Consider the following 72,089-nt stretch of genomic DNA (forward strand, 5'->3'; position numbering starts at 1 on the left):
GCTTAAGTATAAGTAAGGTTCATTGCAAATACATGTATGATTCTATATCTTCCTGTCAACTTGCATCATTTTTCTGAAATCTCAACTCTACATCATTGCCTTAAGGTCTTGATAGGAGAATGGGAAGACTGGAAAGAGGAACATAGGAGGCAATTCTATGGAAGCATTATTTTTAAAAATGCATACGGTTTTTAACATTTTTTTTCTACAATGAAGGACAAATATAATTTACATTTCAAATCCCTCCTTGTTCTAGGCACAATATTCATTATTTTTTGGTTATAATTTATATTTATAAATCAAAAGAGCAGTGACACTGGTAGCAAAATATAATATGAAGGAGATGAAAAATGCCTTTATAATGCCAAAGGAACCTTGACACTGAATTTAGGGCGTCAACAGAGAGGTTTGACTGGGGACCCAGAAAACCTGACTTACAGAATGTAAGTCAATTAGTGCTTATTTCTCAACATAGTAGGTGCATTGCAAGTGTTCTTTGAAGAAATGGTGGAGGGACTTCATATAGTTGGAGCAGCGGTGTCAAACTCGATTTCATTGAGGGCTGCATTAGGATTGTGTTTGACTTTGGAGGGGGTGGCTGTGGCCAGGGTGAACGTGGCTAGCTTGATGTCACTCGTGTTGGGGCACCTGTGGTGGCATGAGCGCTCTACCTGCAAAAATGGGCTCCCGAATTCCATTTTCGGCTGCAACAGCCTCCTGCAACCCTCTGCCAGAGAAAACGGAGCTTGGGAGGGCTACATGCTGCCCTCCCAAACTCTATTTTCACTGGCAGAGGCACTGTGGGCCAGTTCTTCACTTTTCCTGGGCACCCCCATGGCCAGATCTAAGCATCCTGTGGGCCCGATCCAGCCCACGGGCCTTGAGTTTGACACCCAAGTTAGAGGAAGTAAAATATGGCACTGAGGTATAGCAAATGAGCAGCCTTAGTTGAATGAGGTTGGGAATATCTAAGTTTTATGTTCCTGAGAGCAATAATAACGAGGAAGCGACTGGTTCAATAACTGCTATTTATTAACAACTCAGCAAGTAGGCAACAGAACAGAACAACAGCTAGCCCACCTGACAGCTATTTATACTTGGAGCTGTCAGGCAGGGAACCAATGAAAGGGATGTAATTTTCCCGCCTGCCGGCAGGCGCACCCCATCCAATCACAGCTTCTCCTGTGTCCTTTGGCAGCCACCGGTCGTATCTTCGAGGACATAACACTCCTTCCCCCTGAATTGCGCACGTGTAGTCTCACAGGTACTCTGGTCGTCTGTGCATGGGCAGAGATCGCCTTTCAATGGGCGTACCCACGGACAGAGGAGGAGTGTCTGTCTTGTTGGGCAGTCGAATTGGAACAGGAGGCCCTTCCCTGAGCATGATGCCAGCTGAGGGAAGCATAAGGCAGCCATCGAGATCGCAATGGGCGTTGCTCGGTCAGCTTTGGTAGCTTGTGGAATCTTTGGCCGGCAGGCGGTGTTAGGCGGGCCAGCAGGAGTTGGAGCAGCCAGCAGGTTAGGGGCCCTCTCTGTCTCACAGAGGCAGAGCTGATTTATATAGCGGCGCCATTGTCTCCCGTCAGCGAGTTGGACCCTGTAAGGACAGGGGCCTGTTATCTCTGTAATGTGTCCTGGCAGCCATTTGGGATCGCGGGCAAAATTCTGGGTGAACACCCCCTCCCCAACTAGAAAAGACCTAAGATCAGTCATAAAATGGGACTTGGCAGGGAAGTAGGAGGGGTGGAGGCGATCTAAGGTCGTGCAGAGCCTGCGACCCATCAATATCTCAGCTGGGCTTTTGCCAGACGTTGGGCATGGTGTGGAATGCTGAGCCCATAAATATGTTAATATTTTGGTGGACCAAGGAAGGAAACCCATGTGGCTTAGAGCTTCCTTGGCGGAACGCACAGCGCATTCAGCCAAGCCATTCCCTGCAGGGTGGTAGGGAGTGACAGGAGCATGGCGACTACCTAGGCCAGCTAAATATGTTTGAAAAGTCTCAGAAGTAAACTGCAGGTGATTATCCGAGACGAGAATGTCAGGAAGGCCGTGCGTGGTGAATAGTTGGTCCAAAATTTGAATGGTGGCTGCAGAGGTGGTGCTGCACATTGGGAAAAGCTCGACCCATTTAGACAAAGTGTCAGCGGCGATGAAGAATGTTTGACCCACGATGGGACCCATAAAATCGCCGTGGAGATGACTCCACGGTGCCATGGGGGATTCCCAATCCCGGTGTGGAATGGCGGGAGGCACCAGATTCTCATTTTGTCATTGGGAGCATTGCTGCACCCAGCTGGTGATGTCATTGTCCAGGGAGGGCCACCAGACATAGCTGCAGCTGAGGCCCTTCATACGCACTATGCCTGGGTGGCCCTCGTGGAGGCAGGCCAGGATAGGGTGATGGAGGGCAGATGGGACAACAACACAGGAGCCCCAAAGAAGGCACTCCATTAAACCCTGGAAAATGCCTAGGGCAACGCTAATGCCGAATTGCAGACACCAGCATTTAAAAGTGCCGCAGTGCGTGACGATAGTCTGCGCAGCTGCGGTTTTGTCGTCAATGGGAAGTTGTTGATAGGCCTGGGCTAGATCTAACTTGGTGAATATTTTGCCATAGCCCAAGGAATGCAAGACGTGTTGCACGACGGGCACAGGGTAGGGATGTGCCTGCAAGACTTTGTTCATTGTTGATTTATAGTCCGCACAGATCCTGATGGATCCATCAGACCCACAATAGGGGTCTCCCAGCAGGAATGGTCTACCAGTTCCAACACACCTAGGGCCACCAGTTTGTCTAATTCTGTGTCAACCTTTCCCTTCAATGCGAGCGGAACCCGGCGGGCCTTAGGGGGAATGGGCGCCACCTGAGGGTCGAGATTTAGGGAGAGGGGGGTGCCCTTGTAGGACCCTAAGGCTGGGTTAAACACATCAGCGAATTCCTTTAACAGGGATTCGAATTCATTTTCAAGGGAAATAGAATTAATGCCTGAGATAGAGAGTCCCAAAGCCTGGAACCAATCAAGTCCTAGTAAGGAGATGAGAGGGTTCTAGACAATTATGAGGGGCAGGAGCCCCGTGAAACGGCCGTAATGAAGGAGGAAACGGCCGCAGCCAACAATAGGGATAGGGTTTCCCTGATAGTCCCGCAGACGACAGGTGGAGTGCTGCAGCTAGTGGCGCTGGATATTAGGCAGAAGGGTGTGCAAAGTGTTCCAGGACATTATGGACCTTGCAGAGCCCGTATCAAGTTCTATGGAACAGGGGTGGCCGTCAATGGATTTGTGAAGGTGAAGCTTACCACAGCCCCCCATGGTAGTTGAGGCAGAGTCAATGACCCACTCCAGAATGGCGTCTTCCGAGTCCCCAATTGTGAAGCAATTTTGACGGCGGGCAGCTGGTGGGGCAGTGGATCATCGGGAAGGAGCAGCGAAATCAGTGGGGCGGTGGTGTGCGGCCCTGGAATGGAAAACTGCAGTGAGGTGGCTCTTCTTGCCACATTTACGGCAAATAGCAGAACGAAATCTGCAGGAAGAGTGCGAATGCCGACCCCCGCAGCTGAGGCAACTTTTGCCGTCTTTATGGGTGAGCAGCTTGAGGTGGTTTATTGCACGGTCCGCTTCAGATTTGAAATCATCAGGGTCTTGTTGGTAGTGGACCAAGGATGCAGGGGAAGGAATGGTAGTCGCTTGTGGGAACCTACGGAGGTCCGGTGTCGGCCATCTCGGAGGCGTGAGCCTCATCCACAGAGATTTTTAAGGTGAGCTCTGAGTGGGCTAGAATTCGCCAGTGGAGGTGCAGGTCTTTGAGGCCTTAGATAAATTGTTCAAGGAGTGCTTCATCCAAATCAGCGAACTCACAGTGGATGGCAGCAGCTCTGAGGGAAGCGATGTAGTGGCTGATCGACTCCCCCTCAGCCTGAACACATTTGTGGAAAAATTGATGCCGAGCGAAACTAGAAGGTGCAGGGGCGTAATGCGTTTTGAGCTTCGTGAGAAGCAAGTCCCATTGCATTGTGTGGACAGGGGTGGGCGAGGACAGTGCCCTAGCCGTGGCGAACATTTTGGGGCCACAGTAGTTCAGGAAAACGCCACGTTTCCGATCAAGGAAGAGACCGGTGAGGTCGTGCACTTGAAGAAAACATTCAAAATGCTCAAGAAAGGCGTCCCAGGATTCTACCTCAGGGTGAAAAGTGGCAAATACCGTCGCGGCAGCCATAGCCAGCACTTGAGTTGGGTCCGATTCAAACACCTTCATCGCTAGTTTTATGTTCCTGAGAGCGATAATAACGAGGAAGTGACTGGTTCAATAACTGCTATTTATTAACAACTCGGCAAATAGGCAACAGAACAGAACAACAACTAGCCCGCCTGACAGCTATTTATACTTAGAGCTGTCAGGCGGGGAACCAATGAAAGGGACATAATTGTCCCGCCTGCCACCAGGCGCGCCTCAACCAATCAGGGCTTCTCCTGTATCCTTTGGCAGTCACCGGTCGTATCCTCGAGGACATAACACTAAGACCTGCCACTTTGTTAATCTTGCTGGAATCTCAATGAAAATATTGGTTTCTTCTCTATTTCAATATTCTGTAACATGAAGGACCTACCTTCTCCTGGATCATTATCCTGAATGAAAAGGGCATGTTAAAATAATGAAGAGCAAAGTCCAGAATGGAGAACAAGGGAAATGGCTCTCTTCAAAGAGAACTGGGGGAAAGAGGGGTAGGATTGTCATGGAAAGTGGAAAAATAAAGTCTATATTGGTGGTCTTTCTTTTCTTTTAGAAGGTAATGGAGACCCAGTAATGAAGATTTTGGAAAATGAAACTGGTAGATGAACGTGAGAGAGATTTAGAATGGTGATGATGAACCCATGATACATGTGACACATCATGTTTTTTTTATGATCATTCCAGATGTCCAGACCCTCTGGAAGTTGTGCAAGAACATGGTGTGCTTTCCCACTCTTTTTATCAGGTGCAAGGCCATGCAGGAGCATTCTCCGAAGTTTACTCATCTTGTGTGAAAAATATTTACAATTATGCAAGAAAGGGGCATTCTTGTCTCTGTACCCTCCCAGTGGTGGGTTCCAATGGTTATGGTACAGCCATACCGGTAGTAGCTGAGAGCAGCTGACAGCGTACTGGTACGGTGGCTCATTTGGCCAACCCACACCTGCCCGCGTTCTATACCTATTTTTAAAGCAACCAGCCAATTGCACATGCATGCACAGCGTGCGTCGCCTGCGCGAGCCCCAACAAGCAGCTGTGTGTTGCAGGGGTGGTGGATTGCACATGCGTGCGCAGCGCACGTACACGAACAGGATGTGTGGCCTTGTAAGCAGCGTACTGGTAGCAACAGTAAGAGCAACCCACCACTATTGCTCACTCCAAATATCGAATAAGAGTAGGGCATGCTTTAGCACCGTTTTCAGAAGCTACAGAAAAGCATTTTCCATAGCTGCTTCAAGAAGGAAGGCCTTGTTTGACGCAGAGCAACCTCAGCTGGGCCTCAGGGGCCTGTCAGTAGAACGAGAAGGCCACCTGAAGATAAGCATTTCACAGCAGACCCTGAGGAGTGCTGGGCCACAGGGACAATTTCACCTTTCTGTAGGCTAGTATGCCTTCCCTAATGGTACAAGGCAGCCCTTTTTGAGTGGCAGCGCTAGCTCTAGGGGTGAAAGTCAAGGCCTGGGCCTCTATTTCAGGCCCAGTTTTGGCACTGCTGCTGAGTGCCATGCTTCAAGGTGGCCTAGATGGAGGGGGGGGGGAAGAGATAAACAATTGTCTTTTGTTTGGAGGAAGTGATATGCCAGCAGTTACATTAGGCATTTTCTGAATTTTTGACATGCCATGCCCAAGAGTTCCCCATCACTGATTTAGAGTAAAGAAAGAAGAAGTTATCCAGAGACTAAGGATTACTCATTCAAAAACCTAATTCTGAAGAGTGATAATTCAGAAATCGTAGTAGTAGTTTAAACTGCTCACTCGTGTCCAATTCATGGCGACTTTATAGGCAAGTGATCTCCATGCTACAACATGTCAAGCACAGCACTTTTCAGTTGTTGGGTGTTCATGCTTGTAATAATTAATGAATTACTGATAATTCAGAAGACTAATTGTTAACTTTCTGCCAGGTCAAGGAAATGGGAATATGCAGCGGCCATTTCACAAAGGCCCAGTGGATTTTGCAGCCGACTCCAATAGTATTTTTGCTCTTAAATATAAATTTCAGTTTTATTTTTCTTACACTTTAATTGCAAGAAATAGTTATTCAAATTAAGGGATATCTATATTGGAATCTTGACTAGCTTAGGTTCGCTAAATTTCACTATGCTGCAATTTCATAGAGATACAGAAATTACTGATAGACTAGAGACATTGTATATTAGGCTTGATTCCATTAGCATCAAACATCTTTTAACGTTTTGTGTATTCTGATTGACACATCAGACACAACATAACGTACCTAAATTCCCCTGGGAAAGCAGCCTAAAACAACATTTTAGAACCTTTTTCTCAGTAAATAATCCTCTCAGTGAACTATCTTTTGCCAGCCATAATTCTTTTTCTAAACCTTTCTTGGAGAACATCCCATTCTCCTTATTTCAGATGACATCAAACCAGTAAAATTCCATAGATTGAACCAGTAAGAAGCAGAAGCTGAACCATTGTTCCTGCACCAGGGAGCAGTTATCCTTGGTGTAACCAGTTGAAGGTGTCATTATGAGACCAGAGTTCTGACCAGAATAGTATAGTGGCTTTGATCTTTACAGGTCTCTCTGCAATGCTTCATGATGACAAGCCACAGAACAGCAAATTTGAGCTTAGGTCTAACCATGACTGGTGTACAAAAGTCGAACTTAATCCACATCTTCATATCAATTATTATTTATTAATTATAATCAGATCAGCTTTGGGCCATGCATTTTTTAAGAGAGAGGTAATCCTTTCCCTGATTTGGCACGTTCAGACTGGTAAGAGAGAAAATATGATCAACATTTTGTTTTGACTGAGTAGAAAAACAAGGAGTGTGAAGAACTTGCTAATTTTGATGAAGTTGAATTGCCAAGATCACTGTAGAGCCTCAGGTATCTGGTAAGGACAGGAAGCATTTAGGAAAGCTTGAAGTGAAGCCTACAATATCCCATTGCTTAGTTTTGGGTGGGAGGTACAGATCGCCTTTCCAGAAATAAAAAGAATATAAATAAATATCCGATTAAGATTCCAGCAGAAGTTCTTCTTCCCATGTCAGTTAATACAGAATAACAGTCCATAATTACAGTACTTCCCAAACCTAGGTAAATTACCCAAATTTGAGTAAAAGCAGGGGTGGGCTGCTGGGGATTCACAGGGGTTCAGGAGAACCTCTAGCTAAGCTTCTGTGCAGTTCAGAGAACCCCCAAATCTCATTCCTGGCTGGCCCCGCCCACCCCTCCCCTCCTAGAAGTCCCCACACAGCCTGTTTTTGAGGCAGGTAAGTGTAGGATGCGCACAGAGGCCTGGGAAGGGTGAAAAACAGGCCTACTGGAAATTCAGGAAGGCCAGAAATGGGGCCTGTTTCCAGCCTCCAGAGGGCTTCTGGAGCCTGGGCAGGTTGTTTTCGTCCTCAAGGAGCCTCCGGGAGGACAAAAATGCCACATCCCACTATGGTGCAAGATGCTGACTAGGCCACTCCCACCATGGCCACACCCACCCAGCAACTGGGCAGAGAACCCCTTGCTAAAATTTTTGAAGCCCACCCATGGGTAAAAGTGTTTGGGGTGGTGGGTAGCAATCAGTGGTAGGTTGCAGGCAGTACACCCCGGTATGGGCGTACCACAGCCTGCCCGGAGCACTGGGTACCGTTCCGGTACTGTGCTCGGGAGGGGCCACCCGCCCGCCTGCGCTCCTTCCCGTGTTTTAAAGCTTCGGTGTTTCCGCACACACGCATGGCACATACAGCGCCTGCACAATGCTCCGCTGAGCAGCTGGAGCGTCGCGGAGGCTTGCGGAAACGTTATTTGATGCTACAATGCATGCGTGAACCATGCACATGTGCACACCATGTGCGTGCATGTGGGTGACGTTGGGGGCCGTTCCAACCGTACCGGTTGGAATGGAATCCGGAACCCACCACTGGTACCAATACTTGAAACCACAGCAGAAACATTTAAATTGACTTACAAGTTTTACCTACATTGGGTAAAAATGACTTTCTGTTAAACAATTGTAAGTAATGAAGTAGAAAGTTTGAGAAGCACTGCCATAACATATAGATTTCAGAAATTGTGAAATATAGCTGGCAAAAGAATTCATAGAAGGTATGAAGCCTTTCTTACCAATATAAGACACCAGGTTTCAAATGTGTATTACTATTCCTATCTAGAGCACCATGTATTTATTATAACAGCAGCTGGGGACCAATTATTTTTTTTCAAAAACTCACTAATGTCATCCTGTGTGGATTTTAAACCAGTCTTTTTAATGTCTACTAATTCAAAGAAAGAGGTTTCATTTCACTACCCTCAACAAAGAATGTAATAGTTGTTTTCCCCTTAAATTCTTTTAGCCACTTCATAAGGGTTGGCAGATATTCTACCTTATATATCATAGTAATTAAGTAAAGTTAAATAGAGAGTTACATATTATGTCAATGCAAAGGACTAGATAGAAATCAGGTTAACTTCTCACATAAACTATAACTAACTGTCCATATAATCAACTACCCCCTTCAAGAATCTTCAAAAAAATTTCATTTTATGGAGGCCATTGTTTAATGTTTCTTCTCCATTTTGGATGGAGAATAAATAGTTTGAGGTACAAGTCTCTGGAGATTCTCATTCACCCAGAACTGAAGAAGCTTCTTAGATGAGAAGCAAAATATTTTTCAAGGGGAAAAAAACCAAGTCAGTTGCCTTTTGGAAAGGCACCTTTGAGACTTTGAACTACAGATGATCTTAGATTTTTAGAAGATAATGAAATCTCAACTACAGAAAATACCCAAAGGAATGGCAGAAACCGGCTAGATTACATTCAAGATTCCAGAAACAGTCATATCAGTCCAGAATAGATTAGCTCAGAAATTGGTCTAAATTTACTCCCATTAAGTACAATAAAGAGACAATTTAAATGAAAAACATAGGAAGAGCACCCTTACATTAATTCTTCCTGCTCTTCTGAGCCACTTCTAGTCAGGCTTTAGGGTTTATTGGCATGATGACTTTGGAACACCTTAATTTGAATTTAAGACTGATCACTTTAGGTGCTTCCAGATAAACATTTTTATATAATACCAATCCTATGATGGTAGGGGAAAAAAAGATGGAATAATGGCAGAGAACTGTATGCTGATTACAAATGTAAGGCAATGTACTATGTACAATGTAGAAAGCGGAGACTTTGTATATTAAAAGTTTAATCTTTAAATAGGGTCAAAATTCAGTTAAATTAAAACATTTAAATCAGATTACTTTCAGTGGGTTGTTTTGCATGCATCAGGTTCATATTTGGATTTAAACATATTTCTAGGAAACATGGATGCTCTATGCGGCACAATGATGTCATTGGCCACACAAGCACAAGATGGAAATGATTTCATTTTCCCTTTGAAAAAGTTGTATAGCATTGTGTAGCCCCTAATATTCTTTTGAGGTACCACTTTTTTGAGCAGCTGAGGCCAAGTCTAAAATAAAAGACTAAAAAATACATTTGGGGAGTATATTACAATACTTGCACTTCATCTGAAATGTCTGTAGTTTATTTAACTAGCAATATGCAACACCCAACGAGTACAAATACCATTGTCTAAGAGTGACACAAAACTGTTCTTTGCATGACAAATTTGGGAATGAATTCTATTTTTGATCTATGTTTTCTTAATAACATGCTTACTTGTTCTATCATGCTTCCTCTTTTGTTTACTTTTTAAGCCTTCTCCACCCACAAATATGTAATCTTTCTAATGAAGTCAGACTGCCTTAAAAAATATACTCCACTTGTAAATCTGAGGGATAGCTCAAGGTGAACAACTCTCTGGCAAATATGAATGTTTTCAGTTCTTATTAGGAATTGTGAACACTGAAATTATTCAAGCGTCTTTCCACTGCAGCCTAGTTTAATCCATGTGATTAAATACATTAGCATCCCCACATTTCCTATAAGCATAGATAGAAATAATTTTATATATTTTGGAGCTTAATCAAGAGGTTTTGATTAGACAAGTCAGACAGAAAAGTGCCCGGAATCTGTCTCAGTATTCAAACCGCCTGGAAACTGAACCACCTGAGCATGCAAAATATTTAATTAGCATTTTACAATAGAAACGAGCAGTACAGTCATTGGAGAAGAAGCAGGGCCTGAATGTTTTGACATGTTCAACTCTCTAAGGCTTCCTTCTTTTGACTGATCTTGAAGTTCAGCCAAGATAGTGTCTCTGTTCAAGTCTCTTGCTTGCCATTAAAAGCTGAGGAAACCTCTTAACTTCCTCTCCTCGGGAAGCAAGTCGAGGGAAGCTAGGGGGTAATTTTGATTCGGGATTGTTGTTGTTTTCCTCCCTCTTTTCCTACAAATGCCTGGGCATATGTGCTCGCCTCACAAACAAAACTACAAAAGGCGGGAGGGAAAGGCGGAAGAGAAAGAGGGAGAGACAAAGCCAACAGGTTGATCTGGATTACATCAACAGTCACACCCTCCTGACTTTATGAACATTAGGAGAACAGGTGTTTGTAATTCATTAGCTAAACTGAGCTCAGCAGAGACAGGAATTAATCTACGCTGCTGTTCCCCAACCTTCTACTTCTCTCTCTCTCGGTAGCTGACCTAGTGCTTCTTTGCTTTCCCTCATCATAAGGATGACAAGTCATTCTGGGAACTTCAGTACCGGCTCCCTTACTTCTCCCAAAGCCTCTTATAGCTGGGAAAGTGAGTGCTCTCCTTCGCATTCTCCTCATTCTTTAAGGGATGGGGCCTGCAGCAGTCCTACCATGGGAGAAGCCAGCAAGAAAAGCTTCAGTTCCTCCAGCCTCACAGGACATGGCTACTATTATGCATATCCAAGAGTGTCTTTCAACCAACATCTCTTGGAGCCACTCCACCTGGATGTTGACCCAGCTCTCCAGGAGATAAGGACCAAGGAGAAAGAAGATATCAAGATGCTCAATAACCAATTTGCTGCCTTAATTGGGAAGGTAAGACGAAGTTGCTCCTTATCTTGAGCAGAGGGTAGCCTTGAAATGATGCGCCATGAAGAAATGGGAGGCTAACTCAACTGACATCTAGAGCATCATAAGAGGACGATGGGAGGGATGATGCTGAGAATGATGGTGATGATATTCAGAATTGTATTTCTATAAATATGTCGCTGTTTAATTTCCTACTTGAGGAGCTAAATTGTCAGTGGCCAGATTTAATTAAGCCCAAAAAGTACCAACGTTGTTTTCTATATAATAGAAGAACACGGGCTGCTTCTTAGCAACAGAGTCATATTTCTTCTGATATACCATCCTTAGGTAATTGTCTGGGTTTTGATGGGAAACCTCCTGTAGGCATGTGAATGAAGGGAAGAAGAGATTAGCCTTTCATTCATTGAAATTAAAAAAAAAAGTGGTTGACAGCTCAAAGAACTGAAAGCATTCACAGTACTCTGAAAATATTAACCAAGGTTTGTGAAAATAAACATAATCTTGCAGGTGTCTATAATTGTTAACGATCGTACATATGTTCCTCTACCTGAACTGTATAGAAGTGAGGTATAATGAAATATCATGCTTACAATCCAATTTGAACTGATATATTCAAAATGGAGACAAGAAGAAACATTGTTTTCATTGGTTTTGATTTTCACTACTGACACTGAGGCTATCCATTCATTGACTAGCTATTGTCTGAGCACAATATCAATTTAAGATGTTTTATTTTACCAGCTAAGCTGTCATAACTTTTCCTGAGAAAAGTAGCTTGTCGGAAATGCTAACACAGTACTACAGCATCACAGTTCTGATACTATCCCATAAGGATGCAACTTTTATGCACTTAACTAAATCCTAATTTGAGAGGGTTAAGGCAGATAACTTACTGGGAATGAGCTGGTTTTCTTTCATATTTTTAATTATTTGCACCACAGCTGGCCTTGTTTTGGCCTAGGTCTTATGAAAAAAATTGCTGGATCTAACTTTATACTATTTGAAAATAGCAGGTGTGCAACTTATATTTAAATCTTGGTGTAGCATCATTCCATTGAACAACGCTGTATGAAAGTTAAATGGCTTTCCTTATTATAAACTGCTGATGAGGAAGATGTAGGACATGCAGAATAACATAACACTTGATTGTGGAACGACTCCAAATAAATAAGGTGATTTACAATAATAATAGCATTCTAGAACATGCCGTACCAGACTGGGGAGAGCTGGCCTGTTCCTAAACCCATCTTTAATTCAAAAGTTCTCATACCTAATACATCACATCATTTTAGGAAAGTTCATTCCTAGATGCTCTAGTTTTCTACAAGAAGGGAATTATTTTTGAGGTAGAAGCAGGGCAGACCATTCAAAAAAAAGCCTACCTGCCCACTGATGCCTACAGTCCAAAATTCTCTATTGTTATTTTTCTGAAGTGTACATTCTGCAATTTTGCAAAATCAAACGAAAATGAAAAATGCAATCGTAAAAACAAATAATGGATTGCAGATTAAATAAAGGCAATAAGTAAAATAATCCTGTTCAAAAGAGAATTCCTACTCATAAAAGCAAACTGATGGTGTTTAAGGCAAGGAGAACCAAATGCTTTAATGTGGTGACAACAGGAAGTAGCGGAAGCCCCTACAAACAGTTCTATAATGTAAAAGTCACCTCAAGTAAAGCCCTATTGTCCATGTCAAAAGGTGGCAAGAAGTGGAGAAATCCCTCTTAATCATTCTTAATGGGCAAGTTTAGGTAGGAGAAACAGGCCTTTCAAATGTTAAAAGTGTGGGCTGAGTAAGGCTTTAGAGGCCTTTAAGCAAAAAGACTCATTGGAGAAGAGCCTAATGCTGGGAACGATTGAGGGCAGAAGAAGAAGGGGACGACAGAGAATGAGTTGACTAGATGGAGTCACTGAAGCAGTAGGCGTGAGCTTAAATGGACTCCAGAGGATGGTAGAGGGTAGGAAGGCCTGGAGGAATGTTGTCCATGTGGTCACAATGGGTCGGACATGACTTTGCAACTAACAATATCAAACAAAATTAGCAGGAGTTGAGCTTTTCATATCATTTCCTACAGTACTGGCATACAAAATGTAGTTTGCCAACAACTTTTCCAAGACCCTCTAAAGTAGGCAAGGCTAAGATTTCAACTTTTTGAATGGTCATATGTGCATGTTTTTATTTTTGGATATTGGGATGTTAAGGGTCAAAATATTTGCCTTCTGTCTTGCGCAAGATTAAGGACCTATTTTAAAATCTCCCAAACTGTCTAGCTTGTCCCAGGTCTTGTCCCCGCCCACTGTAGGGTACCTCTTGGGATGTAATAAGTGCAATGGCTATAAAGCTTGGTCATTGGTGGGAGTGATGCTACTTCTCGGGAAGCAACCATGTCTTCGCAAAGCAGCAAGGTTATATCTCTGCCACATTTAAAAAGAAAAACAATAATGATTTATTGGTAACTTATGAGGGCAGAGATGTAATGTTATGAGCTCAGAGGATTCATGCCAGGTTTTATCTTGTTCCTTACCGATTCCAGTGTCTAAAATAAAACTGATGAAACAGAAGTATATCAGTAAGATTGTAACAGGGCCTCATCTGGCTTGGAAAGACATAATTGAAGAACACCTATTTTGTTCATCAGTTTAAGTGAGCCTATCATCCAAAACGCCATTAAAGTTTTACAAAATTATGAGCCTTTAGAAATTGAAAAAAAAAATGAAGCTGCAATGAGCTAAGGATTTTTCTTTATTTCTTTCGCTCTCTTCTCTCTCTCTTACCAGAAGGTTGTTTATGTACTGAATAATGAACATAGAAGATTGTTTTCAAAGAAAAATAGTTTTGGCTCTTCAAGGCAGGTTACTGCAAAGCCCTCATGCTCTACAAACAGATGTTAATCTAAAGTATTGCTTCACTAACATAGGCTGGGAATGCCAGTCTTCAAAACTCATACATATAATATGTACATTCACACACAGCTCAGAACGATATCTCTGTAGTTTAATGCTAAGAAGCTCCATTTATTTCTCAGGTACATGAACACTATTCTTGTGTTTAGAGCATAGATAAATAAGCAGGCATGATTTCCAGTGCTTTGGAATGAGGCCTGATGTTGAGCTTTGGAAATGCTAAGAAGCATTTAAGAAACCTACCTGTACATATTGTAAGTACGGTGCATTCTCTGCCTGAATGAAAAACACATTAGCAGCCAATTTGTTGTGGCAGCACAATGTGGAATTCTTTTAATAGTTTCTATGGAAAATTAATGTTTTCTCAATGGTGACACATAATAATGAATTATTTCCTTTAAAAGAACCATTTAACAACTACTACAAATATTGCCTTGGATTTAAAGTCACAAGGGAATATAGGGTGTAGATTATTTCCCCCATTTATGAAGGACAGAAGGGACAGCAGGCTTGGCCATCAATCTCTACAACTTTCCCCCAAATCCTCTGAAACATATGTGTTTGTTTAACAGATATACCAGTATTCCTCAACAGAAATGTCTGCATGGAAAGTAGTTACTATGAGTAGCAAAAAAGTTCTTTTAAAAAATTGATCTAATAGGAAATAGAAAATTGGGCTTGAACCTAGAACCAAGATAACAGTTAATTATTTAAATCCTGTATCTTTCCAGAAGCCATAGGATTAGGTGATATGATGTAATTGTGCTTATCATTTTTCTAATCATTCTATCTTTCTAGAAGTCAATTCATATAATTTCTTGTGCAATAAGTATTTAATGGAAGCAGTGGTGGGATCCTGCTAGTTTAACAACCAGTTCGGTGAGCTCGTGTTTCTGATAATTCAATTCAGTTGGAGCTATAAACTTTTAAGATGTCTGCTTCTCTTTTTCTTCACCCATATACCTGTAGCTCTTGGAGGTATCTCAAATTCTTCCAAATTATTATCTTTCAAGTGCATGGCTTCTGGCATTGCCAATCAAAATCAAAAGTATGCATAAGCGTACTTCTTCTTCTTCTTTTCTTTTTTCTTTTGGCCTTTGCAGTTTTTATTCCAAAGAGAAAATGATGGCCTTTTAAGCATCTATAAATTTTGTCAGTGAGCCAGTGGAGTTTTACAATAGATGCCTCACCTGGAAGCCTCTTGTTTGGGAAAAGATATTGAGCTGTGGTTTTTCCTATGGTTCTACAAAGGTAATTACCCAGCAGGGTAATTATTCTTATTCAAAGTCTCCAGATTGTATATAATAAAGGATACAGGAAGGAATATCTCAAAAATATCCCCATAGGTTCCAACAAACATAAAGTGTGAACTAATAGTGATAATTATGCTTAGGAAGAGGAGACCAAAGGAGGGGGCTGACTTAGATAAAGGGAAACAGATGCTCTTTAAAGAGATAATACTCTAAACATGGGTTAGCAAGCACATTATCATGGCACTTTGAACTAAAGCCATTAATCTAAGTGGATAAGCTATATTTGAGGAATATGAAGGGGTTTGCACTAAAATTTACACAAGACACCATACAACATTATTTCCAGATCTTTCACAATGTTCAACTAAATCAAAAATTTCCACTGGAAAAATATAAACTCTTTCTGGGTTTTTTTTTTTTGCCACCATAGAGATATGGATATCCTGCTACAAACACCAGTGTAAGAGATGCTTAGGAAGGGAATAAAATAAAGATGGGAATAAATGTGTTTAGAAGAACAGAGTGATAGTGGGAGACTTCAATGACCCAAATATCTGCTGGGAAACTAACAAAGAATGGGATCCCTCAGACTTCTAATTTCTATCTGACAACTGTAATTTTCAGATGATAAAACAAAGAGATCAGTTATCTTGGATCTAATCTTAATCCACAGACAGGAACTGGCTAATGAAAGAAAATGTCAGGCACCTTCAGGAAAAGTGACCACGCCACATTGAAGATAACTAGACAAGGGAAAGTTGAAAGATGTCTTGCTTGAACTACAAATTATGAGGATTATTTATACCACAATTTGAAATCCTAAATAATAGAGAAGATGGAAGACTTGAAAAAATAAAATAGTGACTGTATTGTCACAAATCATCTCTGTGAGAGAGAGAAATGGGGGGGGGGGGGTACTTTAACAAGATTATAGAGATGAATACCAATAATGGTGACAAACTGGGAAGAGAAAAGAAGATCATTAAGAAATGGAAACACATTGAAAATTAATTAAAGAGGAATGAATACAAACCGATAGCTCAACCCTGTAAAAATGGAGTCGTAATATTTCCATTGTATTCGGCTTTGGCTGAACTGCATCTGGAATATCTGGTCCAGCCAAAGGCATCACTTTTATAAAGGGACAAAACCAACAGAATTTAGAACAGGTTCAGAGAAAAGTTACATAGATGATAATAGGTCTGGAAATGAAGCCCTACGAAGTATAGTTAAAAGAGTTGGCTGTGTTTGGTGTGCAAAGGAGAAAGAGCAGACACTATAAGCATCTACCAATAACAGCTGTTAAAGGGACAGACCAGTTTTCTGTTGAAAGAGTAGGAAAATGACCAATGAGCTGAAATTAAAAGAAAGGAGGTTTATGCTAGAGATTAAGAGGCATTTCTTATGAGTAGGTGCAGTTAACAGAGGAACAGTCTGCTTGGAAGTATTCTCTCCTTTCTGGAGGGTATGAGACAAGTGCTTGATGGCCATCAATCAGGGATCAGCTGGCTCAGTGGCTAAGACACTGAGCTTGTCAATCAGAAAGGTTGGCAGTTTGGCGGTTCAAATCCCTAGTATAGGTCTCCTGCGTGAGCAGGGGGTTGGACTAGATGACCTCCAAGGTCCCTTCCAACTCTGTTACTGTTATTAATAGATTTCTGCACTGTACAGGGAAGTGGAGTAGAGAGTTATAAACCCTTCCAACTCATACATTCCCTAGTTCCATGATCTTTACTCAAAGATTCTACTTAATCTGAATCTACAGTAATGAAAGTTTATGAAGTTTTAACAAAAATAGTCTATAGTGTGATAGTGGCAGAAGATCTCTTCAAAAGAGGTCTACAAATATAACACTGGCTTTCTATATTTCTGTTTGCTCTGGCTATCAATTCCTCTGCACTATCACCTCATGGTCACATACGTGTAAGTGACTTCTTTGAGAGGTTGGAAATCACACCAAAAAAACCACCAACTGGTCTCTCTAGATGTTTCTTCATTTTATCAAACAAGTGTGAGTCAGAGAAAATTCTACCTCTCCCAAACCCTCCAGCAGTTGTGAAAAGCTTGGAAGGAGACAAGTCTTTCTGCCTTTTCATGAAATCTTTGACAACATAATCGACTGTGAGAGTAATTCTTGTTATTTATTTTTATTTGGGGCATGTGACTACAATCTTCATATCTGTATTGTGACATTTGTAGAAGAGACTCTTTTTTTAAAAAAAAGCAAACACAAAAACCTAATCCAAACTTTGGCACAAAACCCAAGTAAGTAAGGTGTAGGATGATTTAAATGGAAAACTCAAAAGACACTGAGCAGCTATTTTAGTTTTTCTTCCTTAGAGATTATCTGTGATAAGATGAAAGAATTAACAGCAGGAATCCATGGGTAACGAAATATAATGTCCATCTGTGAGCAAAGAATATCTGTGAGAATCAGTTGGTGTGTGCCATTATACAAAGTTCATTGTAGATGATTGTCCTCTAATCATGTGAAGAAATGTATATTGAATTATATCTTTTTCCTTTGTTCAATAATTATACAGTTTATGTTTTGGAGTCTGTTAGCTATGATCCTGTAGCTCATTAGTAAGAAATATTTATTTACAATCCATTCTCTTCTCTAAAAAGTTGAGATTCATGGAATGAAAGTTTTTTTCCCTTCCTTTTACCTTTCACTCTGGACTGAAAAGCAGTTTGCTTCTTGACATCATGTGGATCAAGGCAGCCGATTGTGGTGTATTAGCTACTTATAAACTCAGTAAGATAGTCCTCATTTAGCAACTTTTCTCAAGTATGATTATCAAATACTAACTTTGTGATCAAATACCATATTTCTTCACAAACCTGTAAAACAAAGGAAACAAAGTAAAATCATAAGTACAGTTGCGGTTTAACCTAGTGATCACTTCACTTAATGACTGAGTTGCCAGTCCCAATTGTGGTAGCTAAACAAAGATTACCTTTTACCCTTATTCAGCTATAACATCCAGCTGCATTGGAATGTGAGGTATAGTTTACTTATGATCACAATTATCAGGTATTTCTGATAAAAGGATGCAACAATGCTCATATCAATGTATGGCTTGTTGCCACAAATGACTGGCTTTTACTAGTAAATATGTTTAGCTTTAGTATCTATTTTTGGTTTTCTGAATTTTTTCTAGTCTATAATTTTCTAAGTAGGAATAGTTAAGAAAAACAAAGAAAAACATTTAAAGTGATAAGAGATTGATTCTTTATCATATTTCTGATATCTCCCACTTCCCTACTGCATGATATTTCCACATGTATATTTCAAGTCTGAAAGCTGTCAAAAACATCTGACAAATATTTCTGTGAAGATTCTCAGTCATTCAGGTCAAGGTTGTCCCAAAGGTGCTTTTTCAAGAGGCGACTGGACTTTCTGATTTTTCTTTGAAGATGTTTCTGATGGCCTTAATCACTCACTAAAAGAATGCAAATGTCCAGCTGTCTACAAGGAGTATAAATCCTTCCATTCCCCACCATCCAGTCAGAGCTGAAGAAGAAGCTTCTTGGATGAGAAGTGAAACGTCTTTGAAGAAAAAACAAAGCCTTTGGGATTTTGGCAAAGATGTTTCAAGGGCTATGGTGAAGCTCCTTACCAAGAGAATGATATTTGAGGCTTCTATATAGGCTTTTGAGATAATGTCTCCCACAAGGATGGAAATCATTTTGTCAGCTATGCCAAAGAATCAAAATATCCCCATTCACTGAGGTCATTAGCGCAAAAATCAACTTTCAGTATTACTCTCTTTACTAAGATGCTACTCACATCTATTGAAACCATTGCATTTGGAGAGTTGGCACAGCTCCCATCATGGGATTTACATCTGCAGTTATTGAGAAAGATGCTCAAATCAATCATTAATAGACAAATGGAAGAATATGTTAATAAATGAATATTACCCCAACTTAGTGCCCTCCAGATAGTTCATCTCCTGTAACCCTCAAATTCAACAATTGTGAATGACATTTGGGTTAGGGAAAGCTTTGTGAAAGGATCTGTCCTTCACTTTTAGAATTGACAGTTTGAGTCCAGCTTCATGAAAATCAGGAAGAAAAGAGATGGATCAGATCTTTATGATCCTGAGACTGAAAATGATGGAGAACATAAGGGTCATAGTTATCCCAGAGTTGATTTTTTTTCAAGAGGCAATGGGACTTTTTGGTTTTTCTTTGAAGACGTTTTGCTTCTCATCCAGAAGCTTCTTCAGCCCATGTCTGTTAATCCCATTTTGACTCTCTTCATCCCCCAAAAGACCATAATGGTAAACCAGAAAGCTACTTATTTATTGAGTTTATATATTTGAGGCAGGGGATGTAGGTATAAAGACACCATTTTCTACAAGTAAGGGGTGTTTTAGCATAGCTTTTTCAAGAGTTGTGTGAAATTTCCATTTACCAGTATATTTATCTTAAAGGAATTATTCTGGCAATACCTGTCTATTTGGATGCCTCCTCAGTTATCACTGTTTTAAAAGTTTGGTGCTGTTGCTTTTTTAATTTAAATCTTTAATGAAATTACAAAACACCTAATTAGAATCAGAAAGTTATCATCTCTGTTTCGCCTCTCCCATTGTTATCTCTCTTAATTTCAACAATGAATCCTTCTTGAGGAACAGGGATGATAACATATGATTTGTTTTCTTAGCACAGCTGGAGTTGATTTGCTTCAGTTTATTTATCTACTTTCTCTCTTAGCTCCTTTTCAAGTATATCAAATCTGTCATCTGATCTCTAGATTATTACAATGATCATTAGTTGTTGAGGAATGCGTTATCTCTGGGGGACTTCGGTGAAAATAAGCATCATAGCTTTCTGGTTTTTTAAGCCGTTTTTTACCCTGCTGCAGATAATAATTTATAATAGCAGATACTATAATATGACATATATTCATGTATTTAAATGGCAGTATCAGAACAAGAGGCATAATCCTAGAATATCACTGCCAAGATACATTTCTGCCGTAACATACCATTGACCAGAAGAGATGTGAGTGCAGAGCGATAAAACAATATAGACAGGGAGGGGAACAAAGGCATTCTGAACAACTGATAGATATTAATCATTTTGTTAAAAAAGCAGTGAAAGAGCAAACTTAAGTATGAACTAATTTTGTCCACATACTAATTATTGAATCAACATCTTCATAATGATCACCTCATTTTTGCACTTTCTGTAGTTCTGCCATCAGGTTTCCGATTTCCAAGCTTCAATTTCTTAAGTTTCTACAGTGTGTTTCCATATGAAGCAGGACATTTTCAAGCTGTATTTCAGGTTTTCTGAACTATGCTGTTAATCAGAGCGCCATACTTCAGAGTGAGTATGATGCTAGCATTTGCAGAGAGTGGGGATGCATCAAGAGTTGTTCATGCTAGCCAGTAGGATTTAACAAATATAATGTCGCCTTCCTCCACAAAAGTAGAATGTAATAATGTGCTACCCAACTTTTCAACTGTATCATTTGTCTGATGCTCTGTTAAAAGAGAGAGAGAGGTAGGTAAGACCAATGGAGGGATTCAAATAATTTAACAACTGGTTCTCTTCCTTAATAACCAGCTGGGTAGGCAGGGCTCGGTGGTCATGTGACTAGGTGGGTGTGGCCAACTCAGTGTCACTCACGTCGATGGGCGCTTCGCCTTAGCTGTTACAATGTAATAAGGGTTAACCGGAGAGGCAGTTTCTGTAAGCAGGGCAAGAAAGATTAGGCTAGAAACAACACCAGAATGTTTCCTTCCTGCCTTCCTTACAGGATTAGCCCTGTAAAGTGCAAAAAAAAAAGAAAATGAGATTTCTTCCAACAACCGGTTCTCCGAACTGCTTAGAAAGTTAACAACCGGTTCTCCCAAATAGGTGCAAACTGGCTGAATCCCACCCCTGGGTAAGACGATGTGTTGAGAGGCAGCTATATGGAGGGGGTAGGGTTAAGTTGGAGAAATCATTGGAGTACTGTAGATATAAATAAATGCTCTTGAGATGTGACAGCAGCTGCGTAATTGTGATATAGCAGTAGCCTACAAGCAGGAACTCTTCAAGGGAATGTAATCAGTGTTATAATAAATCAACATTCAGGGCTCCCTCATAAAGTCTTTATGTGGTGACATAGTATTTACTCTCCAAACAAGTCAGAAGGCTAAAAAAAATTATCTCTATACATATGCGTGCGCGCGCACAAAAACAACCAAAACAAAAACAGATGACGGCTGTTTCATGAAGAATAGATTAAACCTCTGGGGAAGGGTGGAGAGAGAAAGATGATTGATTACACCAGTTGTATCAGTTCTGATCTACAAGTAAGCGTGGATTGGTTTGCCCTGTAAACCTGCAACCTAGATAGATTTTTTTTTTTATGTGTGCATATGTTTTCTCTTTCCCTGTTTTTTTCCGATTCCCTTCTTAAAAGTATGCTAAGCAAGTAGGACGTATTAAGGAAATGTGCCATATTGATGCTGCTCCTGCCCTTATAAGGAGACAATTCAGTGGACTCCTTAAGTGACAGATGTTGTTCTGCGGTTTCACAATTTCTGGCAAGTGTAAAGGGAAAGATGGTCAGGAATCAAGCTTACTGTCTAGAGATCACATGGAAACAAGTGTGCAGTTTTCTTAGCCACGGTAGATAAATGATGTGCCCTGGCCTTCTTTTCAGATACTTCTAAAATTTCCCCACTCTTGTCTACGGCCCTGTTATTTCTTTGTCCATACAGGTAGTCCTCAACTTATGACCACAATGGAGCCCAAAATTTATGTTGTTAAGCAAGACATTTGTTAAGTGAGTTGTGCCCCCCATTTTATGATGTTTCTTGCCACAGTTGTTAAGTGAATCACTGCAGTTGTTAAGTTAGTAACACGGTTGTTAAGTGAATTTGGTTTCCCCATTTATTTTGTTTGCCAGAAGGCCGCAAAAGGTGATCACATGATCCCGGGACACCGCAATCCTCATAAATATGAGTCAGTTGCCAAGCTGAATTTTGATCACTTGGCCACTGGATGATTCAATGATCATGTGAAAAGCAGTAATAAGTAGTCACTTTTTTTCAGTGTCATTGTAACTTTGAATGTTCACTAAATGAACTACCATAAATCGAGGACTACCTGTTCTAATTAAAATCTGAAGTTGCTTGGCCTCCCAAGCCAAATAAAATTAGCCAGGTGCTGCACTTTGTTGAGATTGTCGCATAAAGTAGCCTAAAAATGATCCACCAGACAACCGAGGTGTAAAATCTTAGATTCATACTATCCACCTTATGTTGTTATTAGTTGCAAAATCGTGTCCAACCCATCGCGTTCCCATGGACAACATTCGTCCAGGCCTTCCTGCCCTCTACCATCCTCTGGAGTCCATTTTGGCTCACGCCTACTGCTTCCATGACTCCATCCAGCCACCTCATTCTCTGTTGTCTCCTTCTTCTTTTGCCTTCAGTCTTTCCCAGCCTTAAGCTCTTCTCCATCTTATGAGATTCAGGCTAAGGATGCTTCTTGAAGTCAATCAGAATCACATTATCTTCTCTATCAAACTGCTTTTTAAAGACCCACATTGTAATAGCCATTGGCCTTTTAAAGTTTGGGATTTTTTAAAAAATGGTTGTTAGCACATTGTTATGTGAACAGAAGCAATAATTATGTAACAAAAAGGAACTGTTTAGTTTATAGAGAAACCCATCTATCAAAGAACATTGCTTTTAGAAGGTTGATACTAAAATAAATTGTGGGAATTGATTTATGTTGTCATAATAATTAGGTTTCATTGGAAGCAGCCCAGAGTTGTCTGGAAGATTAGCAGTTATATAAATGTTTTAAATTAATTAATTTAAATAAATAAATAATAATTAGTTGCAATGCTATGGGGAAGGGAAAATTTAACATGCATATTTGAGATGCTACTCTACTTACCCAAAAGGAAGATAATCTTGAATATAAGATGGTCCCAAAAGGAAGAATAAACAGAAAATAGTTATTATCACAGCCAAAAAAAAATCCTGTATAATGCCCAACTTTTTCACATCCAGAATGGTTGCCAAAAGCTGAAACTAGAAGAATCTGCAAGGGGATTGGTAGTGGGAAGATGATGAAATTAATGTCTTGTTGTGGTGCACACCTATGAAAGGAGCAGAACTTTTATCACCTAATGCTGCTGCTTTTCATTTTGATTAATGTATCTGATACTGCAGATGCCTCTGGCCGAAACTAATCCTGAAGATTCCAACCCCCCCCCCCCCATCCCACATCTTGTCTAATATATGTGTACATGTGACTCAGGATTGTGTGGGTGTGCGAATAAATGGATATATAGACCCAGCAGAAGCCACGCTCACTAGAAAGGGCTGGGCCAGGCCAGAAATATAAATGCATATTAATTTAATTAATAACTGTCAATTAAAAATATTTGCTTATAAAATGAAGAATGCTATTTCCCAAATTAACTGATCCTCATCTGCACATACCAACCACTCTCTTTCACAAACTAAAAAAAAAAATCCTTCCTTCTAACAGGAATAACAAAAAAGAAGGGAAAGAATTGTCTAGACATTGTGCAAAGGGTTACATTCTAGACAAACAACCCCTCCCAAGCAGTAGCCACATTCAAAAGCATGTGGGCTTTTTAGCTGATTGCAATCAGGTTGCTTCTCCCCCCGCCCCCCCCCCCTGATTTATTTCTCTGAAAATAAAAGAGTCTTATTTTCTTTTGACCCCCAAAATAAGCACTTGGCCTTATTTTTAGGGAGGTCTTATTATTTTTGAGGTGCAGGAGGCCGCTTAACCTCAGCCCGCAGCCCGCAGATCAGCTGATCCAGAGAGCACCGGAAGTTCTGTCTTTGTTTCTGGCACCACTCTTGCCAGCCCTAGCATCGTTGGGCCTGCGGCTCTTTTTGCGGCCGCCACTAAGAGAAGGGACACAATAGCTAGGGTTTGAGGAAGCAGCCTCTGCGAGGCCATTCCATGTGGATAGCAAGTACATGCGGGGCGTGTGGGGCATGTTTCCCCCTCCCCCCAGGAAATGGCAGGGAATAGCTGTGCATGCATTTAAATATTTTAGGGGAGGGCTTATTTTCGGGGGAGGGCTTATTTTAGCGCATGCACTCAAAAGCCCAATTGGGTTTATTATCTGGGGAGGTGTTATTTTCAGGGAAACAGGGTACTTATTCACAGATCGCATTCTGCCCCATACATCCCTGCGACCAATTCGCTCTCACAGAGAGGGACTTCTCCAGGTGCCGTCCACCAGGCAGTGTCAGAGGGCGGCGCCCAGGAATAGGGCCTTCTCTGTGATGGGCCCAGCCCTCTGGAATGACCTCCCCCCAGATATCAGGACAACAACCGATCTCCACTCCTTCCGCACGAAACTCAAGACCCACCTGTTCCAACTAGCCGGCCTGGCTTAACTAGAACTTTCTAACCTCCCTGGCAATTTTAATATTTTAATATTTTATACGTAAATTTTGGGTTTTTTAACTGTTTTAATTGTTTTAATTGATTGTTATTTATTTGAACCTAGTGGCTTCCATTTGTATTTGACTGTTAAATATTGATGTCACCTGCTCCATGCCACACTTGTATTTTGATTTAATTGTACGTCGCCCCGACTCCCTTTGCGGAGAGGGGGCGACTGATAAATCGAAATAAATTATAATAATAATAATAAAATAATAATAATTTTGGAGAGAGGGCAAAATATTCTCTTATCCTTTCAATATGGCAATGTTTATGTTGTGGCAGCAGCTGTATGAAGAAGATCCTTATAGTCTTCTCCACCTGTTCATAATCCACAGGTGCAATGTCTGGAGCAGCACAACCAAGTTCTGGTCACAAGATGGAACTTTTTGAAAGAACAAGACAATTCCCTTTCTGATTTTGACATCAAACTTCTCTATGACCGGTACATGAATAAACTGAATCTCGAAATGCGATCTATAGATGCGGAAAAAGAACAGCTGGACTCAGAAATTGATGAAGTGCTAGTTTCTATGGATTCCTTCCGAAACAAGTGAGTCTCTTCTCTCTCTTTTTCTTTTTCCCCTTCACGGGTTTGTTGAACATGCCTATAAAACTTTTCTATTTTTCTAAGCATTTTAATAATTGCATTCCTACATACTTCATAAACGAAATTATGCCAAAAGGCCTCTGTGGTGAAGCTTTTCTTACCATGTAATGCAAAGTTCCTAGTGATCTTGAAATAGGAAAGGCAATCACTAACTTCTGTGGCAGTGGTGGGATTCAAACTTTTTAAACTACCGGTTCTGTGGGCGTGGCTTGGTGGGTGTCAGAGACGTGCGGTCAGGAGAGGCAGGGGAGGCAGAGCCTCTCCGCTCTCATCATGAAAAGAAAAAAAAAGGGAAAAGGCACATGTGGTTCAATTCCCTGCCTTCCTGAGTCAACATGAAGGGGACCACGGAGAGCGCTCCGCCGGCTCGCTCTCCGCAGTCCCCTTCATTTTGACTCAGGAAGGCGGGGAATGGGACCACGTGTGCAGGAGGCTGAGGCAGCCTCAGCCTCCTGCACACGTGGTCCCATTCCCCGCCTTCCTGATGATGTCACCAGCCTCACCAGCCATAAACCTCACCGCACGTCACTGGTGGGTGTGGCATGGTTTGGTGGGCGTGGCAGGAGGAGGATACTGTAAAATCTCCACTCCCTCCCCACTCCAGGGGAAGGTTACTGCAAAATCTCCATTTCCTCCCGATCAGCTGGGACTGGGGGGACAGAGAATAGATGGGGGCAGGGCCAGTCAGAGGTGGTATTTACCGGTTCTCTGAACTACTCAAAATATCCACTACCTGTTCTCCAGAACTGGTCAGAATCTGCTGAATACCACCTCTGTTCTGTGGTGCAGAATCTTCTTTTTTTCCTGATGGATTTTTGTGGCCATACTCACCATATAACCCTCTCCAATTCTGTCTTATTCGTCGCTCCTGAAAACATTGAAGTTGGTTGCTCAGCCAAAGGGGTTAGAAGAAGCCCTGCTTCTAATTCAGCATTGTGTGTGCTATGAGTATCAGAATGAGCTTTCCCCTAATGCCAAAATGGACTTCCTTGATTCCTCATTCATTAGGCATGTGAATAGATTCTAAGGAAAGATTAAGTTACACATAGCCACATTCTTGACATTATGGGGCCTGTATGAACGGTTATTCCTTTTTCAGACAAAGACCAACCCCATAATTGTAGAGTTTAGTTGATGAATAATGTTTTTAACCTCAACGTGGTTTGATGGATATTGTACACTGGTTGAAAAGCCGGTGCATGAAATCCAATCAAAAAGAAAAGAAATGAGAGACGCAAGGAGATAAATGTGTAATTATGTATAAATATAATATGCCCTTCTCCAGTGTCTCAATTCTCAACCTTTCTTTTCTTTCTGTGTCCTACTTTCTTCTAATGACAACCTCTTCCTTGAGTTCAGGATCAAAACATGATTATCCCCCCTCCCCCATCCTTCTTTTCTTCCTCTCTATCTGCGAGCATGTTTTACTTTTTCTATTACCAAATCCACATCTAAAAATGTTTTAAGAAGTATTACTTTACTTAATTATCTCCCTTATTTTTTTCTTTTGTATTCCTATACATGCAAGCAATGCTTCTCTTCAATTTTCTATGTTTAATATTTTTATTACACGTAGCATAATTATGCCTGTTTTTATAAATAATAATGTAACGGTAAAGAGGTAAAGGTTCCCCTAGTCATTCCCGACTCTAGGGGGCAGTGCTCATCTCCGTTTCAAAGCCAAACAGTCAGCGTTGTCCAACAACGTCTCCATGGTCATGTGGCTGGCATGACTAAATGCCAAAGGCGCACAGAACACTGTTACTTTCCCACCAAAGGTGGTTCCTATTTTTCTACTTCCATTTTTACATACTTTCAAACTGCTAGGTTGGCAGAAGCTGGGACAAGTAATGGGAGCTCACGCCATTACGCGGCGCTAGGGATTCAAACTGCCAAACTGCCGACCTTTCTGATCGACAAGCTCAGCATCTTAGCCACTGAGCCACCGCATGAATATCCATAAATAGACTCTTTAAAAAGATACATGAATGCAGTTTGCAGCCATCTGAATTATAAGCCTAATTCTACAATGAAGTGTTCTCAAGGTGAACTTAAATGAGTGGATTGCCTGAAAGATTAGTGGATAAAATTGATGATAGAAAGCAAAAGGGTATGTTTGTCTTAAAAAAAACCACCAAAATAAATTAATTTGATGATCAAGTTCATTTATTCGTTTCTAATTTAACAAATGCTTCATGCAATTTAAAGATGAAATAAAGAATACAGAAATAAAGCTGAAACTAGAATAGGTTAATTCTTATCACATTTAATGTTCAGATTTAATTTTTTTAGCAGTAGAAATATATCCAATTTACCATCAACCATATTCTTCACATATGCTCTTTCCCTGGATTAGATAAAAATTAAAATAGGTACCTTGTACAGACACAACCATGATGTCTAGATTGATATCTAGGGGTTTTAGGGGAGGATTAACATCCATCCACATTCCAGAATGTACATTCCTTTGTTTTGGTTTGGCTAGATTTGACTTGAGTTACATGAAGCTGCTTATGAATAGTGTCTTTTCTCTAGCATTTATTTAGACCTGATTCTCATCATATTTTATTTGATAAAATAAGTATGCCTAAAAATTAGCCTTTAAGCAGTTTTTCAGATGGGTTTCTAGCTATTCTACCCTTCACGCTATCATTTTTATCAAAAGAAACTGTGTGGGAAAAATATGGGAAGGTTACCAGTGGAAGCATCGGAGAATTAAGCAAGAAGCTGCACAATGAAAACCTTGAAAAGGGACATGCAATTGTCCAGCAATATGACAGCTCACCCCCCACCTTTTTCCGAAGTAGTTTTTGTGGCTGATCCTTGGCCAAGGAATGAATGATGCCACTGTTTTTCTTGCCCCAAGTCTCAGAATCACCTTGAAAGCAGTCTGACACTGGAGATGTCAAAAGGTTCATTGTCCAGTGACTCCTCTTCTTCCTTTTATGTTTCTTCGCGTTTAAACCCATGGTCTCTTAAAATGGCATTGCATGCTTCAGTATTGGATGCAACTAGTTGGCCGTATTAAAGGGCTGCTCTCCAATGTGTCAACCAGTGGAAAAATATGATGGTATAAATTGCATTGCCTTTTCTATGCAACCTCCATCACAAGGCTGGGGAGTGGAGCTGTCCTTCCTGCTTAATGTGGGAGAAGTAAAGGAAAGTGATAGCTACCCACCAACATTTCCCCCTCCCATAAAGTGTCACCTACTAGTGGGGCAAACAAGCAACAACTCTTCTTTATGTGGGATGAGATGGGGATGAGCAAGAGTAGGTAGATATTTGTAGTGGTTGGTTTAGCAATCTGTCAAGTTGGCCATCAAACAAGTCGCAGGCATGAAAATGCTCATAATATGGACTAGCGCTTTTCCATGTCCAAAAGTAGTCATGGTTGGGGTGGAGGGGGGGGGAAACAGGAGACCGCCCCTGCAAGGGAGGAAGCAAACTCTGTGAGGGAAAGGGAATTGGGCAGGGAATGGCCCTGGTCTGGAGGGCAACATTGGAAAGGAGCCCAGGGGATAGGCAAGATGACAGAGCAAGCCAAATTGCTTCCTTCCAAATTATAAAAATTGGTAAAATATAGGCCATGCACAATCCTTTGTCAGCAAAAGCCATGGAAAAGCTGTAATGTGCTCACTACTGCCAGAGCTGGCAGAATCCTTCCCTCTTCTTTCCCCATTTAAATCAGCCATCTGGGCAGAAAAGTGCTAAAGCTACACATGTAAAAAGCCTGTGCAAAACCTGACAAGGGCATCGTAAAGCATCTCCTTGATGTAATTGTATATGTTTCTGCTTGTAAACCTTTTGTTTTCCAGTTCCGATTTTTAAGGTAAAGGAAAGGAGGGGGGGGGCAAGGCAGAGGAGAAGAGATTTTGTGCAAATCATTTCTCTAAAAAGAAAAATACTTAAAATCTACATGTATCTTTATTTTCTAACACAAAAGTGTCATCTGGAAAATTCCCATAATTTTGACACAGTGTTCCTTTATTAAGAGGGACCTGCCTAAGATCAATGTGCCAAGTTACAATTTGAGATCTCTGGAAAGATATGTATCTTCTAATGTTTTTAGCCACCAGACAAGTAACAGGCTTTCATATTACACTCTGTTGACTTTTCCAAAGGAGGTGGGGACCAACTGCAGGCAAAAGGCAAGCAGGGACAACACATTTCTTTGTGAACCCTCTTTGTTTCATTATGTCACTCTTGTTGTTTCTTTAAAAATGTTAATAAGATAGTTAATTGTTTCCTTGCTAATGCTAGACAATTTGCAGCTGGTTCTTGGGCTTGCTTTGATTTGATTTGAATAACAGAATTTTCCAACAGGATAAGAAGTACCAAGTTAGGACTAACCATTCTTCTATAGCTAAGGACTTTTTAAATCTTTTCTTTCTTCACTCCCTGTGTTAGGGTTACCTATTAATGATCACAGTTCAATTATCCTGAATAATTTTGCTTTTGCATTTATCGTATTCACTAGATTTGTTTATTTTGAAGCACATTAAAGGATGTTCTTTCTTTTTAAAAAAGAGACAGAGCTAGCCTTGAAGAAAAATCAGCGTACATGAGATGCAAGTCTATGCATCTCATATTGTCACCTAGCAGGGTGCCATATTCCCCTCTCCAATTGCCTATCCTTCTGCTACAGACATTGGGAGTTGGGAAGGAACCTCTATTTCCATTGAATCTTTGATACCAGACTCCTCTGCAACCAGTTCTGGTCAGAAACCTGTGGCAGCTTGGCAGTGGTGGGATTCAGACAGTTTGCACATATTCGGGAGAACTGCTTCAGTAGTGGGTTTATAATTTTTTTACTACCGGTTCTCTCATGTGCACACATCATGGGTGGGTGGGTGGAGCCTCCCACCACCGCTACTACCGTTCGCCCAATCCAGGCTGAACTGGGAGCAACCCACCTCTGAACCAGTTGTTAACTTTCTAAGCAGTTCGGAGAACCGGTTGTTGGAAGAAATCTCATTTTGTTTTTTCCCCACTTTACAGGGCTAATCCTATAAGGAAGGCAGGAAATGCCTGGTGTTGTTTCTAGCCTAATCTTTATTGCCCTGCTTACAGAAACTGCCTCTCCGGTTAACCCTTATTACATTGTAACAGCTAAGGCAAAGCGCCCATCGACGTGAGTGATATTGAGTTGGCCACACCCACCCAGTCACATGACCACCGAACCACACCTACACAGCTGGTCATTCGGCCAGAGAACCCGTTGTTAAATTATTTGAATCCCACCACTCTTTGGCATGCTTTGTTTGGAGAGCTCAGGTATCTTGAAAGCCCTCTCTCTGGGTGGGCTGGGGCAGTAGGCAGTACTGGTATCAGTTCATTTGCAAAGAAGAGGGAAAGAGGAATCTGGCCGGCTATATTGATGAGGCAGGCTGTAATTAAGCCTAACAGCCTGGCTACAAATCAAACATTCCAGCCAAAGGGCAGAAAAACCAGAAGAACCAACCTTTCTGCCATTATACTTCTAATGGGCCTTATGAAATAGGTAGCTCCCAGGGTGGGGAGAAGGTTCTGTCACCACCTGTTTTGTCTTTGGAAGAGCGGCCTGTTCCTGAAGCCTCCAGGCGTTTCTGTTGCTGATTCCTTTTCATTTATAGCTCCTGCAAACATGTCATCTTTGCTGCTGGCTCAGGGTCTTCAAGGTTTGGCTTGGGAATCCAACTTCTGAGGCTGGGACTTGGCACACACTGTGTACCTGCCTTTCTGCACATTCAGGCCTCAAGAGTCCTTCCCCAGCTTAGAAGGACAATGTAGTTTGCAATCATTGGGAGCATGAAGTTTCTGAATGGGTTACACCTGGTACAAATAATGGGAGGGGACACTCATTTTGACTAAACAACTAGCTAGTGTTTTGTGGTGTTTATGCACATACCTAGGAATCCTGGTAGCAAAGTGGTTAGAATGCAATATTGCAGGTTAACACTGCTCACAGCCTGGAGTTCAATCCTGATGGGGCTTGAGGTTGACTCAGCCTTCTATCCTTCCGAGGTTAGTAAAATGAGGAGCCAGATTGTTGGGGGCAACAGGCTGATTCTGTAAACTGCTTGGAGAGGGCTGTAAAAGCACTGTGAAGCGGTATATAAGTCTAAGTGCTATTGCTAGTATTTTACACTCATTGCATTTCTAGATCTGTCCATCCCTAGTTCAATTTCTTATTTCAGATCTGAAACCTGGTAAGGCTGTTTGTGGCACCAGTCTTATTTAGACGTTACCCTTCTTTGTGAATAAGTAATAGTGCAGAGATGTGTAGATGTAGATCAGGGCTGGGAAACTCATGGCCCACGGGCTGGATGCATCACGTGCTGGCCACGCCCACACCAGTTTAGTGAAGGGGGGAAGTCCCGATACGTCATGTGACTCCGCTATGATGATGCGACTTTGACAGCCCTGATGTAGATGCTTGGCAGCACAGCTGTCCACTCTATAAATCAATGCACACATATAAATCAATGCACACAGTCCCTTCGGGGAGAGGGGGCGGTCTATAAATTTAATAAAATAAAATAATAAATAAAATAATAAAAATGCCACTTTTTGAAAGATCATGATGTTAGAAAAATAATCTATCTCACATAGTAAAGCTGGGTTTTCCAGCTAATAGGGAAGAAAAATGTTCTTAAGTATCCATAAAAAGTGAGTATAGAGTAGAGTAAGACAACAACTATACATTAAACGTATATTCTGCCCAATTCCAAGTAACTCTAGGTGGTTGTGGACTATAACCAATGTGTAAGCATTAGAAGAAGGCTCACTATAGATAAACTTATGTTTTGAAAGTAGATCTTCCAGATTCCATCCTAGGCAACTCCAAGTAGAACTGGAAGATATATTTAACTGAAAGAATAGACATGGAAGATGAGACTATCATAGGCAACTAATACAGAATAACAGAGTTAGAAGGGAGATCTTCTTGTCCAACTCTCTGCTCAAGCAAGAAACCCTATAATGATACAGTTGGTTGTCCAATCTCTTCTTAAAAGCCCCCAGTGATGGAGCTAAGTCATTCCACTGATTATTATCACTGTCAGGATATTTCTCCTTAGTTCTAGGTTTTCTTGTCCTGCCTTCAGGTGCTTTGGAGAATAGGTTGACTTCCTCTTCTATGTGGCAGCCCCTCAGATTTTGGAACACTGCTATCATGTTATTCCTAGTTCTTTTCATTAAGCTAGACATACTCAGTTCCTGCAACTCTTCATATGTTTTAGCCTCCAGTCCCCTAATCATCTTTGTTGCTCTTCTCTGCACTTTTTCCAGAGTCTCAACATCTTTTTTATATTGTAGTGATCAAAACTGGATGTAATATTCCAAGTGTGGTCTTACCCAGGCATTATAAAGTGGTATTAACACTTCACATGAAAGTAGGGATGATTATAGGTAACGGCCTGTTTGCCAGGAAAATGCCTCTCTTGTGTCATTAATAGATTCTAGAATGGATTTCCTTCAGAATTATAACCCACCAGTATTTCTCTGACATCTAATTATCTTGAGTTCTATGTGATAAAACACCTTCCCTTTGAAACAGCATTCCCCAAAAGATAAGAGTGGCCCCCACCTTGTTCCTTTTCAGCAAAACCTTGTCGGCGAGCTTGGGGCCTCATTCAAAGCAAATCAAATGACTCGATTGATTCTGTTATTGTCATGGGATGGAGGGTGTGGGGTGGATTTTTCAAAAAATTGTGGATTTTTAATTGTGAATTTTTAATGCTGTCACTGCCCGGATTTGCTCCACATGAGTTGGGCAGCTATATACCGTATTTATTTGAGTATAACGCGCACACGTGTATAACGCGCACCCCTAATTTTCGATTAAAAATCGGTATAAAATTTTGTTTCACACCAAGCATTGTAATTGACAAAAAAACGTTGTTGAACATGTGCGGCCATGATAAAAATCATTTATTGACAACGTAAACTGGTATAAACACAATACCGAAATAAAATTACCGGTAACAATATTTATTTAAAATGCTTCAAAGTCAGATTCAAAAGCAATGCTTACTGTAACGTGTGAGCGAGGCGAGGAAATGAAGCGGCAACCATACAGCGGATAATAAGAATTCTCACCCCCAGTTCGGGCCGCCCACTGTACGCGACGAGGGGAGTTTTTTTTTCTTCGCCCTCGCGTACAGTGAGCGGCTGCAGCCCGTAAAAGGCGCAGTGCGAATTTACAATTCGCCTGCGCCCTCAATGGACCGGCCGCCACTGCCACCCCACCCCAGCCCTCGTTTATAACGCGCACCCAAACTTTGATTTCTTTTTTTGGTAGAAAATTTTGCACGTTATACTCGAATAAATACGGGTAGTTTCATTTAATTAATAGAAAAATTAATCACAAGTGAGGATGTCATACTCTCACCCTATCTTAAGCACCGAAGCAACAGCCCCTCTCCTTTAAACATGTATTGACAATCCCTCTTTGGGGAATAAGAGGATATCACCTTGTATACATTTCCATCACCCCTGGAACTGCTCACATTGTTTGCTAGACATTTTGGGAATGTTTACAGATTGACTTAATAGGGACGTGGTGGCTCAGTGGCTAAGATGCTGAGCTTGTCGATCAGAAAGGTCAACACTTCGGCGGTTTGAATCCCTAGCGCTGCGTAACAGAGTGAGTTCCCGTTAGTTGTCCCAGCTTCTGCCAACCTAGCAGTTCGAAAGCATGTAAAAATACAAGTAGAAAAATAGGAACCACCTTTGGTGGGAAGGTAACAGCGTTCCGTGCGCCTTTGGTGTTTAGTCATGCCAGCCACGTGACCTTTGGACAGCACTAGGCTCTTCAGCTTTGAAATGGAGATGAGCTCCCTAGAGTCGGGAACGACTAGCACATAAGTGCGAGGGGAACCTTTACCTTTACCTTACAGGTTGAATTAGATGGAATAGGAAATAAAGAAATGGAATAGGAAATAAAGGTCAGCTCTCTTTATTTGCTGTAAAATGCTCTGCTATGCCTCTTATGAAGAATGTAAAACAAAATGAAGTACAGCTGATTACTGTTTTCATCTACATGAGCAATTAATATATATGTGGCATATGGGATACAGCTGGAACAACCGGAACAACCAAAGAATGTAATTTCAGAAAACTGCCCACTCTTGTTAGGGAGGAGTGAACTTAAATAGCAGAAAATCAAATCAAGTTAGTTTACAACCATTTGAAGAACTAGCCGCCTTCTCCCTGAAGAATTACTACAATGTGAAGAATCTTATTGGAGGAACATTTGAGAGAATACCTGTGGGCTGGTACTATATCTGATTTAAGAGGCACTTGCTTTGCACTGATAAATTCTTCATCCACATTCTCATGTTTGGTTGGGTGTTTCAGAAACTAAACAGGCCAGCATCCTCCAGGAATCCAACAGTCATCAGCCTTTCCCTTACCACATTGAACATATCACTCCACAAGGAAGTAGTAGTCTGTCTACATGTGGCAAATTCAAACTGAAATCAGACTCAGGGAAAATGAGTCAGTCAGGAGAAGACAAATTCGTGTCACAGGATGTATGGTTCAGAGGTATTTTGGCACCCATCAGTCTCTCCATGGACATGTAGTCATCTATTAAGTCACTGAATGTGTCATCTCAATGATCTTTAAAGCTCCTGTTAGAAAAGAAAGCAGGACTTGGAGAAATTTGCCAGATAGTGTAATCCTAAGACTGGGGCAACATTGATTCTATAATGCTATAAATGGGGGCTATATTAGGGTTTTTCCAGTATTAGGACTTTGAGAAGCAAGTGATCAAATTGCTGCTGTGACAAATGAGAACAGTTGGGGGGATTTTCAGGCATTTATTTTTATATAAATCATGGGAGGGGGTAAATGTTAGCCTTCTATTTGGTTTAGTGTTGGTAGGAAGAAAGATGTGGGGTTTTTTTATGCACAGACTCAAGGAAACCCCAGAGAGTAGAACAAGGCCCTCCACTATTAGCTACATTTGAAGCCTCAGTAAGCCTAGAACTTCAGCATATTTAGTTAGACTATCGCAGGAGATCACTAAGGAGAAAATCAATTTAGAGCTCCTCCTTCCATATTACCCTGGGGGGCTGCTGGGGGTTCGCAGGGGTTCAGGAGAATCTCTAGCTAAGATTCTGTGCAGTTCAGAGAACCCCCCAAATCCCACTCCTGGCTGGCCCCACCAACCTCACCCGCCCCTCCTCGCCCCTCCCAGGAGTCCCCACACAGGGGGGGATATGGGTAAGTGCACGTGAAGGCTCAGGGAGGATGAAAAACAGGCCTACTGGAAGTTCGAGAATGCCGGAAACGGGGCCTGTTTCCAGCCTCCAGAGGGCCTGGGGAGGGCGTTTTCATCCTCCCAGAGGCTTGAGGAAAGCCTCCAGAGCATGGGGAGGACAAAACCACCACCCCCACCCAGCCGTGATGCAGGAGGCTGACTACGCCACACCCACCATGGCCAACATTTTTGAAGCCCACCCCTGGGTAAAAGTGGTTTTTTTTGGGGAGGGGGGAGGTCGCAATACATGAAACCACAGCAGCTCCTCCAAAGATTGTTTTCAAGTAGGTTTTTTTTTTTATGTGATAGAAACGGGAAATTACTGACTACACAGGGAGCAATATCTCAATTGTACTTAATTCAATTGGGATTTAATGAGGCTTTAATTAGATGAAAGTTGTCCCATCCTCTGCAGAATTTTCAGCATGTCATTCAAAGAGCAAGTGTGATCTTCATCCTGCACAAGGCCATAGACCACATTTAAAATCAGGGTCCTGCTTCGCTTCATAGGATCTTAATTGATGACTGTGTTTTTATTCTTCTGAAGTTGTGCAATTTGCTGTAATTTATCCAGGGTTGATATAGTGACACAAATATGTCAAAACCCATTAAAATATTGTTTGAAACACTATTTTCCAAATACATTTTTATAGTAAATATTGTTTAAATTAGTGGTCCTTAAATTGAGGGTAACTTGGGTATAAGGGGGGCGGGGGTAATAAAACCATTTATATTTGAGTTGAGGGTCCAGTTTGGGACTGCTGTCGCTAAGACACTTGTATAAAACACCACCATCAGTGGTAAGAATAGAATAGAATAGAATAGAATAGAATAGAATAGAATAGAATAGAATAGAATAGAATAGAATTGGAAGGGACCTTGGAGGTCTTCTAGTCCAGCCCCCTGCTTAGGCAGGAAACTCTACCATTTCAGACAAATGGTTATCCAATCACTTCTTTAAAACTTCCAGTGTTGAAGCATTTACAACTTCTGGAGGCAAGTTGTGATAATGGCAATGACATTATGTGAGATCAGGAAAAGCAGCAATTTGTTCTGGACGGAAATGATCAAATGTAGAGCAATTCATCTATTCTGCCCTACAGATATTTGGATGTCCATAACAGTTGTGCCCACAGTTGTTTCGCTGCCCTGCTTGAATTATTGCTAATTATTGTTATTATTTCCAAGCCTTTGGGCAGGGATTGACTCATAAGAACAAAGCTGGCCAACATGAGTTATGACAAATAGCATCCCTTAATGTTTAAAAATGAAAAGACCTCATAAGCATTTTAGAAAAAGTGCTGAGTGAGCTTTACTTCCCAAAGCTTTACTTGAAGTGTATCTCCCCCTAGGGTGTAAAGGCATTTTAGGGGATTAGTAGAACAGGGAGCAAATTGATGAATGATATTTGTGACTGGCTACCTAATATGACAGCCATTTTGTGAGAGTGCCCATGACATGATTTCAAAAGCCATATGTATGCTTCGTTATTTGTTCAAATCCAATAAAAAATCCTTTGTGATTTCCTCAGATGTAATTTGTGTATTCCATGATAACATTAGTGGCATCTTGTAAAGGCAAACATTGGCATAAGAGCCAGCAATATATCCTGGCTAAGCATGCTTCAATTCCCCCATCACTCTGATAGCAATGCCAAGAATGTTAATATTTTATGAAGCTTATTTAGATTGTATGAGCAATCCCTGTGTCCCTTCTGCTAGCAATCTCTACAGGTGGGTATGTAAAACCTGAGCAACTGATATTAATTGATTTAAGGGACTGTGTCACACGGAATTATGATACAAGCAGTCCTCGAGTTACGACCACAATTGAGCCCAAATGTTATGTTGCTATGTGAAACATTTGTTGAGTTTGCCCCATTTTACAGCTTTTCTAGCCACAGTTGTTATGTGAATCATTGCATTTGTTAAGTTAGTAACACAGTTGTTAAGTGAATCTGACTTCCCCATTGACTTTGCTTGTCAGAATGTCGCAAAAGCGGATCACCTGACCCCAGGACACACCAACTGGCATAAATATGAACCAGTTGCCAACCATCTGAATTTTGATCACGTGACCATACAGATGCTTCAACGGTCACAAGTGTGAAAAACGGTCGTAAGGCACTTTTTTTTCAGAGCCGTTGTAACTTTGAATGGTCACTAAATGAACAGTTGTAAGTTGAGGACTACCTCTATTGAGATGGCCAGTCTGTGGCTTTCAAACCACAAATGTTTTATACCAGGGAAGGAAATGGGACAAATTATCGGAAAGAAATGTCTTTTGTTCCTTGAGGCAGTCAAGTATGAAGTCCCACTAATTGTCGTTTGTTCTAAACTTAGTTATATGGTCATTACTTTTTTCTGCTATTATTTCCAAAATTATTATTTTGTATATTATTTCCCCAGACATTGTATAGCTGCTTTGGTAACTCTTCAGCATAGAGCTAGTCTCTCTTGAGTGTGCACCTACACAGCAACTAGTATAATAGAACCATACGTTGGTGTTTCTAAGCGTTATAATAATTCACAATTACATGAACAGATGGCCAGGTGCATGGTTTTTGTGGGATGTTTGTGTGTCTGCATTGGGATCACTGGTTTTATTTCCTAAGCATAAAGGGAGCTAATGTAGAAAACAAATTATACAGTCTCTTTTAATGATATCTTTTGGGCATTTCATTCATACCAACCAACCCTCTTTCATTTAGATACGAAGAAGAAATAAACAAACGCACGGGGATGGAATTCACCTTCACAACACTCAAAAAGGTAGGCAGAGAAGCATTCTTCGGATCCAAGCAGAGAACAGCAGTTCAAGGCTCTGGGTAGATAAATCATCTGTAGGTTTGATGATTGGGATTTTATACAGAATTGAGCATTTTTTTAAAAAAAATTACATTATCACAACTTTTTCACTGCCACTTAGAAAGCAAGTATAATCCAGAATGCAATAATACTAGATGTTTTTTATAGTGTTCCTTACAGGTAATAATCATAGATGTGCTGGTTTGGGACCTTAGTCATGAATTCTTAAAAAGTTTTGCTTGATTATAACTTTTCCTCCGAAAAACAATTTAAAAGAAAGGAATTCAGGCGCTGTTTGGAATCATCAAGCATTCACTTATGCTTTTTTAAATTAAGCATGTAATTATATTGAATCTATTTAATATATAATGGAGAATTTTCCAGCATTACCAATTCTAAACTTTCTAAAGATCCATGTCCCAGTACAAAATTCACTTAGGCTGGCTCTAAAGGAATGATTTTTCAATGTTAGTTGGGGTGATTTATGTGGTGCTTAGGCATCAAAAATTCTTATTAGGGCAGGCTGCTATTATTAACTGTAGATTTCTTTTAATTGTGTTCATCCTGTATTAAACATAGTTGCCTTGTTTATTCCTCTGATGTCTTTTACTTATGATTAAGGGATGACTAGTGAGCCAAGCCAGATTCCTTTTTTTTAATTTCCAGTGTTATTAAAATATTGTGGAAATCATACATATGGTAGAAAATGAGATCTGTAGAGGGATGTGCATAACTTGAATTCCCTAAATCTAGAATCCAAAATTTGAAACTTAGAAAGGCAAGGCAGACAAATCGTACCCTCCACCCTAACTGTATTAGTGGTTAACAATCTGGGTCGGATCATGCGCCTCTTTGAACAAGGCACCCCCTGAATGATACACTAGGAACAAGATTGTGCTGAACAATATCTGTGCCACTTCTTTATTACAACATCAGCAAGTGCTGTTTATTCCTTGTTAATGTTATTGTGTTTGTCAATTACTATTTATTTTTACAGATTAAAGTACTGTATTTATAAATTGCTGTATGAATGCCTTAGAATCTCTCTAGCAAATATGCCCCAAGAAACTATTCAGATGTTGTGGCCCACCAGCAGCCAGCAGAGCTATCAGCAGTGGGACAGTGAGGAGGTTGGGGAGGAGCATGGGCAGTGGTGGGTTCCTGCCGGATCGCACCGGATCGCGCGCGCTCCCTTTCAGCGCTCCACCTGGCTCGCGCGCTCCCTTTCAGCGCTCCACCTGGCTCGTGCGCTCCCTTTCAGCGCTCCACCTGGCTCGCACGCTCCCTTTCAGCGCTACACCTGGCTCGCGCGCTCCCTTCCGGCGCTAAAACCGGAAGTACAGTCTTGCCCCGCCCCTGGCGAAGCGACGACGCCTGCCTGCGCTCCACCAGCTCGGCTGGGAACGGAGACGACGCCTGAAAGCGCTCCGCTCCGCTGAGGAAACATCTCCGTTCCCAGCCGAGCTGGTGGAGCGCAGGCAGGCGTCGTCGCTTCGCCAGGGGCGGGGCAAGACTGTACTTCCGGTTTTAGCGCCGGAAGGGAGCGCGCGAGCCAGGTGTAGCGCTGAAAGGGAGCGCGCGAGCCAGGTGTAGCGCTGAAAGGGAGCGCGCGAGCCAGGTGGAGCGCTGAAAGGGAGCGTGCGAGCCAGGTGGAGCGCTGAAAGGGAGCGCGCGCGATCCGGTGCGATCCAGCAGGAACCCACCACTGAGCATGGGCCAGTCCTGGAGCTGGGGAAGGCTTGGACAAGGGCTCTGTGTTGGAGGCAAAGACGGAGCCAAGGCCATCTGGCAGTGATCAGGTGCCTATGGAGCTAGACAGCAGTGAGGCAGAGGAACAGCTAGAGCAGTGGTGGATTCCGGGCAGTACGGCCCGGTATGGGCATACCAGTGGCTGCTGAGATCACCGTACCGGAACAGTGTTTTTGTGGGCCCATCAACCTGCCCGTGTTCCTTACCTCTATTTGAGGGAAACGGGCTACTTGCGTACGCGCGCACAGTGTATGGCGCCTGCGCGACCTTGCCGAGCAGCTGGGGCGTCGCAAGGCAGTGGCGTGCCCGAGGTGGACATCCAGTCCCGTCGCACCATACCGGTTGCGACGGGATTCTGAACCCATCACTGAGCTAGAGCCTGTTCCCAGTGCGTGCATGTGCAGAGCTGCCAGAAGAAAAGAACAACTCAGAAATCAAGATCGACTTGAGAGTAAAGTCACAGGTGGAAGATGATTGGCTCTTCCCATAGGAAATAAAGGAGGAGTGAAAGGGGAGTGGGCTTTTGCAGGAAACCTTCGTTTGCTCGTTAGATTCACTTAAGGATTTTGAAGATCTGTCCGTGAATCTGAGAGACTCTGCGCCCAGTCTTTCCTTGCACAGCACCTAATTTGGAAAATGTTTACATGGCAGCTTTCCAAGATAGATAAGATCTGTAGTCATAAATATCCCTTTGAAAGACTGTTTGCCAGGCCTTGCTGAATGTGAATGAGAGGAATTCACATTCGTTTAATAAAAGGGGTTTTGTCAGGATCAGGACTCTGCCATGCTTTTTGGAGAAGCCTAGCTCAGAACATCAGAATAATAATAATAAAAAATCCAGTCCATAACCTCTAACCTCTCAGACATCGGTATAAGTGATGACGTATGACAGTTGTTTAATGATGGTTTGAAGTTCCAACAGCCCGCCCCCCCCAGTCATGTGATTGCATTTTGGCCAATCAGCAAATGGCCCGCATATATGACTGATTGCAGTGTCCCATGGTCACATGACTGCAATTTATGGTATTTAACTTCAAATTTCTAGCAAAAAATGCTGGGTTTGTTTAACAACTGCAGATTTGTTTATCAACTGCAGCAAAAATTTGTAAAATTGGGTTGGTCGTGTGATGACCTCTCTTACGACCTACGACCAGAATTCCATGCTCAGTTATGTTTAAGTCACCTGAATATCAAAATGGCAATTATAGAAAAAGAAGACTTGGATCATTTATATTATTATTTTTTTGTTTCTAAATTGTATAATTGCTGGATTCCTGTCACCAACGGGGAAAATTTTGGGAAGATATTTCAGAGAAATTGGCAGAGATTTTTCCGAATTAAAATCAAAAGTTCTCACCAAATGCTATTTTCAAAGGGCATGGCAGAATGCTAATCCTGAAAAGAACAGTCTCTCCTTCCTTTGCTTGAGACTGAAATTTGTGTCAAAAGTTCCAATTAAAGTGAAAAGTCTCACACTCTTTTTCTCTGTTAATCCACAGGACCTGGACAATGGCTTTCTCCACAAAACAGAATTGGAAACAAAACTGAGTGGACTTCATGCTTGGGTGGAGTTAATGAATACCATCCATGAGCAGGTAAGAAAGAGGGGGAGAGGGAGGAGAAAAGAGAGAGGGAGGGGGAGAGGGAGAAGGAGGGGAAAGAGGGAGGGGGAGAGGGAGAAGACAGAGAGAGGGGGGAGAGGGAGGGAGAAGGAGGGAGAGGGAGAAGGAGGGAGAGAGAGGGAGGGAGAGGAAGAAGGCAGAAGAGGGAGAAGGAGGGTGAGGGAGGGAGGGAGAGGGGAGAGAGAGGGGAGACCAAGAGAGAGAGGGAGGGACAGACAGAGAGAGGGCGGGAGAAGAAGGAGGAGGAAGGGGGAGAAGGAGGGAGAGAGAGGGAAGGAGGGAGAGAGGGAGACAGACAGACACACAGAGAGAGAGAGAGAGAGAGAGAGAGAGAGAGAGAGAGAGAGAGAGAGAGAGAGAGAGAGAGAGAGAGAGAGAGAGAGAGAAGGAATGTCTTGCAGCGGTGTTAGTTTGTAATAAATATCCAACATCTACTTTTATTAACAGCTAGTATGATCATCATTTAAAGACTACTACTACTTATTTGAATTTTGGAAGTGCCTCAAAGAAAAGGACATTTACTTCATGAAGGCCAAATATATGTTTGCACACTGATGCTGCTTAAATTACTAGATGCAAGGAACATCAGGCTAACAAATAGGTGGAACTGACCTATCTTGGGAAATTAAACAGCAGATATACTCCCCCCCCACCCCCGATTTTATCCCCCTCCCTCCTTTTTTGTACTGTCACAAGCAGCTTACCATAAATATTTGAACCAAATTTGAATCTTGGAAAGATGGCTGAAATAATAAGGAGGCAAAGTATAAAGTGACAATTATATAGATTTTCAGAGATGGACTTGAAAACTTTCATATCTGCATAATGCTCCTCAGGCTTTGTGCCTTGGAGCATGTGCAAAGTGAATCAACTCCCACTCTTTTATTATTTTTACATTGGGTTGCTGCCCTCCTTTCTGCTAATCATTAGCTTCGTCACATGCCAGATCAATCTTAACCTGCAATATCTTGTACACATATTTTAACTTAATTCTAAGTTACACGAAGCAGTTATGGTGGCACCTAAGAAGCAGAAGCAGTAATCTGTGTCAATCACGGGTATTCCTGAGTGCACCTAGTGTGCAATTACATCTGTTACACATCCTAATTATTTTCACCTGGTTCAGTAAGGAAACCCTTGGTACTCGCTCAGCCTCTTCACTGATCTAGATACATACACATAATTAGGCTGGCATTCATCTTTCTCATAGCCTTGAGGATATGATGCTTCATAAAACAAGCCGTTATGAAATCCCCCATTTTTACAGCCTTCTTATCTCTGTCAAGAATAGCTCACCTGCCCTGCCTTGGCCTCTGAGCTCATCTCCATTTGCTTAAGCTTTATTGTATTAAATACAATAAAGGGAAAGAGCTGGAGGCGGCGTGGTTGATTGCTTGTCTAAGAAGTGCATGTGGGCTGCCTTCTATGCTTGCTCCTTCTTTTTTTCCATTTTATGTTGCATTAAAGGGTTTCCTTATTCTTATCCAATTCAATTGCTAGAATTAAAAGCACTACTGGCAGAGGTAATTTGCCATCCTTTCTCAATGTATCCAGTTCTTTGTCCCAAAGGTGCTTTTTCAAGAGGCAATTGCACTTTCTGTTTTTTACTTTGAGGACGTTTTGCTTCTCATCCAAGAAGCTTCTTCAAGCTTAAAATACTACTTCAAAACTCTTCTCCAGTCCTGACAAAGTGGACAAGGAATCCCGTGGAAAATTTCTTAATTTTGCCAATCATGTATTAATCCTGAAAACTTTACCAATCTCTGCCTCAACATCACAGGAAATTAAACAGGGACTTATCAATATTTTCTCTGATATCCTCTCAATGTTCTTTTGGATGCACTCTAAATTCTTTTTCTCTTAGTTCCAGTAAAGCCAAATTGTCCAAATCTTTCTCCATCTCTCTATTTATAACTTTTATTTTACTTTCCAAATCTTCCACCTTGTCATTAATTTATTTTAGATCTCCAGGTAATTGTCATACAGATTTTTCAATCTTCTTAAGTTCCTCTTTCATATCCACTTTCATTCCTGCAAACCTTCTCCCATTTCCTTTCTTGAAAATATCCAAACAATTGGCATCCATCCATTGTAGTTATCTTCTTGCCTCAAACATTTTCTGTAATAAATCTGCTAAAATGTATGGGTGTAGCAGTGGTGGATTCCGGATCCTGTTCCAACTGGTACGATTGGAACAAGCCCGGCATCGCCCACATAGATGCGCCCAGCACAAGTGGACGCATTGTACCTGCCAGCGACTCCTCCGTTGCTTCAGCTGCTCAGCGGAGCATTGCACAGGTGCTGTACGCGCCATGCATATGCGCGGAAATGCCGAAGGTTTTAAAGGACAGGTAAGGAGCTCGGGCGGGTGGGTGGGCCTTCCGGAGCACCGTACCGGAACGGTATCCAGTGCTCCGGACAGGCTCTGGTACGCCCGTACCGGGACACACCTCCTGCAACCCACCACTGAGCTGTAGTGAACCTCTCCTTCCTTTTCCGAATTTTGCTTCTTTTCTTGTACTTGCTATATGAGAAAGTGAAAGTATGTGAATTACTAGAGTGAAAGTAAAGATAAGCTTTTCCTTTTTTCCTGCATGGCTTTTCTCTGTTTAACCATTTAATCCCAATTAACTCTCTGTTGTTACATTACACAGTCTGGCTCATACTATCCTGTTTGTTTTGTAAAATCCAACAATCTACTTTCCTTAAAAATAAGCAATCAGCATTCCCACTAAGGTCCTTTTAATTAATGTTACTGTTTTCAAAGACATTTTGAAATGCCTTTGAAAAAAAATTCTTCTGTTTTCTAAAATTACTATCCTCTTTATCCATTTAAGACTTTCTTGAATTAAAATCTTACTAAGCGTTTTACTTTTAAATTAAATCCTTTAAGATAATATTGTTTTCTTAATTCCAAACAGAATGCAACTCACTTGAGCGTCTTTGTTCTTTTCTGCCATTTGGAATATTTTTTTTAGGTTGTAAATTAATTCTATCCAGAGAGTTTAAGAAAGTGAGGTTTCTTGCCAGCCTACATAAAGGCTGCATAGTAGTTCTGGGCAGATTGATATTCTCTTAACTCCCAAGCTGCTCAACTAATGGATGAGCATAAGAAACTTGATTCTTGTAGTCTCCCTGTGAGGAGCAGCTACCCAGAGTCAAAATGGGCAATCCCCTGATCATTCTTTCCTTCTGGAGATTTTCATCATCCAGAACCCATTTGCTGGTTGCAATCAGTACTTGTGGTACTGATCTTGGTCTGGGTTTGGGGGGGGGGGGTAACCTAATCTACCACAGGATCTCACCCAGAGGTCAATCAACTTCCATTGCTAACATGTATTTCTGTTGCATGCATCTAAAATGGATGCAGCTGGATTGATGAATTAGTCTTGATAGATAAAATGCAATACGTAATGTGCCCATAATAGAGCAATAATGTCTTGTGGGCCTTATGACTTACTGCTTTGGGCTTAATTAATAAACAAAAGCTATTTCAATCTATCAGGAAAAGGAAAGACATTTTAGGATAGACATCTTAGGTTTTTAGTTGTAGGAATGAAGTACTTGAGTACCTGAGTACAGATACAGATACAGATACACTTAGTGATCACAACCTGGACTTTAAGTGAAGTTGTCATTAAGTAAAACTGTGATTATGCTTATGAACTTGAAGCATTTTCTCCTCTCCTTTATCATATGAGATGATTGAGTTATGTAACCAATAGCTCTTGCAACGGCAAATCACCCACCAAGCATTTTGCTGATTCATTTTAGTAAACAACTTTAGGCAATAAATACCCTAGCTGCTGACGAGCCACTTTTCCAGCTCCACTCATAAACCAGATTCTAACACACTTCGTCATGAACCTACCCTGCCTCTGCCTTGACATCGTCCCTCGGCTACTTCCCAAAGTCGACAACCTTAATTGCTTTAAAGGCAATAAACCAGGGGTTCTCAACCTTCCCAATGCCGTGACCCTTTAATACAGTTCCTCATGTTGTGGTGACCCTCAACCATAAAATTGGTGTTTTGGTTCCTAAGACCATCAAAAATGTGTGTTTTCCGATGGTCTTAGGTGACCCCTGTGAAAGGGTCATGCGACCCCCAAAGGGGTCCCGACCTACAGGTTGAGAACCACTGCAATAAACCCTGTGGCCAGAGTGCTATGTTGTCAAATGATAAACAGTGCCTTCCATTCCAAGTTTTGGCCATTCCAAGCAGGCTGAGAATCACTACAAAAAAGTTATAACGTTGCTGCTTTGTTTTGCTTTTCCTTGAGATCAGGACTGTAAGCCCCGTGGACCTTTGCGATCATAAATAATTTTGACTGGAGACAAGTAAAAACTCAAAAAAGTAGGACAAACATTCCAAGGGTTCTGATTTCAGAACTTTCATGTAGGGTCTTGCCTGCCTGTTCGTGACACAAGGATGTGTCTGTGTGGTTTAATCACTGCGACATTTCCTGTGGAAGCGTCTATGCTGCGAAAAACTGCCTTCTTTGGAAGTGACCTTGAAGCCTCTTTCCCCTTTATCGCGATAACATCAGCCACTCTGAATATCCACCAGAGATAAGAGAGTTGCTTTATTCTGTTAAAAATAAAAAGATAACATGGAAGGAAGGCAAGGGAAGAAGATACATTTGCATTTCTTTTTATAGTTATTGCATTGTATACCAGTCTTGGATCATAAATAAATTTTGAATGATGTTCTATTTGTGCTAAGATGGTTGATAAGATAACTTGGGGGATGACTGCAGTTTCCAAGTATTGCTGTCATATAGGTGTCTGTTTTGTGGTGTTATAATTCATGTCACAGGAGTAGAGTGGCTTCAAAGTTATAGAACCTGCTTCAAATTGTTCTCCACCTTTTCTTCCAATGTAGGACTTTAAACTCCTTACCACAATGGCCAATTCCATGTCTCTTTTCAATTCCCATTCCTTTCTTTCGGGAAAGTTGTTTTCAGGGCTCACTCTGCCGTCTTCCCTCTGGAGAAGTTTCTCGTTTTCAAATAAAATAAAACAAAACAATCTAGCAGTAATCTTTTAAAATTGGGTTAAATCTGGTCTTTATTTGCTTGCTTGCTTTTCTTATGCTGCTGTAGGAATATGAGCTGGAAATCTACTCTTCCTGAGCTTTCTTCCTTAGCCAGAAAATAATTTCTTTGTAGATCTCTATTATAGAATTTCAGATCAGCGTTTTGGGTAGTAATACTGACCTACCATATCTACCATCATATATTACTAATGATAATGTATGAGGCACACTAAACACAAAAAAATGGATGCGTAATATTAATTAACAGCATATCCAATTCATAGCTGAGCTTCCAGTGCTGAGTTGCCAGATCTAACCACTGTAAACTTAATGTATGATTTGCATATTAATCTCAGCAGTGACATGCAATTAGGGGAGGCAGGGGAGGCGGAGCCTCACCGCTCTCATCATGAAAATAAAAAAAAAATACTCCGGGAAGCTGTGAAAGTGGCTGGGAGTGGCGCGCGGCTTGGTTTAGCCTCCCTGGACATCTCAGCAGCAGCCCCAAGTGTGCCGATCTCACCATTTTTTGCATCGGGCGAGCCCGGAATCCTTGCAAGGGGAATGGGACCACGTGTGCAGGAGGCTCCTCAGCTCCAGCCTCAATCAGCGCAGCCGCGGTCCCCTTCATGTTGGCTCAGGAAGGAGGGGAATGGGACCACGTGTGCAGGGGAAGGGGATTGCGGCTGTGCTAATCTGAGGCTCTGCGCTGCTGAGGAGCCACCTGCACACATGGTCCCATTCCCCTTGCAAGGATCCCGGGCTCGCCCGATGCAAAAAATGCCTAGGTAACATCATCAGTGCTAGAAGGGGTGCGGGGGGAAGGAGGAGAAAGGAGAAGTTTCTCTTCTCAGAAATGTCTTCTTAGTGGAGCTGCGGCAGCCTTGTCTGTCCCTTTCTGACATTTCTGAGAAGAGAAACTTCTCTGTTTGGGCTGTGCCCGTGTGATCGGAGCAACCACGCGGTTTGATGACGTCACCAGCCTCACCAGTCATAAACATCACCGCACGTCACTGAATCTCAGCCCATGTCCTTTTTATCTAGGAGCTTGAGGAAGTCATGTCCCAGGTCAAAGATGTTTCAGTTGTGCTGGGGATTGACAACAACAGATACATTCCTGACCCCCAACAAGTTGTGGAAGATGTGAGAGCTCAGTATGAAGATCTGGCTATGAAAAGCTGGGAAGAGTTGGAGGCACTCACCCGACTCAAGGTATACATTCACGTACCATTAAAAATTGTCCTAAGTGCTTCTTCTGAACCTTAATTGTAATGAACACCATTGCAAAAGGAGAATAATTTACAGATGCTTGGTTTTGCCACAGCCCTGCATGCCTAACTGAACTTAAAACCAGGGCACAAAGAAATAGAAAATGGAGGTCGACAGAAAATATGACAATGAGCTTCAGCTACATCAAGAAAGAAATAAAATCTGGTGTAAAAAAATATCTGGATCGAATACAGTGATGAGGCAAAAAGTGAGAACAGAGAAGAAAATAAGAGAATTCATATGAATGCTGACAAGAAAGCAGAAAATAGATTAATATTCAGATATAAAGCATTTCATTATACTGTTTTAGTCACAAATCTAATGTTACTGTATATCAGTGGTGGGTTCCGGATCCCATTCCAACTGGTACGGTTGGAATGGGCCTGGCGTCGCCCACATGGACATGCACGGTGCGCATGCACACATGTGCAGTTCGTGCATGCGTCGTACCTGCCAGCAATGCCTTTGCAAGCCTCCATGATGTTCCAGCTGCTCAGCGGAGCGTCAAGCAGGTGCTGTACATGCTATGCATTTGCGCGGAAGCGCCGAAGGCTTAAAGGACAGGTAAGGAGCTCAGGCAGGCAAATGGGCCCTCCGGAGCACCGTACCGGAACGGTACCCGGTGCTCCGGGCAGGCTCCGATATATGGGGCATACCGCCTGCAACCCACCACTGCTGTATATGGTCTGAGCATATTGAGTCTAGAGCTCCAGATGTTTGAGGCAAAAGAGATTTTGACTTTAGTGGCCCTTAAAGATAACAAAGTAATGGTTGTGGGGAGGGGTGACTTTATATTCCATGCTGTGGGTGTTGCAAGAGGGGGGGGGCAGGAAGCATTACCGTGTGTAATATTCTTTTACTTCTCGCCTTCAGCTGAATGAAAGGGAAGTGTTATGTGCTAAGTATGGGGACCATCTCCTTAATGACCGGAGGGTGATTGCTGAATTAAATATACAGATCCAAAAACTGAGGTCTTGCATTGTCTCTTTGAAGAGCCAGGTAAGAATGTGACTGGTAGAATATTGCAAAATCATAATCCTCCCCAAATACATAGAAATATGCAAATGAAATCTATGCTCTTGGCAATAGTCTAAGGCCAGGATGGCGAACCTATGCCACACGTGCCAGAAGTGGGACGCAGAGCCCTCTCTGTGGGCACGCATGCCACCACCCCACCTCACCAAGCTGGTCATCGGGTTTCTGAGGCGCGCATGCCCGCCCGCCAGCTGGTCATCGGATTTCCAGCACTCCGATGCGTGTGCCTTCCAGTTTGGGTACTGTGTGCCTAAAAGGTTTGCCACTACTGGTCTGGGGTATGAAAAAAAAAGACCTAAAATAAAATAAAACACGACCAAAATCCTATAATGTTATACATTATATGAGGTTCTGGTTATTTTATCTCATTTTAAGTTTTCAACACGAAAGTGTTTGTGATCACATGAGAATATATTTGTTGTTGTTGTTTTACTTCCTTCAAGTCAATGTTGACTCCTGGTAACTGCCTGGCTTAGTCCCTGTAATTTTCTGGGCAAGATTTTGGAAGTGACTTGCCCTTGCTTTCTTCCTAGGGCTGAGAGTGAGTGGATGGCCTGAGATCACCCAGCTGGCTTTGTGCCTAAGAGTCTGAAACTAAGAGTCTCCTGACTTCTAGTCTGAAGCCTTGACCACCAGATCAAACTGGCTCTCAGAAGAGTGTCTGTGTGTACACTCCCATGTGTATAAGTATAGATATATCTGAGGGAGACGGGTGGTTCAGAAATATGAAATATAAATAAATAGGTATAGGAATAAGTATAAGTATGTTTAATTTGGGTTTGTGTGGATCTCATTATGCATGTTGAGAGTGCCATGATACAGTTAAGTACCATGCTGTTGTCTTAGTAAATTTACTTCTCCGTCAGTGAGTCGCCACATATTATAACTATCAGTTTCCATCATCCCCAGCCAGATGTGCTAGAACTGAAGAGATGTTGGCCCAAAACATTTGGCAGAAACCAGGCTGGGAGAGATGATCTGCAGGAATGTCTGCACTTATGACAGAGGTTTTGAATATTAATATCTCAAAGAACAAAGAAGAGAAAAATTACTACTAGAGAATTTAAGTCCAGGAAGCTCATCTGACCATATTTGCCCACTCAGCTTTGTTTATTTACTTGGTGTGGTTGATGTAGTATCTGATTAAGAAATATAATTATGTATGTTTTTCCTTTTCCTGTGTGGCTTAGAGGTATTCAAGTTTGATGGTTATCCAAGCTAACCGCAACAACCAAACTATTCCTGTATATTAAAGTTTATGGGGTAATAAAAGAAAATTGTAAGTGGTAAAGGAAAATGAGCTGGTGAAGATACATGAGCAGGCATTTCTCTATGATTGTCTGTGTGCTTGGAGACTTGCCACAATTTGCATCTACTACTGAAAAGTACTGACATGCAGACATTTTTGTCTCCTTCCCAGTTCAACTTTGTATTTATTTCAAATGGGAAGATGGAGGTGAAATAGGGGGCTTGAGAAATCACCAAGCTGTTTCCCTTACTTGTGATGTTCTGTGTACTCAGTGTCTACATTTAGAAGATAACATCAAAGATGTTGGTGTACAAGGAGAAGCGGCCCTCCACGATGCCAAAGCAAAACTGGCAAAATTGGAAGATGCCCTTTATAATGCCAGGCAAGACTTGGCTCAGCTGGTTAAGGAGTACCAAGAGCTGATGAATACCAAGCTGGCTTTGGACATTGAGATTCTCACTTACAGGAAACTAGTAGAAGGAGAAGAAATCAGGTAAGATTGTTTATTTGAAGCTTCTGGATATATAGACTGAAAAGAAAGTAGAGCTTAGGTTAATTTGCCTCCAAAATATCTGTTCGAGAGAGAGATTGAACTTCCTTCAGAAATTATTTCATTTTCAAACATCTGATGCCTACCGCATGTCATACCGGGAAAGTTTTTTTCAACATCAAAATAAAAATTTAAAAAAATCTGGAAATGTTGTGCTGCGTGAATGTCAAATCTAAAGGAAAAAAAATATTCAGAATACAACTTTGCATTTCAAACATCAGATTCAGATTTTGAATAGGAAAATTGAAATATTCAGCAGGTTGATATTGCCATACTTTTTGTTCTGAAAAAACTATAGTTTCTTTGATACAGACTCTACGATGTAGAGTTAGTTACTTCTGCCTGAAAAACTAACATTTAGTGAAGGGGGGGAAAGTTGCGATATGTCACGTAATTATGTGTCACTGCGAGTTTGACACCCCTGATCCTGCATTCTAGATCCTGCATGTTCTAGCATTAGATACTGACACTAGATACAGTTAATGTTCTGAATCCTAAAATTCTTGGTCACTAAATCTGAAGTCTGGTAGCACTTTGTCCAAATAACATATTTTTTTTTAAATTAAAACGTGCAGCTATAGCTCAAATGATCAGATATAATAAAATGTGTTAGTTGGAAAAGCTTTGACCATACTGTTTTTTATTTTATTTTTATCAGAGACTAACATTTCTTGATGTTTGTCATGAAACATAACACTAAAGCCAAAGATTAGTTCAAAACTGATTTCCAAAATACAGATTCCCCCCCCCCCCCTCTGGCTGTCTTCATGCTTTGAAGATATCCAGGCGTTTATTGTTGTATGTCTTTTACAGCAGCAGCCTCCAACCTTTTAAGCTCAGTGGACCAATGGAGGCATTCATGGTGGCAGTGGGGTGAGGGGAGGAGAGTGGGTGGTTTCACGGGCACGCAAATGCAGTCTCACAAATGCAGTTTTCAGCGTGCATGCGCACCCACCTTTTCTGAGGCTCAGTTCCAAATGGGCTAAGGGCCAGCACCAGGGTATGGACCAGCAATTGGGGACCCCTGTTCTTCAGCATTGCTCTCACTCATAGTGTGGGCATCTACATAATGAAGCTGATTCAGGTGACATGGCAATCTAATCCAATCCAGGTTCCTTCTAAGTCAAGGATGAATATTAGAGTTTGTGTGGTTTTAGTGTGAAGAGGGGTCTTTGAATCTGCACAGGTTTGGTAGTTAACACATTTAACAGATATTAACAAAATCTGCCATAGAATCGTCTGGTGCTTAGAATTCCAGAGATGCCTGTTCGTTGGAATTCTAAAGATTCAAGAGTTCCAAAGACCTTTGTATTTACTATCACCTATTTTATTAAGTGCTAAAAAGAAAAAGGAGGAGGCACCAGCGACAAATATTCTTTACATATATCTGCAATGCTTAAGGATATATCAGTGTAAGAAATAGGGTTTTTCACCCTGGCAGCAGGCCTCCGGTGTTCTAGAAACTGTTTAGTTTTCTAGAATGAGAATCCTCAAAAGTTTCAAGAACCTAGGAAGGTTCCTAAGTTCCTTATTTTTAAGTTTTGCTTATATTGCTATATGCTTCTTCCAAAAACTGGTATTTTATAGTAAAACTGAGCTAACCATAATTGGCAAACCATACATTGCACCTCTGTATGGTTTGCCAATTGCACAGTGGCAGATAGGACAGCGCTCCAGAGGGTTAACGTCATTGCCCAGAGGATCATTGGTTGCCCTCTCCCCTCTTTGGAAGAGCTTTATAGCTCCCCCTGCCTTAAGGAAATTCAAAGCATTCTTAAAGATCCATCTCATCCTGGGCACCCTTTTTTTTTTTAACTATTGCCATCTGGCAAACGGTACAGGATAATAAAGCAAGGACAAATAGGCTGAATAACAGCTTCTATCCCAGGGCAGTTACTATATTAAAATCTACGGTATAGTGCAATATTAATGCAATATCGGGTTTTCAATTTTAATTATATGGAATGTGAAGGATGTGTGTTTGTATTTTTATTTTTACAATGTACAATGAAGATGGCATTTAATTTCATTGTACAATGTGCAATGACAATAAAGTAAAGTAAACTAATTTGTTTTGGTTTTAATCACAGCATGGAGTCTCCATCACCTGCATTCATTAGCAAAATCTACTCCAGACCAAAGTCCTGTAAGTTTGTTCTTTAATATTTCTTTGAAATGATCATTTAAAAAACAAACCATTTGCTCAAATCTCATTTGCTTACCCAAATGTTGAAGAACTGAATGAGTTGAGATTATACAAAGCTAGTGGGATACAACATCAAAAACCTGTGGAATGCTCTTCAAAATTATTTTAATTCAGATGTATGAGTATTGAAAGCAAAAATAAAATAGAAAGTAACATTAAAAAGTTTTTTTAAAAAAACTGTGTTTTGTATTTTGCCTTTGCAGTTTTACCCGACTCTGGCGTCCCAAATGTCCCACATGTGGCATCAGGAGCAAAAGATTTGACAAATAAAATGATCCATAGTGGAAGCAGTTTGATAACTGGACTTTCTAGAAGTCACAATGAAAATGGAGCCCTGACTGAGACTCTATTTGCCAGAGCCCACAGTGAGACGCGTGACAATATCCAAGAGGGCTCTGATTTTGGAAGTCCAGGTCCTAGAAGTACAGAATTTTTGTCCTCCAAATTTTCCAGAACTCAAAGTGGGGAAAGCAGTAATTCCTCTGGACGTAGATACCATAGTTGCAGAAAAGAAAGCGTGCCAGTTGGTTACCAGTCTCAAAGCCAAGGCAGCAGAGAGTTTACAGAGAATGCTTTCCCTAGAAGTCTCAGTGGTGATATCTCAGAAGACAGCCTTTTAAGAAGTTATAGTGGGACTAGTGAGTCCTATGTAGAAGGCTGGCTTTCTAGAAGCCAGAGTGATGAAAATGAATGCAGAAATGTTCATGAAAATGAAGGATATGCCGAACCTGTTTCCACAACCCCAAATGCTGAAGATGATGGGATCCGTGAAGGTGGCATTTCTGGAACTCACAGTGAGATAAACAGGGATAACTCACAGGTCAGCCTATCTAGAAGCCAGAATGATGAACCTGAATCTAGAGACATCCCTGAAGAATTTGCTGAACCTATACTTTCTAGAAGAAGGAGCACTGAAGATGGTGGAGTCCCTGTAGGTGGCCTTTCTGAAAGCAACAGCAAGGCCATCAGAAATAGTTCATTGGATGACTTTTCTAAAACACAAAGAGATCAAAGTCAAGACTCTACAGATGCCATCTTTAGCCAAGGCCACACTGAAGGTACACAGGAGAGCAACCTTCATAATTACCCCAGCAATAGTAACACAGCCTATGTAGAGGGTAATGTTTCTGAGAGTCTTAGTGGTGAGAAAAAATCTGTCTCAAAGGATGGTGGCTTTAGAACCCCAAGTGTAAGAAGTACAACTTTAAGTGACAGTGTGTTTATCAGAAGTCCTACTAGTATAGATGAAGGTCTGTGTGAGGAAACGGATTTAAAAATTCATAGTAATGCAAGAGAAAGTGCTTTGGAAAGTAATATTTCAGGAGATCCTAGTCCCAGAAGTGAAGAGGTTTCACTGCCGGAACTTCCTAGACTCCACACAACAGAGAACAGAGACATCCCAGGTAACAATCCTGGCCTTTTTGTGTATGGGAGAAAAAGCAAATCAGAGAGTGGTTTTTGTGAAAACTACGCCAACAGAAAAGGAGGCTTAACTCAAGGTGTTTTTGCCAGACCTCACAGTGTTCCAGATAAAACTGACTACTCTAGCAATCTGACTGATGGAAGTGGAGGTTTCGTCAAAGCTGTGGTTTCTAGAATCAACAAAGGCATTTTGGAAGGCGGTTCCTCCAGAGGTCAAAGCAGCACAAGAGGAGGATTTCTGGATGTTGACCTTATGAAAGACCAGAGTAAAGAAATCAAAGAAAATCATGGGGCTAAAAGATGTCCAGATTATGATGGCAGAAGTGCAAATGAGACAAAGGAAAGTGTCTTACCGCCTGGTTCTTCCAGAATCGAACATGAACAAGCAGTCAGCTTTTCTAGAAATCTCAATGATGGTATAAGTCCTGTAGAGACCTCCACTCCTATTCAGGTTCACAGAAAGAAGGAAGACACTGCTGAACACAGCTTTTCTAGAAGTCACAGTGGAGAAAGTGGGAGCTTTAAAGCAGCTGATTTTTTATCAAGAAGCTCCAACGAAGAAAGCAGAGATATCGAAGAGGCCAATATTTCTACCAGTTGTGACAAAGAAAATGAAAAATGTACCGAGGGCATGATTTCTAGAAACTACAGTTATAAATGTGCAGTTACCTCACACCCTAGAACTGAAAGCAGCAAGGCTGAAGGTGTTCTAGAAAGCGTCCAGTTCTGAGAGTGGAAGGCATTCCCCATCTGGAATTTATATAGGCCAAAGCGGTGAAAGAGAAAATCAGTCTGAAGTTTCTAGAAGCTACAGCAACGCAGATGAAGTTGTAATGAAAAATCCGTGTATAAGCCATGACAGCAGAAATGAGTGAAAGGCCAGCATCCTCAGATCCCATTACCTTGCTCTGGTGTATATCACTACTTTTCTTCTGGTGAAATGTTATTACATTACAACCATCCACAAAGTAAGTGTCTCACAAACACATGAATAGGACTCAGATACCACATTCTAGAAGCTTAAGTTCATCTAAAGACTGATGGATTGTGGATGGGGAATCCGTAAAAAGGTTTCTGTTATCGACATAACGATAAGACACAGAATTCTGCAGGCTTGAAGATGCTGATCCAATCTTCTTTGCCTATTAAATTGTGAGTCATGTTCAGAACATTTTTTAATGCTATACTTCATGGTGAGGGGACTAATATTGCAGTTATAGTACAGATGTTAAGTGCTACAAAACATAAGCCAACAGTATATAATTTTTAACCAGTATTATTTACTATATGTTGTTTGTTGTATACCTTTTCCTGTTATTTACATATATTATACCAAAGTTTAAATATGTATTAAAGCAAATTGCATGAGGCTTTGCAAGAAAGCATATTAGATGGAAGCCAGTTAGTCTACTTCACTGGTGATCTTTGGGCTGATTTCAGGAATCCTCTCTTGAGTTAATCCACTGCATTCTTAAAGGCAAAAAAAAAATTTTTTTTTCATTTGCTTAGAAGGCTTTCGTGAACCTTAATGGACACTGGCATGCTTAGTGAAAACTCACCAGCCAGTTCTTAAACGCGCTGTTTTTAGTTGACTCTGTTATTAATCTGTTTTGTTTTGTATGCCTCAGCATTCTCTTAGGTTGTTTCATTTCTATTGCACACCTATGTAGATGGATAAGCACAATCCAGACCCTTCATACATTGACTGGCCCTTGTAGAACCCAATGCCATGCATCCTTTTATCTTTGATTGTAACCTCTGAGCACAGTCTCAAATTTAAATCTTCACTCAAGCCTTTGAACTGCTGATAGCAATTCAGCTGCAGATAATTGAAAATAAATCTAATGCTTGCTTTTCAGTGAGGTGAACCTGTGGCTAGGAATGGGTAGAAATATTAGTAACTATCATTTAACTCATAGTTTTGTATAGCAATTTGCAGGCAGAATAGGGAGGAGAGGGAAAATGTGAAAAGTATAGTTGAAAACAAGCTAAATGACGCATTGCCCCAATTCCGCTCATATTGTCTATCAAAACATAGCCACATTATGTTCATGCTAGCATGTTGTAATTCTGGGGACATGGCAACAGGTGAGTGAATATTTTTTGTATATTTATATAAACCTAGATAGTGGCATGTACCTTTTCTTGTATTTTCAAACTATAACCAGAATTATAAAACTGAAATTGGGTAGTGATATTCAAGAATTCGAAATCTGGTGATCAGAGCTAAAAAAAAACCAATTGATAAGAACTTAAAAGTACAGCTTAACCATAGACTAATTGGTTGAGCTGGTTGGAAGAAAAGTTATATATCTTCATTCTCTTATTCCTATCTTTGATGGTACAAAAGTTAAGGTCTCAGATTTGTTGTAGGACTGAATTTGATAAGTATGAAAATGCACCACTTCCAAAACAGGATATTTATTTTTAATTACAAAACCCAGTTATTTATATTTAATTCCAGTTGTTGTATTAATGTCATTTGTCTCTCTGTTCTCCATCAATTAATCAGCAATTCATTATTTCGGACATGAACAGGAATTATATAACCTTTTGGCCATTTCTTTTGAGCCATGGTGGCGCAGTGGTTAGAGTGCAGTATTGAAGGCTACATTTGGTGACTGCCAGCTGACTGCAATTTGGCAGTTCAAATCTCCCCAGGCTCAAGGTTGCCTCAGCTTTCCATCTTTCCGAGTTGGGTAAAAAGGAAGACCCAGATTTTGGGGGGAAATATGCTGACTCTGTAAATCGCTTAGAGAGGGCTGTAAAGCACTGTGAAGCGATATAAAAATGCTATTGCTATTTCAGAAAAATCATTAAGAGCAAACTACCATCTTTAAAAATGAAGATGGCAAACCACACGTGTGATTCCACCAGTCAGATGTTATAGGGAGTATAGGGCTGTGTCCCAATGCAGTACAGACAGTTAGATTAAGGGTGCCTGAAGATAACTGGAGCTTCGAATAAATGTAACAAAGCGCTACTGGTTTGCTCATATGCGCGCGACACTTCTGCGCATGTGCAGAAGCGTCTGGGTGGGTGGGCGGAGCTTCCCACCACTGCCACTACCAGTTTGGCCGATCCGGGCCAAACCAGGAGCAACCCACCTCTGCAACAAGGCCAATTAATAGGCAAACATGCTAGAATCTGCGAAAAGGAGAAAGTTTCAATTGCTGAACAAAATGGCTGAATAATTGGCTTCTTTTGCACTAGGCCCTTTGACTACTTCTGAGTTTTTTGCTACTATAAGTTAGCAGCATTCTCTTCCTACAATTCCACAAACCTCTAATTGATATCTTAACTGCCTATAGTTTACTTGTCTTATGTGCCATGGAAGGGAATGCAATTCCCAGTATTAGGTGTGGGTAACAGAAACACAGAACTTTACAACCTGAGCAGTCCTAATGTCATAGATGAAGCTAGATCAAATGACGGGAACTAATAACAATCAACTGCAATTTTATGCATAGATATATAGGACTGATTGGTTGTTTGTTTATGTGTCGTCAAGTAGTTTTTGACTCTTAGAGATCAAATGAATTCACTGGAACTTGTCCCTGAACAAAAATGCAGTACAGAAACAAGCCAAAGGGGAAGAATGCTTCCGACACAAATATGATGAAGGAAGGACAGTTTGTGCAACTTTATGCAACGTGAAGTCAGGAAACTGCACCGAGGAAGCAGACAGCCAGGTGGAAAATTAGAAGGAGAGGAAAAAGTCCAAAACAGTTGAGTGATTATCCTAACAATGGTTATTAAATAACCATTGATCTTGATAATGACAACAGTAAACGGGACGTTTAAAGTTGCCTTTATTATAGGGATCCATCGTGTTGTGTTCACCCGTTTCTAAAGCAAAGGTTTTAACACCTGTGCATACACTGCCATTGAAAATCAGATATTGTGCTAACAAGGAAGTAGTAAATGAAAAATCGGAAATTATTGTCCCAGCATATTTTTGGCATTTGGCAAGATAACATATTTATAGCCCTTATTTTGCTCTTACTGAAACATAATGCTTTCCTTCTTGCACTAAAATTAAAGCCTTAGCTAACATGTCTATGCACTGGGATCAGACATTCGTGCTACTGTACTGTTATTTAAATATTAGAGATGCACAGGTGACTGGTTTTATTAAAATAAGATGATTCAATAGGTCTCCATCCCCATAACAATCAAGGGCACTTCTAAACAATGAGGTTTTCTGTTAACAAACCCTTCCAGTTATGGTTTAAAAGAACATGTGCTATTTCCGGGCCGTTCTCACCATTACAAAACTACGGTTATTATGAGGATGGGCATGATTCCGTTTGCTGAGAATATCTTCCACATATTTCTCCTTCCCCCGTTTTCACCAAAAATACAGGGGATCCTCCACTTATAACAGTTCATTTAGTGACCAAAGTTACAACAGCACTGGAAAAAGTGAATTTTTTCACACTTATGACCGTTGCAGCATCCCCATGGCCATATGATCAAAATTCAGATGTTTGGCAACTGACTCACATTTATGACTGTTGCAGCGTCCCAGGGCCGTGTGATCACCTTTTGTGACCTTCTGACAAAGTCAGTGAGGAAGCCAGATTCACTTAACAACCGTATTACTAACTTAACAACTGCAGTGATTGAGCTAAGAACTGTAGCAAGAAGGATCATAAAATGGGACAAAACTCACTTTCGCTTAGCCACAGAAATTTGGGGGTCAATTGTGTTTGTACGTTGACGACTACCTGTATTTGGTGGCCTTCTGCGTGGGGTTCTTTTACAAGCTAATGTATTATACTATTGCAGGGAGGTGAACAAACTGGACTCTACCACTGAGAGTACAGAGGTCCTCTCCCCTTGGTAGGAAGTGTTAGGATTGTAATTTTCACTGCCTTTGTGTTGCTGTTCCTAAGTGACAAAAGAAACAAGCAATGAGTCATTTGTAAGACGTTATCTGCACTGTTATTTACATTGTCATCTGATCTATGGAGGTGGCTTCTCTGCAATTATCAGATGGGAACTCAAAGGTCTTCACAATAACTAGATACTAAAGCTGAGTAAAGACCTAGGTCTCTCTTTCTGTACCCATAGTGTTCATTTGGCTAACTTTCTGTGGCTCAAATAGCCATTCAGTGAGAATCGACTCATTTGATGGCATTGAATGCAATATCCTTGTGTATGTGTATGTGCATTGTATTAAAATACGGCTGTGCTAAATAAAGTCCTAAGCTATTGAAAAAGGAAACGGTGAAAAAAAAAATAACTGGAAAAAAATTGTCATTCATTCCTCTCGAAATCTTGGCTTTCAGGTTGGAATAATGTGTCCCAATGTTCTCTCCCCAACCACTCATCTGAGCTTGCACACTTCATTGGAGGCTGATAAGCCCAATAAACAGAGTTCAGAATGGAACTGCATAGATAAGGACTAGTGTCATGAACCTTCATGGAATCCCTCCCCCCCAAAATGCAAGCCCATCCTCTCTACATACCAAATCACCCCACAGAATAGCAGACATTTTGCTAATTTATTATCTCGTGCAGTCCAATACAAATCAAAACATCAATTTCTTTGCAGCCACAGCACTTTGTGGTGAACTAATGACATCGCTTTTGTCTGTCTTTAAGAAACCAGTGGTAATCATCAAAGGGCATGGTTTTAGTTAATAAAACACAAATCCAAGAAACCAAAATTTTTTATTGGGGGTAGGGTGTAATTATCTGACAACCCTAGACTACCTAACTTATTCTCCTTGAGAAAGAGACATTTGTAGGTAGGAGGGAGAGAAAGCATAGAATGGCCAGAGTTTACATAGAAAGTCTCTGGGATTTAGCCCAAGGATTTCTCAACTTAGGCAAAACCATTGTCCATAATGAAGCCATCAAGCTAGTTGCATGCTGTTCTTCCATAGATAATATATTGGGGGCAGCAGGAGTGTTTCCAATTTGGGGGGGAGGGGGAAATATTCCAGATATGTGTGATAAAAGGTACAAGAAGCTCTTAAAGTGATTTGCCAGAAAACTATTTAGGTGCTTGTTGTGTTGCTTTCTCAAGTTGCCTTTACTATTTATGTGATTGCAAACACCAGCCAAACAAAAGAAGTGTTGCTCCAGCAACACTGTGCTGTTACTTCGATATTTCAGCCACTGTTGCTTGAGAAAGGTTCAAGTCAATGAACATCTTAACCTGGATGGGCTGCATTCCATTCAGGAAAGGTAAGCATACCTTCCAGACAAAAGAGTTGGATAACATTATTGAAACTTCTGTTGAAAAACATCGTAATGCAATATAATTTTAAAGCAGGCACAGAAGAAACTAGGTAAAACCAGAAATTAATCATAGCGGAGAGCAGTTTGCTTCCCAATAGTTTAAGTAATACTAACAGTACGGCTCACTCACCAGTTGCCCCAATTACATTACTAAAATGAAAATTAATGGATTAATGAGTGGATTCTCATGAGCTGGACTATCAGCTGCATTCAATTCTGCTAACCAAAATACATTCCTAAGCTCTGAATTCTTGAGTGCTATATGACACCCAGGTTCCGATGGGTGGAACTCAAGAGATTTTTTTAAAAAGTAGATGAATAAGCCCAATCACCATATAAATATTCCTGATGTTGTGAAACCAAAACCAGCAACAATAGGTATTCCATTGAACTACACTGGCAATATCCATATAATTACTTTAATGAGTTCCCTTCCCATCCTAGAACTGGCAAGAAATACCAATACCTTGGCTGCGAGCTAGTTAATGTCTAGGTCAGAGGTGGGTTGCCAATTTTTTTACTACCGGTTTGGGCGTGCTGACACACGCTTGCACGTGTGCGCAATGTTTCTACGCATGCGCAGAAGCTTCTGCGCATGCACTGAAGTGCCCAGGTGGGTAGGCGAAGCCTCACGCCGCCGCTACTACCGTTTCGCCTCATCCAGGCTGAACCGGCTGCAACCCATCTCTGGTCTAGGTCAGAGGTGTCAAACTCATAGCCTGCAGGCCAGATTCGTGGTGGCCCCACCCCCACCCAGTTTAGCGAAGGGGTAAAAAGTCTCGATACGTCATGTGATGCTACCGCGACAATACGAGTTTGACACCCCTGGTCTAGATTTATGCAGTATCTTGGTAAGGGCTGTTGAAGAGTGGAATTTGCAAAGGCTTTAACAGTGGGAGTCAGCGTGGGAGCTGCACACTATGCTCAAAACAATAGGCAAGAAGAAGAAAAGAAGAGGCAGGGGTCCTGGAAGCTACTGGAAAGGAAATACAAGAGAGGCGAACGAGCACCTTATGATAACGTGTAATATTTTTTGGGGGGGGAGGGGGAAAGTCAGCAGAGGGAGGGTTGTGAAAGAAAGCAAACTTTTTAAAGGTCTGAAACTAGCTTGTCACAGATTTGCCAGTCCTGTTCAGAATGGGCCACATTTAAAGAAAAAGAACTGAAGCACACAAAAAGAAGCCAAAGGAGAAATAATGCCAAATAGTATTTTGTGCCTAGAAAGATTTCCTTGACTCACACAAATACTTAATATTTATTGCACCCTACAAAAGTCAGAAGCTTTCAGTAAATTATACAGGGGGGAAATGTAGGAAATAGAATGGCTACTAGTCAAATCAAGCAGTAAACTTGGAACTAGCGGAGGGAAGTAAAATAATCCCTCTCCTCCAGTGGTGAAATTCAGCAGGTTCTGGAGAACCGGTAGCGGAAATTTTGAGTAGTTCGGAGGACAGGAAAATACCACATCTGGCTGGCCCCAGAGTGGGGTGGGAATGGAGATTTTGCAATATCCTTCCTCTAGGAATGGGGAGGGAATGTTGATTTTGCAGTATCCTTCCCCTGCCACACCCACCAAGCCACATCCACAGAACTGTTAGTAATTTTTTTTGAATTTTACCACTGCTCTCCTCCAATTGTCCTGAGTGCTTATGCCAAATAACAATCTATACGAGCAACCCAAAACAATAGACCAGTGGTTCCCAATCTTTGTTTGGCCATGCCGCATCTAAGCATGTCTAAAATCCTGATGACCCCCCCTGTGACATATAATTCTGACTTTACTCAAAAAGTGAACTCTACTCAGAGGAAGCCTAAAAGGCCATTAACTTGGTTTAAACAAGGTTCAAATTGCCCCCATTAAAAATCAAATTGCCCCCCTGTGGAGCGTGGGCCCCATGTTGGGAACCACTACATTACACCATGCAGTATGCAGCTGTCATAAAGAAGACAAGAAATATCAGTAGAACAATTAAGGACATTTTTAAGGGGCATTTCTAGATGACATATTTCCCCTTCTCCTTTTTCAGTAATCAAGCTTAAAGGAAAATCAAGAAACGGAGCCAAAGCAAAATTGAAAGATTTCTCCATTGCTTGCTAACAGCCACATCCAGGAAGGATTATAAGGGGAAAACAAAGGAGCATTGAATAATCTTTGAACTATTTTGTCTCTTGGCCTCTCCCACAAGTGGCAGAAGGTGTGGCAGAGAAAACCCGTCCCTAAGCCAATCTTTACATGTCTATATAGTGCCCCCTAGCGTTCAGGTAGGAGATCTTTTCCTTTCCACAAAGAACAATGCCAGACTTGTATTGCTGAACTGCATTCCAAAATGAAAGAGTCGTGAAAAATCCAAACGGATTAGCAACTAAGCTTTGAATAACATCTCTTGTAGACCGAAGGGTGGGGGGAGAGAGATTCTGCTTCAGCAGCAGATCAAACAAAGACAGAATCTTTTGGAGTTGTGGCGTGGGTGGGACAGCTCCAAAGATTCACACTAAACATATTTATTTATTTATTTATTTATTTATTTATTTATTTATTTATTTATTCATTCATTCATTCATTCATTCATTCATTTATTCATTCATTCATTTGCTGTAGAATTCAGAGCATTTGGAATGAAAAATAGCTTCCCCAAATGCAGGAATGCATGATAAATAACAGTTTATCAATAACAGTTTAAAAGGGCATCCAAACTTATTCTTCTCCTCACTCTAGCTATTGCACTGCATTGGAAGATACAGGATTTTGCAGGAAAGAAATGCATATTGGGAAAAACAACTGTGCGTAGGATTCCCCAAACTTGCAATGAGTTAAAACTAAGATGGAGTCCTGTGGAAAGATAAATTTAGCTGCAAGAGAAAAGTTTGATTCTTCCATACGATCAGGGCAAATCCCAAGACATTCATTCACTGGAGGTAAAAGAGAAAAAAAAAGATCGTACAATTTTACACAGAAAGTGACCAAACAGGCAGTTGAGTGTTTTTTTTCCAAGGGTAATGTTGGAAGAAATGTCCTTCTGGGTTCGGCTCCAAGTGGGGAAAAAGACACTGGAGACATGGAGGCTGCTTGGAAAGATGGTTTTAATGGTGGACAGGACCACATGGCCTGAGTCCTGAACAGAAAAGGTGATCACATACTTCAATGTTGGTGGAGAAGAAGAGAAGGGAAGAGAAGAGAGTGAAGAAGGGCTTGCAGGGCTTTTTATAATCTGTTCTGCCCCACCTATCTGTTTCCTGTTCCTGTGTAAGAAATATATTCTGATTGGTTGCCAGACTCCCATGGGCCCGTGCAAGGGCAACCCTCTAGGCTGAGTTTTGAATCCAGGTTTGGTTGAGTTCTCAGATGCCATGTGGTCAGTTGAGTAAAGGCAATATTATCCTGCCTTAATCCCATCCCCCTGGAGCTGAAGAGGAGAACTCTTTATTATGTAAAGTGGACTAGCTTGGCCTTCTTAATGGCCCATTGACAAAGTGGGGATGGGCCGGAAGCTGCAGGAATTTACTTTGTGTTCAAAATGTGTTTCTCCCTTTTTCACATCCAGGAAAATATAATATTCTGCCTTTTCAATATTTCCTAGGATATTTCATTTTTCTGGGAGAGGGCTGGGTGATAACTTCCAACAGTAAAATAAGACTTCAGTGTTACTCCATGGGATCATGTATTCTGAAGGCAACTTAATAAAATAGTTAAGGATTGTAAGGCATCTCATGCAACACCTAAAACTCTGACTTAGGCATCCAAAAGGAAGTGTTGAAAAGTCAATATGGCAGACTCAAGAGAATGATTAACATCCTACTCCACAGATCAAATTAATTTTTCTATCTGACTAACTACTACCCACTCTGATAGTTTTTCTCTGCAATTTATACCATGACTGATAACCTAGCATTCTTTGAACTGGAAACACCAGCTGAAGACACTTAGAAAGCAGATGTCCTTACAGAATTTCAGAGCCTATTCTTGTTGCTATCAACTGAGTAGCAAAAAAACAACATTAGAATGCAATTACCTCTAATTGTGCCTCTGTTCCCATTCAGTCCAGTCCCCCTCACAGATTCTATATTACAGTTTTACAAAAATTCAGATTTACAGGGCAAAAGGCGATCTAAAGTGTGCCAGGAATATGCTAAGCCAAATATGCATCTTTCCCAAAATTTGCAAGCAGGGCAGCGGTTGAATTCCATGAAAAACCAGTGGTGTTTTAAAATATACCTAATTAGTACTATGTGTATAGTAATTTATATACACTGTGAAGTTGATTGTCCACTTGGACCTATTTTATATAAACTGAGGCTTCTTTAAATAGTATCAGAATGAGGAAAATCCTTACTTTTGGCCCAGTATCATTAAGGTCATCTTAAGTTTGTCTTTTTCATAAGACAGGGATGAGATGACGGCAACAGGATTAGGACACAATAAGAAAAGGTGTTTGGAAGGACATATTTCTGTTGTTTCAAACGGCACATAGGAAAAAAATGGTAAGCAGACGTTTTAATGGCAGCAGAGATGGCAGATCTGCCCCAGGGATGGTGAATCAATGATCAGGGCATCCACAACATCCCTGAATGGCATCAGTAAACCTCTACGCCAATAAAATGGCTAAAAGGCTGACACAATTGCCTTATCCTGCAAGATTTCAGTATTTCTTGTGTGACCATAAGTCTCCAGAAGACTTTCTAACAATGGAGACAGTGGTGGGATTCAGCCGGTTCACACCAGTTTGGGCAAACTGGTTGTTAAATCCCCCCCCCCTATCAAATTGGATCCTAGGCACGGCACTGCAATGGAGACATGGGCAACAGAGCAGCCAGCGTGAGGGAAGGAGAAGGCCGCTTTCCCTCTTTCTTCTCCCTGCTCCTCCTCCTTCCCTCGTGCCAGCCACTCTGTTTCCCATTTCTCCATTGCAGCACAGCATCCAGGCTCCACTTTGATAATGGGGGTTGGGGCCTGTAATTTAACAACCGGTTCACCCAGGGTCAGGTTGGCCATTGCAGGAGGCTCATCCCACATCTGTGGCAGAGTTGGAGGACATGGATGAGCCGTGCCTCCCACGACAGCCAACCTGACCCTGGGAAAACCGGTTAAATTATTTGAATCCCACCACTACATGGAGGGTATTTTCAAACTATAACTATGACTGGTAGGGGATTGTTTGCTTCAGGAAAATTTTAAAAAAAACTGAGAAAGAAGGTTTATATGAAAATACAGGAAAGGAGCTTGTTTGTGAAATTACAAAGCACGGATTATATTTGCAGCCCAGGGACTGAGGTGATGTAAAGCAAGTCTTCTTAAAGAAAATATCCATGATACCAAACACCACTTGCTGAAAAATAACCCAGAGGACATACAGACCCAGAACTGCCAAGACTGGCATGACCGTCTTATGCTTTATTTCTAGCCAGAGACTCCAATATAACTCTCTATTCCCTTTGTACTTCTAAGCACACCTGTAGTGCCACCTAGTGCCAGTCACAAGAAGAGTGAGACATGCGTGCGTGGCACTGCGATAGAAATCCCCTGGCTAAATATCAAAGTTATCCGAGAATCCAAATGAACCCCATCTCGATTTTATCCATCAAACTTAATGAAACAGGATTCTTCTATCTCCTCCGAGTTACTAACTACTTGGCCAAACCGGGCCGAACCTGTAAGAACCCACCTCTGTTACACTCCTAAAACTAGCCTGCTGCCATTAAGGATGGTGGAGGCCATTTTCTTCCTGTCAGCATTCAGGAAAGATTTGATTGCCAGTGCAGTCAGACAGAAATGCAAGGGCCATCTTGTTCTCCATTTCATTTCTCCATTATAAGCTGCATCTGAGCAAAGCCCCCATTTCCCCACCTAGAGGTGGGTTCCTATCGGTTCGGCCCAGTTCGGCTGAGTAGGTAGTAACTCGGCCGCTCACGCATCCAAACCGGTTCTATTGTCGGCGGCGGCATCTTTACTTTTGCTTCTGCGCATGCGCAGAACAATCTCCATTGCGGAAATATAATTTCCCCACCCCTGTCCCCACCCCGCCATTGGTAAAGAGGTAGAGAAGAGCCAACCTTTATAGTACAATGAAGAAGGGAAGAGGAATGTTCCGTTTCAGATTTGCGGGGAGAGATCATACTTTGGAGAAAGTATCAGAGCCCAGATAAGCTTTGGGCTAATTCCCTCTTTGAAAAACTGATTTTTCTAAAGAGGGTGAGATTTTCTTGTTACTGTTACTAAATCAGCAATACCCTCCTTCCCCACCAACACACACTTAAACTGAAGTCCATTGGAGATTCCTTGCCATTTTATTCCTCTCTTTGGCCCTTAAAATTTGAGAAGTCGGGATTAGCAAATGTTTAGATTCTATTGCCAGATTTGATATATACATCAATTATCTTTTCTCAGATGTCTTCAAACTTGGCAACTTTAAGACTTGTGGACTTCAACTCCAGCTGGCTGGAGAATTCTGGGAGTTGAAGTCCACAAGTCTTAAAGTTGCCAAGTTTGGGGACCCCTGAACTTTTCCTCTTAAAACAGAATTTGGGGATGGGGCTTGGTGAACAGAGATAGGATGAGCGTTCATGTAGTTTCGTGAAAGCTACGCCAGGCACACATTTGTGGAACTGAAAACTACCAAAGCTGAACTGTTCGGTCCTGAACAATGAATTACAAAGAAATCTCTCTCTCTCTCTTTTTTTTTAAGTCTCTTATTTTTGCCCTCCCACTGAAAGACTGTTAGATATTAGCATATATCGAGGCAAGTCTCCTCTCTGGTCCGCTGCCACAGCGGGGAACAGGTATCGTTCTGATTGGTCGAGGGGCGTACCCGATCCCTATAAAAGGGGAACCCTCCGACCACAGAGCAAGCTGGATCACTACTACTATTAATAAAGAGCTGATAAGTCACTTCGTGTCCGCAGTCTGTCTCTCGTTGCCCAGATCTAACATTGGCGACGAAGGTGGGATTGAGAGGCAGATAGGACGAAGAACGCTACTCCAGAATCTCCGGATTCGATCCAGCCCAGGAATTCGGCAGAAGTTCCGGCAGCCATCTCGGGTCACCGCAGCGCGGCAAATTCAAACAAGAGAAGATGGCGATGCACACTCCCCCCGCTCCATTCGACCCAGCGAACGACAAGTGGGAAGCCTTCATGATTCGATTCGAGTGTTTTCTCGAAGCGAACGAATACACGGGGATCACCGACGCCCGGAAGAAAAACATCTTCCTCGGCTACTGCGGAAAAGAAGTCTTCAACACGGCCAGAGACCTCACCGCGCCTACTCCAATACAGGCAGTATTGTGGACGGCGTTGCAACAGGCTCTACAAACTCATTACGCGCCAAAACCTTCCCGCCATGTTTGCCGCAAGGAATTCAACACGCGGAACCAGATGGCGGGAGAATCCATCAATCAATATGTTGCAGCCCTGCGTAAAGCAGCAACTCACTGCGAGTTCAGGGATCTGGATGAGCACATCTTAGCGCAGCTCATCTGTGGGTTAAGAGACATTTCACTACAAAAGAAGCTGTTGGCAAACCCGAATTTAACCCTACAGATAGCGCTAAACGAAGCAAGAGCGTCAGAGTCAGCAGAGAAATCATCGGTAACCATACAACGAGGTTTCAGCGTAAACCAGCCAGCACCAAGGCAGACCAGAGTGCACTACGAGGACACAAGCCCCGACTACGAGGATTCCGAGTTCGAGGACAGTCACCTGATGCGGAGCAGTCACGTGAGGCCTGGGGGGAGACCCGGATCCCGCTTGCCGCCCTGCGCAAGTTGCGGAGGGAATCACCCCAGGTCTACCTGTAGGTTCAGGAACGTTGTTTGTTCACACTGCAACAAATTTGGGCACATCGCACGAGTGTGCCGGAGCGAAGTCCCTGCCTCACGGCAGCCACCCATGTACCGCCAACAGAAGCCCAACCCAGGGGCTTGGCGAAATCAAAAAGGGCGCCCAGAGAGAAATCAACAAGTGTTTACCCAGAGAGAAAATGCACAAAGAGCTGAGCGAGCGTATTCCCAGAGAGATTACACACAAGGAGCTGAGCGAGCATATCCCCAGAGAGACTACATGCAAAGAGCTGAGAGAGCGTTCTATCAAGACGCTCAACGAGAGTATTTTCAGGATATAGATGGTGAGATAGAGTTGACCCAGAGAGAGGAGTTGCGAACATATCTCACCACGATAAATCAGGTCCGCCCCAAGCGGCCCAAAAGGCTGAGAGTCACAGTCCTCTTGGAGGGCTCACCTTGTGAGCTAGAAGTTGACACAGGATCAACCCTGACGATCATTTCATGGGCATCCATGAAACAGGCTATCCCTAGCCTCAGAAAGAGCCAACTACGCGCTCCAGACGTCCTGCTATGAGACTACCAGGGGAACCAAGTCCCCATCGTGGGCCAAGGCACATTCCAGATCCGTTTCAAGGACATCGTAGCCCAGCTGCCCATGACCATCGCCAGCGCGCCATTACAGAACCTTCTGGGGCTTGATTGGTTTGAAGCCCTGGGGTTAGAAGTCACCGGAATCAACGCCGTGGAAAACAGCAGCGCTGAACAGATTTTTAAGGAGTTCGAGGATGTGTTCAGCCCCGGTCTTGGTAAGTATGTGGGTAAACCGATATCATTCAATTTAGACCCCAAAGTGGCGCCAATCCGACTTAAACCGAGACGAGTGCCTTTTGCACTCCGCCCAAAAATAGATAAGGAAATAGATAAGTTAGTGGAGCAAGGAATCCTTGAGCCGGTGGATCACGCGCGCTGGGAAACACCCATCGTGACCCCAGTTAAACCAGACGGGTCAGTCCGCATCTGCGCGGACTATAAATGCACAATTAATGTCGCGCTACAACAGAGCGCATATCCTGTGCCTGTAGTACAGCACTTATTGCACTCGTTGGGGCCAGGAAAGGTATTTGCTAAATTAGACATGGCACAAGCTTACCAGCAACTGCCAGTTGATAGCGCCACAGCGGAGGCCCAAACTATAGTGACGCATAGAGGAGCATTCAAATGCAACCGGCTACAATTCGGTGTGAGTATTGCCCCAGGATTGTTCCAGAGCGTCATGGAACGACTTTTGCAAGGGATACCGGGAGTCGTCCCCTATTTTGACGACATCTTGGTGTCCGCTGCAAACGAGGAGCAATTAAATAAAAGAGTCAGAACTGTTTTGGCCAGAATCAGAGAAAAGGGTCTCCGCCTCAAAAAGGAAAAATGCCAAATTAACGTGCCTAGCGTAGAATTCCTGGGTTATAGAATCGATGGTCAGGGAATACACCCCACTTCAAAGAAAATTAAGGCGATCCAGGACGCCCCCACACCACGGAATCAGACCGAGTTGCAGGCCTTCCTCGGACTACTTAACTTCTACAGCGTTTTTCTGAGGCAGAAGGCGACCGTTGCTGAGCCACTACACCGTCTACTACAGAGGAACGCACCATGGAAATGGGGACGATCCGAAGCTGCAGCTTTTGCCGGAGTAAAGCCCCTGCTCACCACTGACTCACTGCTTGTCCAATACAGCCAGACCCTACCGCTGGTATTGACCTGCGACGCATCACCCTTCGGAGTTGGAGCAGTCCTCAGCCACAGGATGCCCGACGGAAAAGAAGCACCCATCGCCTTCTACTCCAGGACTCTTTCATCGGCCGAAAGGAATTACAGCCAAATGGACAGGGAAGCGCTGGCTGCTGTAGCTGGAGTAAAACGTTTCCACGAATACCTCTACGGCCGCGATTTTGAACTGATTACGGATCACAAACCGCTGTTGGGACTTTTGGCGGGAAACCGCCCCACTCCGGTCTCCCTTTCTCCACGCATGACCAGGTGGACTGTTTTCCTGGCTGCGTACTCATACAAATTGATTCATCGACCGGGCTCCACTCTCGGACACGCAGACGCACTCAGCCGTTGCCCATTACCTGACATTCTGCCAGACCCCACTCCAGAAGTACCGGTATTGCTCATTGACTGTTTGGACTCTGGACCGGTTTCTTCATACGACGTTGCAAGGTTCTCCTCTAAAGACAATTTAATAAAGCAAGTTCAAACTTGGGTTTGGAGGGGGTGGCCGAAGGGAAACGTGGGCCCGGAATTCAAAGTGTTTTGGTCAAAACGGGACGAACTCTCAGTGTTACAAGGTTGCTTATTGTGGGGGGATCGAGTTGTTATTCCGTAAGCTTTACGTAGGAATGTATTAGATGCTTTACATGTGGGTCATCCGGGGATTGTTAGGATGAAGGCGTTAGCAAGAAGTTACGTTTGGTGGCCAAACATGGACAAAGAAATAGAGGAGTGGGTGGCCACTTGCGACCCATGCCAGGAATCGAGACCAGCACCCCCGGAAGCGCCCGCCACAGAATGGGAGAAACCTAAAGCACCCTGGTCGCGAATACACATCGACTTCGCAGGGCCATTCCAAGGTCAGACTTTCCTTATAGTTGTGGATGCATACTCAAAATGGCTAGAAGTAGTCCTAATGACTTCAACCACAGCAGAGGCAGTCATTAAGGTTCTACGGCGACTTTTCGCCACCCATGGCCTGCCCGACCTCCTGGTCTCCGATAACGGGCCCCAGTTCACGGCCATGCAATTTGAGACATATCTAGCAGGTCAGGGAATTCGGCACGCCCTCGTCGCACCATTCCATCCGGCATCAAATGGACAGGCGGAGAGAATGGTGCGATTCGCAAAAGAGGCCCTCGCTAGGATGGGTCCAGGTGATTGGCAAACACGCATTGACCATTACCTCTTAATTCAGCATATTACCCCTAGCGCAACGACGGGTAGGAGCCCCGCTGAACTACTCATGGGCCGCCGTTTACGGTCTCACCTGGACCGTCTTCACCCAAATTACTCTGCCACAGCTCCCCCAGACTCCACAAGCAAAATTCGGTCTTTTAGCATAGGGGATTCCGTATACGCCCACAACTATGCAGGGGGAACATTGTGGATGCCGGCAAAGATCATTGGCATCACGGGTCCACGATCGTATCTGCTGGAGCTGGAAGATGGGCGGAACTGGAAAAGGCACATCGATCAACTTCGGGGTCGCCTAGCACACTCAGACCTTCGAAACAAAGACGAGATTTCCCTGCCTACAGAAAGTCAGCCACGCGAGAGCCCCATCATAGAAAACTACGACACCTGCGAACCGAGCTCGGAACAAGAAAGCAAGCACGAAGCAGAGCAACCCCCAGACAACGCAACTGAGCAGACTCCGGAACGCCCCAGCTACGAGGGCACGAAACCTTCAGAACGTGGAACAGGAAAAGCATCCGATCC

At 42.0% G+C, this 72,089-nt stretch overlaps 1 protein-coding gene across 2 annotated transcripts; it reads left to right on the plus strand.

Moving 5' to 3' along the window:
* The first annotated feature begins 10,729 nt into the window (after positions 1-10,729).
* On the plus strand, positions 10,730-59,829 carry LOC309382894 (uncharacterized protein). 2 transcript variants are annotated; one of them, XM_081934854.1, is made up of 9 exons: positions 10,730-11,168; positions 25,109-25,323; positions 38,337-38,397; positions 41,682-41,777; positions 47,884-48,051; positions 48,982-49,107; positions 50,665-50,885; positions 53,033-53,088; positions 53,352-59,829. In XM_081934854.1, exons 1-9 carry the CDS (start codon positions 10,833-10,835, stop codon positions 55,298-55,300), a joined length of 3,228 nt encoding a protein of 1,075 aa, XP_081790980.1. In that variant the 5' UTR covers positions 10,730-10,832; the 3' UTR covers positions 55,301-59,829. The 2 variants fall into 2 exon arrangements, with proteins under 2 accessions (XP_081790980.1, XP_081790981.1); XM_081934855.1 differs by lacking the exon at positions 25,109-25,323 and having other exon boundaries at positions 11,104-11,168.
* The last annotated feature ends 12,260 nt before the right edge of the window (positions 59,830-72,089 follow it).

Source organism: Natrix helvetica (genome assembly GCF_964273705.1).
Source record: "Natrix helvetica genome assembly, chromosome: 1".
NCBI lineage: Eukaryota > Metazoa > Chordata > Lepidosauria > Squamata > Natricidae > Natrix > Natrix helvetica.

Bases quoted from the DNA above. Each gene is read 5' to 3' on its own strand.
- LOC309382894 (XM_081934854.1), top strand. From the start codon at position 10,833: ATGACAAGTCATTCTGGGAACTTCAGTACCGGCTCCCTTACTTCTCCC. The intron at 38,398-41,681 runs GTAGGCAGAGAA...GTTAATCCACAG, and splicing joins CCTTCACAACACTCAAAAAG to GACCTGGACAATGGCTTTCT. The intron at 53,089-53,351 runs GTAAGTTTGTTC...TTGCCTTTGCAG, and splicing joins CTACTCCAGACCAAAGTCCT to TTTTACCCGACTCTGGCGTC.